General features: G+C 39.8%; 1 protein-coding gene across 1 annotated transcript; it reads right to left on the reverse strand.

Moving 5' to 3' along the window:
• Positions 1–4192: 4192 nt before the first annotated feature.
• Positions 4193–50612, reverse strand: mTerf5 (mitochondrial transcription termination factor 5). Its single transcript, XM_067158371.2, has 9 exons — positions 50323–50612; positions 50126–50223; positions 45153–45286; positions 41964–42300; positions 35796–35963; positions 25177–25427; positions 18587–18811; positions 13634–14000; positions 4193–5250 (listed from the first exon to the last, which is right to left on the reverse strand). Exons 1-8 carry the CDS (start codon positions 50453–50455, stop codon positions 13691–13693), a joined length of 1656 nt encoding a protein of 551 aa, XP_067014472.2. The 5' UTR covers positions 50456–50612; the 3' UTR covers positions 4193–5250; positions 13634–13690.
• Between the last annotated feature and the right edge of the window lie 21477 nt (positions 50613–72089).

The following is a 72089-nucleotide window of genomic DNA, read 5'->3' on the forward strand; positions in this document are numbered from 1 at the left end:
CCACTCATGTTGAGAGGAGTATAAAGGAATAACACACGCTACTATTTACTTACGTCAACTTACTGCAAACGCATCAATATCACCATAAACTTCACAAACAAATACATATGCTCTTATGACAGAATCAGTAACTCCAGGTCACTCCGCTAGACAGAGCTCTAATCGCTGTCACTCGATACCTCGCAGAGTGTCGTGTGTTGTCTCTACTGTATTTGGTCGCTGTCATCAACAGACACCACCTTGCCAACAGTTTCCAACGGCTTCCCGACATTTGGCAAAAGGCAGTAGACTTTGCAAGTGACTACAGTGAAGGAATGTGATGCAATTGTACTTGTTAGTTCATTAAATATTGCCATTACTTTATTTACAGCCCTCGTAATTATGTAGGATTAAGTTTTTATAAATAAAACACAAATTAAAGGCAATTTTCTTTTCTTTAAAATTGCCTCTCCTACAATTAGGGTACTCAGATTATTCACGTATGGTATACAGTACATATTAACGCATCTGTGGGTTTTGCTTGACAAGTTCAAGATCAGGCATAACATTTCCTTTCAAAATGTTTAAAAAAGTTAAGACATATATAATAACAACTCCGCCATTGTCCGGTCCCAAGTCCGGAATGAGAAAGGAGGAGGGTTTGCTGGTCTGGCACCCAGCTGTAAAATTGCCAACGCCGAGTGTTGGGCGGCGGGAAATAACCTGACTCCCTAAGGGGGCCAACGGCTTCGGGCGAATGAGCCCCTTTGGGTGGGGTGATGGTCCCCACAGTGGAGGAAATGCCACTGGAATCCATTATGCAGCGTCTGTTCTCCAGGTTAGGGGCGGCTGCACAAGGCGTCTGTACTCCAGAGGAGCGGCCTCATTATAACCTCACTGGATCACATCCAGAGTTGTAATTCGGGACCTAGTCCCACACAGGTGACACCTTGACAGTCAACCATGGAAGGTCTTTTAAGGAATACTCCACCGGCTGAACCAAGAGTTCAGAGAAGGCAGCATTCGGATACGGTGGGCTGCCACCTGAAAGATACCGTGAAGTCGGAGGCACGGAAATACCCCAGTACTACATACACGAATGAGACAAAATCAAGAATCAAACCAAAGCAGATAACATACTTCTCTACACACAACATAAACTCACTCATGCAAACCGGTAAACTAAAAGTGATCACCGACATAATGGACCAACACAAAATTCTTATCATGGGATTACAGGAAATTAGAAACACTGACCAGGATGCCTTGGAATCTCAAGGGTACAGACTTTATAAAGGTATACCCGGGAAGAGAGTGATGAAGAATGTCCCACAATTTGGAACAGGATTTTTGGTCAGCCTTAAAATAATAAACTCAGTTCAAGAATTCAGATCACAGTCTCCACGACTCTCAACGCTCACCTTAAAGGCATCTAATAAAATCTATACTATAATAAATGCCCATGCTCCCACTAATGATAAAAACAACTCCTCAAAAGACCAGGAGGAAACAGGAGAATTTTGGGACCTATTGGACCAGACCATAGATAACATCCCCAAACACCATATAAAATTATTAATAGGTGACTTCAACGCTCAACTAGGCAGAGAAAGAAAATACCGTGACATCATCGGAAAATGGCCAGCACACAAGAAAACAAATAAAAATGGAGAGAGACTAGTTGACCTGTGTAGAAACCATAATTTAATCTCAAAATCTACATGTTTTAAGAGGAAACCTCAAAAACTCAAAACATGGAAACACCCTGACTACACTAAAGGAGAATGGCAACTGGACCACGTCTGCATGGACAAATACCACCACAAAGAGATCTATAACGTCAAAGTCCTCCGAGGAATAGACACAGGTTCAGATCACTACGTAGTTAAAATTAAAATTAAACTCACTCCCCAGAGGAGACAACAAAAGCAAGCCCTTAAAACTAAAAGAAAAATAGATCCTACCCAGCTAATCAACAACAAAAATTACCAGAAAGCAACTGAAAAAATAAAAATCACAGACAAACTTGAAGACTTAGTACACAACCTTAAACAAATTGCAGAAGACCTAGCTCCAATTAAACCACGTAAAAAACACCAATGGTGGAACAGTGAATGTGATGAAACAGTGGAGAAAAGACATCAGGCATGGCTATTACATCAGTCCCAAAAGACAGAAATATCCTATCAAAAGCTAGTAAAACAGAGAAAAGAAACTACCCAAGTCTTAAGAAGAATAAAAAGACAACATCATAAGGACACCCTGCAGTTAATTGAAGAACAGTTCAGTAAAACTAAATCAAGGGACTACTACAAAACCTTCAGAAAGCAGCTCCAAAAATATGAACCCCCGACCCTACTGATGAAGGATGAAGATGGTAAGCTGGCCCATAACAATAAAGACAATGCAGAAATTCTGGCTAAACATTTCAACAAGCTTTTAAATTGTGAGGAACCTACAGAACTCCTTCATTTGGACACCAACACCCCGATAAAAACATCACCAGAAAACATCAATCCCCCCACAATAAAGGAAGTCTACCAAGCTCTGAATAAATTAAAAAACTACAAAGCGCCAGGAGAAGATCAGACCTTTGCGGAAATCTGGAAATATGCAGGAACCTCAGCAAAAGTTGCCCTCCATCAACAACTTGTCTCTATCTGGATTAAAGAAGAACTACCAGAACACTGGACAACAGCCCTCATTCATCCTCTGCACAAAAAAGGGGACAAAACCGACCCTAATAACTACAGGGGAATCTCTCTCCTAGACATAACATACAAAATATTTTCAATAATCATCCTTAATAGGATAAGTTTACAACTTGAGAAAGAACTAGGAGAATATCAAGGAGGTTTCAGACCCTGGAGGAGCTGTCCTGATCAGATCATGAGTCTTAAGTTGATAATGGACTATAACAGGAGAAGAAACAGAGATATGGTGATAACATTTGTAGATTTCAAGAAAGCTTATGATTGCATCCATAGAGAATCTCTGTTTAAAATTTTAAGACACCTTGGACTACACCCCAAATTAATAAACATGATAAAATTGACTCTCACCAATACCAAGTCAAAAGTGAAGTTTAGGGGTGAAACATCAGAGACATTTGAAATTAAAACTGGACTGCGGCAGGGAGATGGGCTCTCACCACTATTATTTAACTGTGCTCTAGAAATGGTAATGAGGGAATGGTTTAGAAAATGTCCCCCCAAAATAAAGATTGGCCGAAAAATCAAAACAAATTGCCTGGGTTTTGCTGACGATTTAGCATTACTAGCAGTGGACATAACAGAAGCAAAAACCCAGATATCAGAACTTCAAAACATTGCAAATAAAATTGGCCTCAAAATATCATTTGAAAAAACAGAAATTATGCCCCAAAAACCAACACAGCTAAAAGAAGTCACCATAAATGGTAATAAAATCAAAATAGTAACTCAGTTTAAATATCTTGGAGAAGTAATAACACATAACTTAAATGAAAAAATCTCAATCCAAGTAAGAACAAATAGATTAGCTAAAGCACAAAAATTAACATGGGATATCTACAAAAAGAAATGTCTATCAATAAATTCAAAAATAAAACACTACAACACAGTTATAAAACCGGAAGCTACATATGCAGCAGAAACACTCTTTTACCTGAATAAACAATCAAAGACTGACAGACTTCAGAAAATTGAAAGGAGGATTGGAAGAACCTGTATCAACAAAAAATATCAGAAAGATGGACAGTGGCGGTTAATACCTAACAAAGTCGTGTACAAAGAGCTAGAACCCATTACAGATACTATGCGTAAGAGGAGACTGGGATTCTTTGGACATATCATGAGGATGCAGGACTCAAGACTTCTGAAACAACTAGTACAACACAATCTCGTCTCAAAAAATACCACAACAGGATGTAAATGGATCAGAGAAGTAAGAGAGGATCTGAAGGAAATAGGCCTTACAACAGAAGACACCAAAAATAAGATAAAATTGAATACAAAACTCAAGAATACAAACCTCCGCTTTACCCTTACACAAAACAAACCAACAACACGCACATTTTCAACTGAGGAAAGGGCACGAAGATCGGAGCGTCTGAAGAAGTACTGGGAGGACCGCAAAGCCCGAACAATCCCTTCAAAGAGACCTGAACGACGGACTGACTAAAGTGATCCTATGTGGTCATAAAAGAAGAAGAAGAAGAAGAAGAAGAATAACAACAATACATAGCCTCAGCTACCAAGTTATAGACCTTCTAAAATAGGTGGCTTGCCTACCAATTTCGACATTCCAAATGTGGTGCTGTATAGCAATGAAAGGATTTTACTGGACAGTTCCCATCGCAGAATTACTTTAATTTTGCAATGTGATGAGTGCACCACCAGAAAAATTTAATCCACCAGTAATGATATGGGGTGCTGAGATTTTTGACCACCCTTTACAAATCATCATCCTGAGTCCTGATCGAATCTATGAACTTGGAATCGTAAGTCAGGCGTTCTACCAACTAATCCACCAAGGTAGCTTTTCCATGATTACAGCTGAACTTGAATCTACTCTGACGTGCACTGAGAGAAGGTAAACAAGTGCTCAAAGCACAAAGCCCTAAGGGGAAAAGTTCCACCATCAAATTTAGCTGAGGCATTGAATTACCTAGTAATATCAGATTATCGAACACTCGCTTATAGTTTGCCAGAAACTGCCTGTGATGAACAGGCTGATTTTCATAATGCTAACTAACTTTAGATGCAGACCTGCGCAGTGAGGTACTGTCACGTCAAAATATTTCGCTGTCAAACAAACGATCAGGATAACTTCCTGCAAAGTCAAACATCACAAAATCTGAATATGACGTGTGTCCTATAAAGTAGACTACCTCTAACATGTTGGCATTCTACTAGTTTCAGGTCAATCTGATTCAGTAAGATATATAAAGGCTAGGAATGTACAAGGAACTTCAGGAATTCACCTGGAGGGATTAGGAAAAATTGAGTGAAAAGGCAAAATCAAAATCACCTCTGCCAAATACCAAGTTTTGATATTTCTGAACTACAACTTCTCACCTAGTTGTGATAATGCCTGTCCTGTCAGTAGACACAGTTCCTGAGAACTCTGTTGGCACAGTGATATGTGCGTGACGTGCCTTCACATGATTTGCAACTTGATATTACTAAGTCCTTGAAACTTCTGTAGCATCAAGGGAAACACACTGACAACTGTGCTTCCTTACGAGGTTCCTCGGGAAGACACGTTACTCATGTAACTGTGATGGTTCACCTGCAAGAAAATATCAGAACAATGTAGTAGCAGCAGCAATAATAATAATAATAATAATAATAATAATAATAATAATAATAATAATAATAAGACATCCTGAAAGAGGAACGTAAAATCATCAGAAAAATTCTCGGCCCAAAACTGACTGACGAAGGATATAGACTGCAATCTCGTACAAAAACCGAGGAGCTCTCAAACCTTGCGGCCGACATCAGAAAGAGACGCCTGAAATTTTACGGACACATCAAACGCCTTCCAGAAAACAGACTGACAAGAATCTTACTTGAGGCAACAGAAAACAAATAGGTGGACAACGGAAATTCGCCAAGACCTGGAAAAATCAGGAATCAAAGCGGCCGACATCGCTAACCGAACCTGCTACAGAACGAAAATCAACAAGTGGGAAGTAGAGTCAGAGAGAAACCACAAGAAGAAGACAGGAGCTAAGTGGACAGAAGAACGAAGAACCACGATGAAAGAAAAACTGAAGGCTGCCTGGCAAAGAAGGAAATGCACAACTTCTAAGTGAGCTTTGCGTGATCAGTTTTCTGGTCTTTTTCGCATCTAATAATAATAATAATAATAATAATAATAATAATGACGACTTCAAATTCCTTATGAAAAGACAAAGCGTATGGAAAGAACTAGATCAGGTTTCAATTTCTTCTTCATCTTCTTCTTCTTCTTCTTGCTGTTCTATATCCTCATTGGATGTCGGCTGTCATGAGGGCAATCTGGTTCTTGTTCTCAGCAAATCGGAAAAGAGTGGGGTTACTGAGCCCAAACCATTCTCGTAGATTCCGTAGCCAAGATATTCTCCTCCTTCCCCCACTTCTCCTTCCTTCAATTTTAACTTGGATATCAACAGTCACCCGTTAATCACCAACTATGGAAATATCACTCAAGTAGACAAGTTTAAATCTCCAGGTGAAATTATTGAACCAACAGGGTTAAATCATCAAGCTAACAAAGAAAGAACTAAAAAACTTCAAAGAGCATACGCAATTACTTGGAACAAATACAATAAGGCAAAATTATGACATTATAACACAGTAGTTAAAACAGAAGCACTTTATGCATCTGAAATTACTGTGTTAATACTGGTGGCAAATCTTGAATAAAGATGATTGAAAAACAAGAACAGAAAATCCTCAGAAAAATCTACCAACCAAAATGCGAAAATGGAATCTGGATGAAAAATAAAGCACACAAAATCTATCAAGTTACAAAAAAAAACACAGATACCATTAGGAAATGGCAATTACAATTTTATGGTCACTTATATAGAATGGATAATGACAGGCCCACAAAGAAAATTTTAAACTTAGCTTTATCAATGAAAAGTCACAATAACTGGCTAAAAGAAATCAGTAAAGACCTAAATTAAATTGGCATGATTGAAAAAACCATTCAAGACAAGAATAAAACCAAGGAACTTAATTCACAAACACAAATTTTCTGTAAAGCCCTCATGACTAAATACAGAATGGGCTGAACAACGTAAAAAGGAACACAGCAAGAGGATGAAGAGATACTGGAAAGAGAAGAAGAAAAAGCAAAACAGTGCTAATAAGTTGAAACGCGCTCCTTAGTTGGGCATAATGAATCAAATAATAATAATAATAATAATAATAATAATAATAATAATAATGACTTTAGATTTTATATTGGTTAAGATGAGTTCTATCAATTTGACTGTTTTGCTTACAATTTGTTTGTTTTTTTACGTCGCACCGACACAGATAGGTCTTTCGGTGACGATGGGATAGGAAAGGCCTAGGAAGGGGAAGCGGCCGTGGCCTTAATTAAGGTACAGCCCCAGCATTTGCCTGGTGTGAAAATGGGAAACCACGGAAAACCATCTTCAGGGCTGCCGACAGTGGGGTCGAACCCACGATCTCCCGATTGCTGGATACTGGCCGCACTTAGGCGACTGCAGCTATCGAGCTCGATAGATCACTTTAAATACTTGGGAAGTGAACTGACTGAAAATGAAAGACTGGATATGGAAATTAGTAGAAGAATACAACTGGGGAGTCCCTTTTACCACCAGATACAGAGATTAATACAGAATAAAGATGTAGCAATGAAGCAATGTACAAGGGACATTACAGTAGAAGTCCACTATAGCGAGTACAGCATATAACGAGGAACCGCATTATAATGACAAGTTCTTTCTATCCTTGAAAATTCCTATTTTAAACTGTGTATTATCCTTCAGTTACTGCGAAAGACTTATCACTGACACACCCGTTATTAAGAGCGATTAAACATACACAATTTTTTCTGTTACCGATATTTATCCTTATACTGCATGTGATCGATCGACGAATTCTCATGTCGAAATTTGAAAGTGATGCCTGTGTCGATTAGTGATACCCGTTGACTGCTGTTTTGTCAAGAAAAATAAAAATGAAATATGAGAACATGTTTCCCTAATAAATGCGTAAATAATGTGTCCGATAGCAGTTAACTCATTAGAAATTTAGGCTAAAGTAAACGATAACTTAATTTTAATACCATACACTGAAATTAAATAAGAATGCGATACACCTCAAGATATGGCAGAGCGCATCAATGTTTTCAGAGGTTAGATTATATTTTCTCGCGTCTGGTTAAATTTTGGAAAGGCTATTCCTCGGTCTTCATCTACATCAGTTCTGCTTAAAACCCACCAGAAATCTGGCAACACTGGACCTACTCTTCTCTACAGTAACCAGTGTTAGTGTATCTGTTGGCAGAAACATTCTTAGCGCTGACCATGACTCAATCGAAGCTACCCTCAGCCTACCTGCTTATTAACAAAGACTTCCCATTGATGGTTATGAATTTCATGTTTTTGGTCCGTATTGAACAATAGGCTATATAAGTAATAATAATAATAATAACTTAATGTTTCCACCTTTTCAATACAATATATTCACAAAATTACAAAATTATACGGTACTAGTTTCGACCCATCTAGGAAATACAGAGGAATACTCCACAATACTTCAGGCTGATGATGACCTATTACTAGGTCGAAACTAGTCCCTATGTAATTTTCATTTTGTATTGAAAAGGTGGACCAATAATAATATATTATTTTACTCTATTGTAATCACAGTTCAATACGGATCTATCATTATGAAACTTATTTCTTTTAATTACTTAGCCAACCAGGCAAAACGTAAAGCCTATTTATACTTAGGTTTAAAAGTTAAAATAGCCAAATTAGGCAAGGATATCGTGTTTCTTAAACAATGTATTACGTATAATTTGACGTGTTTACATTGTTTATGTTTTTCTTCGATATTTACGCTTTAATTTACTTCAGGCTCATGATGACCTATTACTAGGTCGAAACTAGTCCCTATGTAATTTTCATTTTGTATTGAAAAGGTGGACCAATAATAATATATTATTTTACTCTATTGTAACAAACATGATATCTCATCATACCGCCCAATATCTATCATTCCAATACTATCCTCTGTCCTTGAAAGAATAATCCACCGCCGACTCCTCTTTTTCACACAGCCGTACCTCTCTGAAGAACAACACGGATTCACTCCTGGAAAATCATGCCTCACTAACCTCACTGTTCTCAATCACCACATCAATACAGCAATGGAAAATAAATCTCAGTTAGATGTAATCTATATAGATCTGGCAAAGGCATTCGATTCAGTGGATCATGCACTTCTTCTTCATAAGCTCGCTACCAGATTTAATATCCATGGCCCCGTCTTGTCACTGATAACAAGTTTCCTCTCCGACAGAAAACAAAGAGTGGTACTCCCTGAATCTGCCTCATCATGGTTATCTGTGTTATCAGGTGTATCTCAGGGCAGTATTCTGGGACCCCTACTCTTTGTTCTCTATATCGACGACATAATTCTTTGCACCCAAAATAGTCGGTGCTCCCTCCTCTTGTACGCTGACGACCTGAAAATCCTAAGAGAAGTGTCTACGCCTGATGACTGTGATGAATTACAGACTGTTCTCAATTCATGTGGTGACTGGTTTAAGAAATGGAATCTTTCTCCCAATGTTAAGAAGTGCAATACAATCTCCTTTTCATTGCTAAAGCAAAGAATGAACACTGCATATACCATCCAAGGAAATACATTGCAATCGGCTTCTCAAGTAAGAGACCTAGGCGTTATAATAGACTGTAAACTAACCTTCTCTGCTCACATTCACTCTATAAAATCTCATGCTATGTGTACTCTAGGCATTCTTTACAGGTTTACTGAAATTAATGATATTAACGCCTTAAAATTATACTTTGTCTCGTATGTTCTCCCCATTATTGACTTTTGTTCCCCTATTTGGTCCTCATCTGCTATCACAAACATATCTCAACTAAATAGTATTTTTAACTTTTTCACTTTCATTGTTAAGACTCGCAATCCTGTTTTTAAGAACAAAACTAAATCTTACATTATGACTATCTGGGTATACTTGACCTGAGAAGCGGTTTACAGTTCTCTGATCTATGTTACCTTCACAAAATAATCAATGGCTACACCAAATGTAATACACTTTCGGCGTACTTCCCTATACACGTTCCTCCCCACCCTACACGCAACCGGCGCACTCATCATGTGTCCCATCCGCACCTAACTTTACAACAACGCTCTATCTTCCACCATCTCCCTACTCTCGGTAACTCACTACCCGATATTGACATATTCACACCTTTCGCATCCTTCAAACAAAAAATTAGAAGATTCCTCCAAGTCCTCCCCAGGTTTTCACTTTCTTCCGTCCCTCCAACCCTCAACCTTTCTTCTTCCTAATTTCAGTAACCGACACTTGCCAGTTACCGTTGTCATTGTTGTTACATTGTTACTGTTAAAATTGTTAATTTATTGTTGTTACTTAATATTGTTGTTTATAACTTTGTTATCTTTTATACATATTTAAAATGATTATTATTAGTGTAAAATGGCCCTCCACAGGCTGTATCTAATAAATAAATAAATAAATAAATAAATAAATAAATAAATAAATAAATAAATAAATAAATAAATAAATAAATAAATAAATAAATTTAAGTTTATAGTGAGAAGGTTATCATTTCTCTACCTGCACTTGATATATGTTTTCATGGTACATATACGGTTAAGTCAGTTAGGTGACGCTGTTTGAATAAGAAAACTGAAACGGTTGCCACAGAGTGATAATATAATTTTTCAGAGTGAAATTAAACACACACTTTCATGTAGTATCGGATTTCAAAAAACAACAAACGAGTAAGCCGTAGTATGGATATCGTCCGCGAAAATGCACGATATGAACAAACAGATTGCAGTTTCATACCAATTTGAATGTGGATTGTGGTTTTTCAAGACTTTTACGAAAAATCGGATATAACGAGTAAATTTTTCACTGTTATGAATTCTCACTATAATGGACTTCTACTTACTTCCCTATAATGATATATGCAACAGAAACCTGGACAATGACTCAGAGAGAGAGAGAAGAGCAGAGTACAGGCAGCTGAGATGAAGGTCCTGAGGAGTATGGTACAGAAGACAAGGAAGGATAGAGTGAGAAATGAAGACACACAAAAAGAGCTAAATGTGCAGAAATTAAATGAAAAACTGGAACAGAACATAATCAGGTGGTCTGGACATTTCAAGCAGATGAAGGAGACCAATATTAAGATAGTAGGACTCTGTGAAGAATAGCATAGGACAACAGAACCTGGACTGGAACACAGTGTTGGATGAGGAATGGTGGAGAGACAGGATGAATTGGAGAGGAGCCATATTTGCCCCCAGCCAGTGTCAGCTGGAAAAGGCGAAATGATGATAACCTCAATAAAAAGCTGACATAGCATAGTAGAAATTACAAAAAAAAAACTGACCAGAGCACAATACTGTATATCATCAAGAACACATACAATAAAAAAAATTAGCTACAAAATTAAAACACTATAAAAGAAGTTAAACAACCAGAAATAACATACACAAGTAGGGTTGGCAGGTGTCTTGTATTATACAAAATTTTCCGTATTTGATGGTCTGAAGTACTGTCCCGTTTTAACAGAATATGGGATGCCCTTTTTTTCCCCATATTTAAACAACTCATTTCTGCCATGATATAGATGTTGATTCCCATAGGGAACCTGAAATACCTGTCCCGAATGAAAGTATCACAAATGGTTAAAATTATCTATTTACAGTAACATTTACCGATCTGCATTTCAGTTCATTATTCTTCATCTAGTGACTCTGCATCATAATGCTGCAATAAATTAAGTTGACAATTTTTCTGACTTCAGTGATGTTAATATTTTTAAGAAACTACAGACTTCACGATTGAAAAATGTTACATTTTTTGCTTTTGAGGAAATGTTTAATTCTTTGAAATTTGTCCACCTTTTAATTCGGATAGCTTTTATGAAGAATTTTCTTCCCACAACATTGAATTACGTGAAGCTGGAGCTAGATATACCTGTACTGATACTGAATGGAGTTGTAATGTGAACTCAATTGAGAGAGTGTTTTTAATTCTTAAAAACAAATTTTTCAAACATTTCTAAATATGGTACAGACAGAGCTGTGTTAAATTTAAGGTTAGGTTTGAACATAAAAATAATTATGATGAAAACAAAGGAACAAGAATAAATAAATAAATAAATAAATAAATAAATAAATAAATAATAAACAAACAAGCAAACAAACAAACAAACAAACAAATAAATAAATAAATAAATAAATTAATTAATTTTAAGAACATCAATATAGTAAAATATCAAGGAAAAACATTCTTAGAGATGCGAACTATACACATTGCTTACACCTAAAGTTATCGTAGGAATGTCCTACATCTGGGCGATTAGCACACGTTTCATGTGTGGATTAGCATCCGTTTTCTCAATAAACTTTAATTTTTCATTAGTAAACTGTCTAGCTTTCTTCTTCTCCATAACTGAATGTCCTGCAAACCACTATGCGTAAATACAGTAGCCTAATTTATGTACGTTGTTACACATTTCACTTAACATAAAATTAAGCACCAACACGTCAGCTGTATACGTATGTACAGTAGGTGTAACTTACATGTGTTGTTACACAATGCACTTACAAACGTAAAATTAAGCACCAAAATGTCACAAGAGCTACCGTTGGACGCTCCAAACAAACACGCCCACATCAAAGACTGGCTTGAGACTGACGCTGCCTGCAGCTGTAGGCCGATGCGCTAAGGCCGTGAAATTAAGTTCTTTGCCAAATTTTTACCCAGGCCAGTTGTCACTAGCGCATCATGCGCATAACGTGCCCGGGAATGCTAATTTAAATTTCTTATGGTGGGAGTTACAAACGTACTAAAGAGTGACGTGAATGTGCTATCCAGGTTTCTTTAGCATGTATTTAATAGGACATGGATTGGGACTTTGAAATAATGATGTAGTAACAAGGGATATGCGCTAGAGAGGGATGTCTTAACCAGTTTCGACTGCATTTGTTTTTTAATATTTAAGTGCAAAATTTCAAACAAGAACATCCCCGGAAAAAAGACCCTATTACACTTCAATCTTTCTGCTTTCATGCCAGTGTACACGATTGAATAATTATTTCAACAAAAAAAAATTAGTGGTATACCTTTTGTAGTTTAGTAAACAGTATGGTCTGTACAGAAAAAAGTGGGGTATTTTTATATGTTTTCAAAATGTTTGAAAATTTATAACTCTTAAACTGCATTTGATATTCCCACGGTTGTTTTTCATAATGTGTATTTTAACACAAACAAGCAACAAAATATTTTGCATACCAAGTCGTTATTGTACGAGTTTGGCGACCGTTGCTCGAGATTTTAATCCCAATTAGGTATTGATTTTGAAGCTCATAGATTAAAATCACGAAAACTTGAAATAAATCGTTGTCCATAACTCTTTAAGACTCCCCTTATTAGGTTTCTTGGTGATAATCAGCAGATGCAAGCACAAGAAAATAAGAAAATCGAAATGACCTTCATACATCTAACGATAAGTAGCACCTCACTCGAAAGCGAGAAGTTGCTGAAAATCAGTCTAGCCAACCCCGTATATCGGCGTCTAGCCCTGGAGTAGCTACCTAGCGCTTGCGTGGAGGTGGTTGCACACAAGCCAAAGTACCAGCTGATTTACACCCCCAAATAGTTCACCTCCCGCGTAGTTGCCAGCCAGTTTACCAGCAGATGGTCGAACCGGCCCTAAATTATCTTTATTAGTATTTTATGCATGTTTAAGTGTGACAGGTACGCTCAAACTACTGGCGGACAAATTAAATCTCATTCAACATTCAACAATGTGGCCATTTAATGAAACTTGAATGGGTTAAAAATTTAATGGCATTAAGAGACATCATTCTATATGTCTGAAGATGATACAGGCATGAAAGATACCTACCTTGATCACCATCGAGGTAATGGTTTCTGCCCAGCTTCCACAGAGCTACAAAGGCAATTACTGTCGTTCAAGAGCAGATAACCGATTCTTTACTCTGTCCTCTATTACGCTGATTTGTGAAGCTCGTTGCTGCTTAGGAGCCGCAAAGGTCACTTCAAAATTGGTTGGTTCTGTTTCTCCTTCTCGACCGCTCCAAATCCCGTCACCTGAGAAGTGGTGCACTCTCTCGATGTAGTACAAGCAGAGGGCCAAGCGAATGTTCGGTGTGATGGCAGGCACTTCACCTGTCTTTTGACTGCACAGTTCTTGAGCTTGAACAATCTCTTCCCTTTTGGGTAGCATTTCCAGCTCCTGTTCCACACGTTCCCTGGAAGAATACATAATGAAAGAATAATACCAGCCATCTATCTCATCACATGATAAGTTGCAGTTTTAAAATATTTATTGCTCAAGGATTCATGTTGGCCCACTTGACAATACACCTATTCAATACAAGGCTAATGACAGTATATAAATGACAAAATTCACAGCCTGTTTCCAGTCATTCGACCAGGTCGGAAATGGAATGAAGCTCCCATTAACGGCAAGGATAGGAATTGTGCCAGCTGCCGAAGCCTGTCGCACTCCTCTAGGGCAATGATTAATGAATGACAGATGAAATGAAATGATATTGGAGAGTGTTGCTGTAATGAAATATGACAGGGAAAAACCGGAGTACCCAGAGAAAAACCTGTCCCGCCTCCACTTTTTCCAGCACAAATCTCACATGGAGTGACAGGGATTTGAACCACAGAACCCAGTGGTGAGAGGCCAGCGCGCTGCCACCTGAGCCACGGAGGCTCAACAGTATATAAATATATTTTCATAATTATTAGTTGTATTATCATAACCACATTTGCATATGGGACTACTTTCGGCCAATTTGGGCCATCTTTAGCCATACAGATTTATATTGGCATAATTAAAACACTGAATATACAAGGACATCTAAAAGAGAGAAAACAGATTAAAATAAGTCTGTGATGAAAAACTTGACACTCATGTCTACACAGCGCAAAGTATTGTACACCAAGAATGAAATTAATAAGGTATTATTATTAAATTATTACAGAGATGAGCAATGGCCCAGTAGATGTTAGATCTGTTGATACGGATAAAAACAGATGTCCCCCTCTCACTCTTACAGAGCTCCAAGGGAGTCTTATGCCAGTGACGAAGTAGTACTCTGTAATAATTTATAGATGTCACCCTCAATCATTTACAAGAGTTTATCAAGGTTATCTCTCAAGACCAAGCAGGTTTAAAATTGAACGTTACAACATAATACCTTGCTATTAATTTAATTCTTGCTGTATAATACTTTGCAACGTGTGGACATGAGTACTAGTACAATTCTTGGATCATACACTCCATCTTCACAATACAAATTGCCTGTCTTTATTAAGACAACATTAAAATCAATACATGTTTCATCCTTTATCACAGTTTCTCCCTAGGACCATTTTAGTGGGCGCACTGCCCAGCTGTTTTTACAGACCACCCGGCTAACATAACCTAGATACATGCTATTTACATAATATTAATACATATTAAGAGTCATTGGGTCCTCCCAATTAAAATGTAAATACTGTAAAAAAATTTATGTAAATGATAAATCTTCATTATTGTCAGCATAATTGCATCAATTAACATCGGAGTTTCAATGTTTCACTTGACTATCACGTAATGTGCAGGAGCAATGTCTGGATTAGCGTGGAATTGCATGCGAGCTCAATTCTGCATGATGTCACAAACCTGTATTGCACTTCACAGCAACCAATGTTACATGATTATAAACGAGCAGTAGAACACTAGATGTTGAAAATACTCTTGTTCGTGATAACACCAAAACAGTTCAATTTTGCAGTTAATGTTTACCTGTCTGATATTATTGTTAATGCTCTGAGGGTAACACACTGAAATTTTATTATATTCATTTGCTACGTAGTATTCCCCGCCTGGCTACGCATTCCTGCCACCCGGGTGACAAAAATTTCTGAGGAGAACATTGTTATCACGACATCTTCAGTCGAAGAATAAATATTCAGACCATAAAATTTTTTTTTTGCTACGGGCTTTACGTCGCACCGACACAGATAGGTCTTATGGCGACGATGGGATAGGAAAGGCCTAGGAGTTGGAAGGAAGCGGCCGTGGCCTTAATTAAGGTACAGCCCCAGCATTTGCCTGGTGTGAAAATGGGAAACCACGGAAAACCAACTTCAGGGCTGCCGATAGTGGGATTCGAACCTACTATCTCCCGGATGCAAGCTCACAGCCGCGCGCCTCTACACGCACGGCCAACTCGCCCGGTGACCATAAAATTGAAACAAGAATATTGAACATATTAAGTATAAAAATTCAATGACGATTGCATCCACTTAAAATGCAACGTATGAAACGTCATGTCATAAAAATACTAAAATATCAGTGAATTTAAAATAGCACAGATGAAAATCTTAGGTTAGCCTGGCTGTGTGAAGAATGAATACATGACTGTGGTGTAACAGTCTGTAATGTACAGAGACTGTAGAAAGCATTGGTTGCTTTGTAAGCAAATTTACATGGAGGTGGAATATTTTATTTGAACTGCATAAGTTGCTTTGAGGGTTGTACTGCAGTAATAAAAGTTGGCCTAAAAATAGAAATAATCTATACGCGTAAAATAAAATATATCGGCTAACTAGTCTCAAGTAATGTAACGGCACATCCTGCTACACACGTCCTGCCCCATCCGTATTGGCCTGGCTCACTTAAGAGTTCCAGCGCGAAGTAAGTGCCGTACTGGGAAGCCGTTTGGGAGGTGAGCTACCTAGGAGGGGGAACTGTGGAGGGGCTGACCCAGCATGGGGGTTGAAAGAGTGTGTTGATCTAATATGGCACCTATTTCATGTAATGGACACAAGTGTCAAGTTTTTCATCACAGACTTATTTTAATGGGTTTTTATCTCTTTTAGATGTCTTTGTATATTCCAGTGTTTTAATTATGCCAATTTTTTAATCGGTATGCATGTAAGAAGTTAATTTTTAACGTCCATATTGAAGTAACACTCAAGTCAAAATTGGGAAGAATCCATCAATTTCAATACCAGAATATTGTATAATTTTTTTAAAAGAAATAGCCTACGCTTTTAACAAATCTAAATCAAGAGAACATACTCCATCCCTCCTTGGGGACATCTTCATCTTGTAGAAAAAACAAAGGTATTCCAAAATACATAGCAAATAATTAAAAATAAAGACTCTCAAATTAATTTGAAAATTAATGGAATACTGCATATTTATAACCCTATCGTGTGTTTAATGTACAGTTCTTGTATATTACATCTTGTGGTGATGATATTTCAGATTGTAAAAGACATTACAGTGACATTGAAAATTTGATGAATTAAAATCTCTTCTTGGAGCTGACTAATTTCTACTTGATATCATGAGGTAATAGTTGTTGTCCTAGCATGGGAAACTACTCTCAATATTGTTTTGATTGCTGTTCACCAACTATGACTGTCCTGTAGTTCTTCTTCTGGGTTGAACCATGTGTTGTTTTCTGTACGTTCCGTACAGTTTGCCGACATTTCAAATACACTGCAGTATTCTTTGTCAAGGCAACTGAAATACCCCTATTAAGAGATAAGAATTTCATATTGTTCCGTATTGAAGGGAGTTCAATATTAAGTTAAAAGTTACAAGAAGGTATATAATGGTTCCACCTTTCAATACTATTAGAATAAGAAATGTAAGTTTACATTCTTATTCAATTAAAATTGGTACCAGTTTCGACTAGTATTCATGGTCATGATCAGCCAATTACAAAAAAGTGTAAATAGAAAAATGAAATGCAAAGTTTAAATAATTCTGTTTGGTATCTGCTAGTGAAGCACTAAAATCTTTAAGGAGCACTGTACGTTGAAATATAGCCAAATAACACAAAGAAGATGCACAGGTAAAAGTGAAGTTTAGATGATGTTGTCAGATGCAGTTTATGGACCGCTATTACACATACGGGAGCACTGTGCATTGAGATTTCAAAGTTATGTAAAAGTCCAAAGTAAATACATTTTTTTAGTTGTAGCTTCTGAGGCACTGTATAATTTTAAGTAACAGTAATGCGTGTCTATGAATAAGTCGTAGATCAAATACGTTACTAAGACATATACTGTATGTTAGAAAGCACAGTGTGTGAAAAAGAATCAAATACGCACCTAAATGTAGTACGGAGTAAGTACGTGAAGAGTTCAGTTGCAGTTTATGAGGCACAGTATAATTTTATAGATTAGCACTGTGAAACAATAGATCCAAACATAATGAGGAAGTTGTAGATCAAATAAGTCAAATACGTATTTAAAAGTACAGAGTAAGTTCTTGAAGAGTTCAGTTGAAGTTTATGAGGCAATGTATAATTTTAGAAATTCGCACTGCGTTTTGATAGATCCAAAAATTATATAAAAGTCATAAATCAAATATGTACTTGAAGTACAGAGCAAGTTCTTGAAGAGTAGATTGGCACTGTGCTTCCAAAAGTGATAAGGGCGGAATCCAACAGTAAATAATAATAATAATAATAATAATAATAATAATAATAATAATAATAATGTTATTTGTTTTATGTCCCACTAACTGCTCTTTTACGGTTTTCGGAGACGCCGAGGTGCCGGAATTTTGTCCCTCAGGAGTTCTTTTATGTGCCCAGTAAATCTACCGACACGAGGCTGACGTATTTGAGCACCTTCAAATACCACTGGACTGAACCAGGATTGAACCTGCCAAGTTGGGGTCAGAAGGCCAGCGCCTCAACCGTCTGAGCCACTCAGCCCGGCCCAACAGTAAATGTGAAATTATATTTCACTTTATTTCTGTTACAGCGAAGAGGCCATAGATACCTTTCTGAAATGCTTACAGTGAAGTAATATTTACCTTGGATACAGTAGCAACTGAATATTATTGCCGACCTCCTCTTTGGTGAATCCTTTGTCGAGAAGAAAGTTGAGCGTGGTGGATACGACCAAAAGAGGCACATGATACCACAGATTGTGGTGCGACAGGTCTTTTCGCAGTACACTGGACGAGATGCCCAGGGTATCACCCAGGTAATGTACGATATCCAAACCTCGTGTGCGATCTTCACCGATGTTGGTATATCTGAAACATTGCAGTATCATACAGGAACAAGCACATGACAAATCAAATACAGAAAAACTGGAACATGAAAGGCAACTCATAATAGGATAAACACAATGACAGGTCATAGAGTGAAGAAGGAAACGACAAAAAAAAAAGGACAAACAAGATGTGTTAATATGAGGGGCAATTTGTAGTAAATACAATTTTCATATATTTTCAATGCAGCGCTGCAGTTGCTATGTTAAGCATGTGTAATGGCTACCTTCATCCGTTGACACACCCCATGCAACGTTGGAGAAATTCACAGTGTGGCCATCTTTTACAGTGTGTTTAAAAGTTCAATACAACAGACCAACCCACCGACTGCAAGGTACGGTTTGCGACTCATTTCTTGAATGCAAGAAACATTACTCTAGCTGACATTGATCACCAAGTGTGTGAGTGTATGATGTAAGTGCAATGACAGGTGGAATGGTGGAGCACATCACAGACGATCTGGTGTGTGGTTGAAGCAGTAGTTTGTGAGGACAGATGGTACACAATTTCATCGCTCTCTCTGTTTTGGGTGGATACCATCATATGCATTGTCGTTCTGTGATGAAAGCATACAAAAAATGATAAGTGCCTTAATAATAGGAGTGACTATGTGGAGAAGTGGTTTAAGGTGTGTAGAATCCAAAGAAAATATTTTCAAAATTATGTTTCTTTGAAAATAAATGTTTGTCCTTAAAAAAATGCACCTCATAATTTAGTATCTCCCAAAATAATGTTGCATAATCAATCCTTTACAAATCTATCTTTAAAATATATTTCATATTTTTTGTTATCATCATCTAAATTGCAAAAAATTCAGGATTTTTGTGGTCATTCACAGTTTGTAAACTGATGTCTTTTAAATATGATTGTGTGTACCGGTATGTTATTTTATATTTTCTTAAACTTCATATAGAACACTGATATTATATGCAGCAGGGTCCAGCAGGGTTGGATTGGACTGAGCAAAAAATGACAGGATGTGAAAGAGAATGTTGTTAGGGTCCAGGTGGATACGACCAACACCTACTTAGCTATTGCAAAAAGTGGAGTGCAGCTCTATTGGTTTACAGGACGTAGACGGACATGATCACAAATGAAAGCAGTGTTGTGTGTAGGAAGAAAGTGAGCAACTGAAGCATACATTATTTTAGAATCTACAGCAAAATCTCGATACGATACTGTGCAGAAGGAGAAATCATTACAAAGAGGGATTTAGAACAACGGGTTCTCATGTCAATTAATGAACACAATAACATCTTAAAATTGAATTACAATACCTACCTGCCACACGTAATTCCCACTAATATAAGGTCTGGACAGTACATTCATACTGATCACATAATTTCTGACATATAATTTGTTCACACTATGCAGCACTCCTCAAGCGTAAACAACCGTAGTTAAAGAAATCTGAAGCAACAGTCTGATTCACGTTCCTCTCCATAGACAAATACACAAAGACATAATTGTGTCAACAATCTCTGCTACCATTAGAATAGTCCTTGGAATGAAGGATAGCGTGTCAGAACAAGATAACGAGAGGGCTATTTTAGTTTTAAGCAGTTATCTGATAACTTGAGTACTGCTGTATCAATCCTTCTGGTATACACACTACCTAGACCTTTCTGGAATTCTGTAGCTGCCGAGAGTTGCTCAACAAATCCACCCCTCAGATAATTATGGATTTAAAAATACTCTTGCTTGCTATGCTTACACAACAGGAAAGTTCAATCCCTGTATGGCACTAACAGATGTCTCTAATCAGTATTGTGCTTGGAGTATCATACTACTGGGAGAAAAGCACATTGCTGTGGCTGTTATTTGAATTAAGAGGCGAAAAGATGAAGACGTGGTGTATGACACAGGATTAAATAATGACTGGGAGAGCTAAAAGTTTAAACAAAAGATGCATGTTCAAAACTGGCTTGTATGACACCATGAGCAACAATCAAAACGTAAAGGTTAAATATGTAGGAGAGACAAGCAACATATTCAGTAAATTAGGGAAGATTGTGAAATATTAAAAACAATGGATTAGAAGAAAGAGCAACAGAAAGAGTTGCAAAATATTTGCAGACACATCAATAATAATTGGAGTTAATACATAAAATTTTACAATTGTTTTCAAACAAAATAATTTAAATGACAATTTGTTATCACATTTAGACTGGAATTTGTAACACAAAGACCATAAATAATTTTCAGCAATTTTTAATTTAGAGAGAAATATAATAGTTTGGCTTTTAGAATTAGTTTGTAATATTTTAATTAGAATTATAAACAATTTGTAAGTTAATCATAGGACAAGTAACTAGTTCAAAGTTCGCAAAATGATTGCTAGACTGAAAAACCGCCGAAGAAGAGAGCCGTAAGTTCTCAAAACATGTATGGTAATTAGCCAACAATAAATACTGTAATAGTATTGACAACGTAGAATATAAATTATCACTGACAAGACTTGTTTGCTCTCAAGCAGAAAGAGATCAGACTATTTCAAACGCCACAGAGAGAAAAAAGATATACTGATTTGAGCTGATTCGTACATACAAGGTAATGATGATGATGATGATGATGTTTGTTCTTAAAAAAGGGGCCTAACAGCTAGGTCATCGACCCCTAATGGCACGAGGTGAATGAAATGAAAACTTCAAAATGTATCCACTGACAAGAGTCTAAACCAAATGACAATGAGAAAATGATGGTGTAACAAAAACAATCAGTGAATACAATTCACAATGCCTTAAGTACAGGGGTGATGCTTATTATCTAAAGGGATCCAAAATCCAGGATACCGGCCCCTCATAATCGTACTAATCACTGGTAAAGCAGAATGACGGTGTTCCTCCTATAGTGGTACTAATCACAGGTAACATAGATTCATGGTGTTTCTCGCATGGTGGTACCAATCACAGGTGATGTAAACCCACGGTATGTCACACACAATGGCAACACTCGCAGGTAACAAAAACCTACGGTGTTTCGCACATAAGGGTACTACTCACAAGCAATGCAGAACCATGGCGTTTCTCACATAGTGGGACTAATCACGGTCACTGGCATTCCCGTGGAATTCCTCACTTAGTTGAACTAATCACAGGCCACGTATACTCATGGTGTTGCTCACATAGTGCTACTAATCGTAGGCAATGTAGACCTACGGTGTATCACACATTATGGTAACACCCACAGGCAACACAAACCCATGGTGTAATGGCATTACTCTCAGGGAATGCAGACCCATGGTTTTCATCACAGTGGTACTTATCATGGGTGCAAGTCAAACCCATGGTTTTCCTCAGAAAGTGGTGCCAACCCAGGCAACGTAGACCCATGGTGTCCCTTATAAAGTGGTACTACTCATAGGCAATGCAGACCCATTCTGAACACAATGGAACCGACCGGTGAAATGCACACGACGACACTTATCACAAACAACACCCAGACCCATAGTGTTTCTCGCATAATGGTACACTTCTAGGTAACATAGACCCATGATTTTCCTCACAAGGCAGTACTAGTCACAAGTAACATCGACCCGTGGTGTTACACACGTAATGGTACTAATCCAAAGTAATCATATGGTTCTAATATCATCATCCCTTGGTCGCCCCTTTAAGTCTTATGGCAGGCAGTGGATACCATGGGTGTATTCTACGTCTGCATCCTCCACCCACAGGGTGTACACAGAAGGAAGGCAGAGACCTTCAGCTTCACAGATATACCATTTCCATCTGGACAATTTTAAAACTTTACTAGCTAGAACAAAATGAAGTTAAGCCTACAAAGGTCAATATCATGCATGGAGGTCAGCAACATGTGAAGAAAAGGACGTCTATACGACATATGGAGGTGGCGTCAAGGGGTTAAACACTATAAGGTTCTGCCTCATGTGATTCACCATGCAAAGAATGGGCGGGAAACATATTGCCAACTAGGTGTTGGTGGGGGCAGACATCTGACCCTCGAGGCGTGGTTGGGAGTGGTATCACGGGCTGAACGGGCAGTTTTCCTTACCAAGGGGATACCATGACCAGCCAGTTCTTTTAAATTAGATGTAGGCAGTAGAATAACCAGTTAGGACATTAAGAGTAGATGCAGGGCGTGCCCTAACATGCGCTTCGGTTTTCCATCCATGTTAGAGGCAGCTCAGTAGATTTAGTTAGGGGGGTGCCGTGCATGGTGTCTGTGCGGGGCGCCACCAAGTTAGAGTGTAATTTAGGCATAGAAGACTTAGATTAAATTAATTATAGATTCAGTTGTAGTTAATTAGTCTAGCCTTGTAATATTCCCTTATACTGATGGTTTGTAACTATGGTGGGGTAATAAAGATGTTAAGATGTTAAAAGGTTCAGACGCCTAATTTAACTCAGGCGACAAATGTGGTGATTCCTATCATAATTATGCTTATTTTGACACAAGCTGTCCTGCATTGTGAGTTTGCTCACACAATTCTGACCACACTGTATAAATCTCTCAAGCAGAGACATCTGACAGTACTTGCAGATGACCACATAGATATGGAAGACACAACAATACACATGTGAAGAGAAGGTCCTAGTTCCTTCCTAAAGAAGATGGGATTAACACTCAGGGATCAACAACAGCTATCCCTCATGGTTTTGAAGGATTCTTTATTAATTTTATATACACATCTATGTGTTTTTGTTAGTTGCCTTTCAGTTTTTAGTTTACCTTTCTTTGGGTAGTTTGTAGTATTAAAAAAATAGTTATAGATTTTTTTTTTTTGCTACGGACTTTATGTCGCACCGACACAGATAGGTCTTATGCGACGATGGGATAGGAAAGACCTACGAGTTGGAATTAATAGCCGTGGCCTTAATTAAGGTACAGCCCCAGCATTTTCCTGGTGTGAAAATGGGAAACCACGGACAATCATCTTCAGGGCTGCTGACAGTGGGGTTCACACCCACTATCTCCCGAATGCAAGCTCATAGCTGCGCCCCCCTAACTGCATAGCCAACTCGCCCAGTCATTTAACTGAGTCGACACTGGAAAGTATGGCTTCCTTCTTAACAAGATATTATCAACATTGTGTAAACTTATGTGACAAATGTGATAAAATATTATGGTGATACTGTGAGGAACACGAGTTAAAATTCAATTCTTAATGCTAGAACCGGCAACGTTAAATTCTGTACCAGCACCCATTTTGGGTGATATTTACCTACCAAGTGGATTTTTAATTTCATCCTATTGTGAACAACGCTCCATGAAACTGTTGCATATCGTTGGAAAGCTAATAAACCACAGATTCAGACGGTAACATTACCTTTTCTGTGAAACTTCATAATAAAAGAATAATCAGACTTGAAAATGGTTGAATTATTATTTCATGAACAATATCAAAATTTTAATGTAAAATACGAGATGAAACACGAAAACACAAAATCCAAGATATACAAAATGATGCACATATATATACAAAAAACGTGTGAAAGTTTCAAGTATATGCAATAGTATTTGTTTGATTGGTAAGAAAAAATATATATTTTCCCATATATGAGCCATGTTAGGCCTATAACCTATGCAGGTGCATAAACTTGTTGCAATAAATGTTATTACAGCAGCTATGCTACATATAGTACAAGGTAACTAAAACAAAAATATTTTAGATGGAAATAACAACAACAAAGGTGCCCATTTAACTCACCAATACATATAATTACAGCCTCAAAATAAGAACAGTAGTGATAACAAGTACAGCGCCATTACACTCTGCTGCTACAGAAATGGGCAAACCGTCGGTTCATCAACGCTTGCTGGCTCTAGGTTAAAAAGTAAAATAATGTACAATGACGTCACATTAAGTATTAACATTTTGACGAATATTTGAATTCATAACACCAGATGTTGTTTTGGTTAAGTCTTAATAAAATATAACTTGAATTTAAAATTTTCACTACATGGTCTAGTTGGGCAAATTACCTATTGTAATTGTAAAGTGAGGGGGTTAAGTAACATGAAACATAAGTATTTACATATGTCCATCTTGTCAATCCTATAAAATGTTATCTAAAATTATGAACAAATGTAAAAGATAAAGTATGTTATTTAGGACTTTGATAGATTTGAGATATTTTCCGTTCTTAACTTACATACAGTCCTGGTTCCACACATCTGTTATTGTGTTCTAAGTGCTACATGTTATGCTTAGACGGTCTGAAAAACTTAAAAAGTTATTTTAACCAAGTCAACACTGAAACAAAGTGGCTTCCTTCTTAACAAATCAGCATAAGAGTTGAAAAAAAAAAAACAAGACTATTGCAGGATTTTCTTGGTGTTGATAAGTGCTGGAAAATTAAGCTTAGAAGTGCAGATAAACTAACTTCTCAAAGTATGCCCTCGGAGCGGACAGAAGATGTAGACTAGCACAGCGAACCCTCTGTTCTTGGAGGTAGTCCAATCTTGTTAATGCCTTGTGCTGGTAATGCACGAGCCTCAATATCCGAGGGTGAGAAGAGAGGGGTTCGAACTCCGGCACTTCCTTGAGATTCTTCAGCCTCTGGCGAACTGACTCGCTGCTCAGGGTAAAGATGTGCATACACCTTTGGATAGCAGAATCAGGAATACCAAATTCCTGTCAAAGACAGATAAAAAATACAAAGAAATTATTATCACCTGATCAGAAGAAAAAAGGATAAACTTCCTGTGCAGTTAAGTTCTGTCCTAGCTTATACTCCCTGGCACGTAAGTTTATACACTATGGGTATAACCTTACTATTTCTCTCCTGTTAATACTGAAGGTAGTGATTTTTAGTTATTTCCTAACTGCTGGGTTCAATTCAGTGTTGCTAACCATACAGTTTCCCTACTTGCCAATAGGACATCTTACAGTTACTGTTTATTCTCCACATTGGCACTATACAGTCACAGTTTTTCCCGTGACTTGCGAGATTTACATACTGCCACTGCCGTATTGTCAAAATCGCTAGCGTTACATTTGCGGGTATAAGTAAAGCACATTTTCTTTTTCTGTAGGATTATAAATCCATTTGGGTAATACCACTTAAGTAGAATTGTGGCATGTTCAAATAATGCATTTAATAACGTACTATAGTTGGTGTTAAATGACGAACACAGCATTTTAAATAATATGGTCTTATTTTGTTCAATTATTAAGTATAGAATACAATTAGGATGTATAAGAAGCAAGAAATATCTGCAAGAACTCCTCTGAAAAGGAAAGCAACATTACTTCCTCTATAAAGATCAGTTCAGTTGAAATGGAAGGAAATTTCATTATCAACGTAACTTAACCCAATCTTGTCTTGTCATGACTTTGGTACGATTTGCAGACTTAGCCTCTGTGTATTCTTATTGACTTACGGCATACGTGCATGTAATATATTTGCTCAAGTGTATTATTACAGCGTGGTTTCGCGCAAGTCCGTAGTAAAATAATAGCAAATTTCAAGAAGGGAGCTGAGTTATTTACACCAGGCAAACACCAAAGAATAAGGTGATAGTAATAGGCTACATATATCAAAATAAAGGCAGAAATTAAATTAAGTGAGGATGAGAGAGTGAGCGTATTTCCTTAATTCCTCATTGAGCTTGAAAACCGACTTTAATTATGAACATTTTGACTGATCATTTACTTGTACAAATGCAAATGTAAAAGATCCACCTATTCAATACATCATCTACTCAGATAAAATTATTATCTTACAGCAAGTCCAATTATTGGACATCTTCAGCTAATGCCATCAGTAATAAACCATTAACACATTAAAAGAATGATGGAGCAAAATCTATGGGAAATCCTTAAATCTAAAACGAAACATCAAATTAAAATATGAATGCGTCTATCAAATCGTAAAATCACACATTCAGGCAAGCTGATCACTAAAGTCTTGAAACTGTTCTCTCGTGTTGATAAACAAGGTCTTGATGTGGTGAAATCCAAATTATGTGTCGCATATAACAAAGTTTAAAGTTAGAAGGTGCATCCTCCTTCGGCACGGATTAGTCTTAAATATTGGGATGAACTTCAACAGGGAACCATTGAACCTTTTGAGGTCTTGCTATTGACAGCTGTATATAACAAGTAAATCGTGTGAGGTCTAAACGCAAAGAAAAATCTGAATTAAATTAAAGACCAAAGAGAAAGAACCTGAAAAAGAATGTGGAAGTTAGGTGACAAATTACTCTCTGCTGGCCCCGTTGGAACTTCTCAGGCTGTTCTGCAGCCTTACTAGAATGCAACTGGTTCTCTGTATATTAGCCGAGCATTCCAACTGGGAGGTGACCTTGCCAGCCGTTGATGGCGGGGGTAGAGAGGGAGGGACTAAAGTAGGCGGAACTAATGCGATTCAAGATGAAGCGGGGAGCGGTTTGTTTCTTGTTTTCAGTTTTTTTTAATGACTTTGAATAACTCGTCAAATAAGATATTCCGTTTGTCAGAAATTTCGTTAAGATTCCCCGTAGGGTTGAATCTTTGGTCTAAATGGATAAACATGTTCTCAAAATTATTGAGTAGAGCGCCTTTGCTTGCAATACATAAAATATTAAGGTCTTCTTCTAAAGATGAAAAGGAATGATTGAAATCCGTCATATGCAAACTCATGGCCGAGAATTTATTACATTTTTTAGCGTTAAAATCCTCCTGACATCTGATAATAAAGCTTCTTCCAGTTTGTCCCACGTAGCTCGCTTCACATTGTGAGCATTTTAGTTCAAATACTCCCGAATTTGAGAATTTACTAATGGCAGTAACTGAACCTGTGTTATAGATGATTAGAGAATTAGTGTTATTGGTGTATAGCCTTATGTGACGAGTATTTTTTTTTTTTCTATTTGCTTTACATCGCATCGACACAGATAGGTCTTATGGCAACGATGGGATAGGAAAGGCCTAGGAGTGGGAAGAAAACGGCCGTAGCCTTAAGGTACAGCCCCAGCGTTTGTCTGGTGTGAAAATGGCAAACCACAGAAAACCATCTTCAGGGCTACCGACAGTGGGATTCGAACCCACTATGTCCCGGATGCAAGCTCACAGCTGCGCGACTCCAATCACACGGCCAACTCGCCCGGTCACAAGTACTTTACAGAGGTCTGTGTATGTTTGGTTAAATCTTTGCACTCTGATTTACTATTATTATTACATTACCTTATTTGCAATACAATGGATTCATGCCAAACAATTCACAAAACACTCTTAATTTGTTGAAATGATTTGTGACCCGTTGCACGGAAAATGACCTGCGATTTTTGAGATTCCAAAAGTGGCATGAAATACTGAGCTTTTTTTTTTTTTTTTTTTTTTTTTTTTTTTTTTTTTTTTTTTTTAAGTTCATGCTTCTACGTGCAATACTTCAGAAGATATTGATTAGTGACTGTTGCTATTAAGAAAACTGTATTCTGAGAAAAAGGCCGTTACTGCCTTCACTAATTTTCTTGCCAATTGTACTAAGTTTTCATGACACTGAATGGTGAAGACTCGAACTACTACATAAGTGTCCGGCTCCATGGCTAAATGGTTAGCGTGCTGGTCTTTGGTCACAGGGGTCCCGGGTTCGATTCCCGGCAGGGTCAGGAATTTTAACCATAATTGGTTAATTTCGCTGGCACGGGGGCTGGGTGTACATGTCGTCTTCTTCATAATTTCATCCGCATCATGATGCGCAGGTCGCCTACAGGCGTCAAATCAAAAGACCTGCATCTGGCGAGCCGAACTTGTCCTCGGACACTCCCGGCACTTAAAGCCATACGCCATTTCATTTTACTGCATAAGTTAGTTTGTCAAGAACACCCATAGGTAGCGCAAGAAGTCAAAACACAGAAATACAATTTTTACACCCAAGACACATTTATTCAGCTCTCCTGTAAAATGCTCAATGCCGACTTTGGGTCCTTACCTGCGCAACAGGTCACTTTTTTAATTAATTTCATGTGGCTATTGCTAGCAGAGTTCAGCCTTTGTAAGGCAGACCCTCCGATGAGGGTGGGCGGCATCTGCCATGTGTAGGTAACTGGGTGTTATTGTGGTGAAGGATCGTGTTATGTGTAGTGTGTGACTTGCAGGGATGTTGGGGACAGCACAAACACCCAGCCCCCGAGCCACTGGAATTAACCAATGAAGGTTAAAATCCCCGACCCGGCTGGGAATCGAACCCGGGACCCTCTGAACCAAAGGCCAGTACGCTGACCATTCAGCCAACGAGTCGGACAACAGGGACTGGAATAATCTACCAAGGGAGATGGTCGATAATTTCCTACTTCTTTGGAATCATTTAAGAAAATACTAGGTAAAAAAAAAAAAAAAAAATAATAATAATAATAATAATAATAATAATAATAATAATAATAATAATAATAATAATAATAATAATAATAATAATAATAATAATATGTCCTCTGTTAACGTGTGCAGACATTTTTTACTTTTACACCACCTGGCTGTCTGTTCGTCAATTTCAACGTTCTGTTTTCTTCTTCTAGGCTTATTACATGGCAGAGTAAACCGAATCTCTCTTGGGCATCTGTGGCTGAGTTTTAATTAATTCTGTCGGTAAACACCAAACGTGTCACTAGAGATCTTTTACAAGCCAACATCATATGACATGGAGAGTCAAATTGTCGAATGGACTTTTTTCCATCCTTTAAAAATCCGACTACCTCTGCCAGGTTTGAACCCGCCATTTTGGGATGAGGAGGCCAACACTCCACCACAGATCCACAATTGATAGGGAATCGGCCCCCTGAACGATAGCACTAAATGCACATCAGCAGTAAATGATTAATAATAATAAGCCTGTATGCTGGCCACGATCGCTAAGGCGCTGAAGTCTAAATGGTATGACACCGTGGTTAGCCAGTTCAGAGTCCCGTTGGTCGAAAAAAATTTCAGCATCAGAATGTTGGCCGGCAGGGTAGGGGAGGTGGTGGTATACAATTCCTAATCACTAGATTGCGTGCCAAAAACCTGGATTAAATTCCAAACCTCTTCACAGTGCTCATACGGAGTGAGGGCATATGACGCTGTTGATGGTGATTCGTCCATCGGATGGTGACACTAAGCCTTGCTATGTGCCAGCACCAGATTTCACCCACTCCCTTCCTAATATCATGTATCGCATCGTTCATTTCATCTCATTAACTCCTCTGATGAGGTTGATGTCAGGAAGGACATCCGGTCATAAAAACATGCCTCGACAGATTCATCTCACCTCATACCCGACCCGAAAGAGAAACGGGAAAAGGGTTGGACAAATAACAATAATAATAATATGGTTTAAAAGACTCATTAACTACTCTTCTTAGTTTTCAGAGACATTAAGGTGCCAGAATTTTGTCTGGCATGAGTTATTTCTTGTGTTGGTGAATCTAGCAAGGTCAGGCTGGTTTATCTGAGCAGAGATTGAACTTGGCAACTTTGGCTCCGAGCGCACAGGATTGCGCCACAGCTGCGGTGTTAACTGCCTGAAACCCACGGTGTGTTTGATGCTGATTTATTGGCACGACTCTCAGCCCGGTTCTTACATCACGTGCAGACTTAGCAACACCGTCTCGCAAAGTCCTTTCGAATTCGCCCACAAAGCGATCTGATTGGTTAACTTCACCAGCTGATAAAACTACAACGGCGCAAGATATCAAACTTTAAAAAAATTATTTATCAGTATGACCAGCCCTCTAATGCTCAGGTAGCCAGTTCATGTTGTTTCAGATCAGGTATGTCACTTATTTGTTCCTTACCATTACTTGTACAGCGAAACCTCGTTAGTGCCTTATTCATTTAAGACATTTTCTCGCTTAGCATGTTGTAAATTCAAACTTCTGATTCCCATAGTATTAAATCAAAAACAGGAAGATTTTTTAATTCTTGGATTTCATCACATATAATGCGCCATGGTCTAAGTGAAAAAAGGACAGGATAAAAGGCATACATATCTACAGTTACAAAGTGAATTGACCATTAAATTTAAAACTTTAAACTAAAACAAAATAAATGGATCAGAGAAGAAAGAGAGGATCTGAAGGAATTAGGTCTTACAACAGAAGACACTACAAATAAGATAAAATTGAATACAAAACTCAAGAATACAAACCTCCGCTTTACCCTTACATAAAACATACCAACAACACGCATATTTTCAACTGTGAAAAGGGAACGAAGATTGGTGCGTCTGAAAAAGTACTGGGAGGACCGCAAAGCCTGAACATTCCCTTCAAAGAGACCTGAACGACAGACTGACTAAAGTGATCCTATGTGGTCATAAAAGATGAAGAAGAAAACAAAATAAAAATAAGTTACAAGAAAATATACCAATCACTCTCATTTAGGACACATACATACGAATAATAATAGAGGCGAATGTCGATATCTCGAACCTCCATTACTCGAATTTTCAGTATCTCGAAGTAACTTAAATTTTCCTGCCGTTTGTCCTATTCTTCATGTGTATTTATTTCTCTATTACTCAAAATTCGGTTACACGAATTTCTCGATTTTTCGAAGCAAACATTTTCTCCCCTAAAGCCAAAAATACTCTGTAACTCAAATTTTGTGCAACATTAACTGTGCAATACAGCATTTGTGGTTTGTGAGGAACAGTTAAGATAGGACTACAGAGGTACTGGGAGCTAATGTAACGGGAACCGAAAAACTCGAACTTCTAGTGATCGGAAAATCGGCAAAGCTCGCTGTTTCTCGGGTATCAATTACCGGTCACGTACAAAAGCAAGCCCAAAAGTCGCAAATGACAAGCTCCATTTACGAAACTCGGCTGCGTGGTATTGACAAGAAGTTTCAACGTGAAGGAAGGAAAGGTTAGCCGCAAACAGAAGAGACTAACGGATTTTTTCCAAAAATGTTAATGGGGCTATGGTTCTTGTATCACTAATGCATGTACTGTATCCTGTGTTCTAAAATGTTACTATAATAAGTGTTATAATTAAAGTGATGCCGTAAAATAGAGTTTCTATGTATACTTTTAAGTACTGTTAAAAATAATGTATTCAGTAAAAGACCGTAGATACATATGATTCAATTAAGTGCTATACATGCTCAAAAACGGTATTGTCTATATTTCAAAATTCCAGTAACTCAAAATAAAATTTATCTCCTGAGGTTATTCGAGATATCGAGGTTCCACTGTAGTTATATCGCACTGACACACACAACAAAACACATAATAGTTTCCTTTATTAGACTGTAAAATGAACGGAAATTTAATTTTATAGGCATCTCTGAAACACTTTGAGATAACGTTTATTATGTTTTTATGGCCATAACGTGAAGAGAAAATACCAGAAACTGTCGTCAACACAACTCCCTTGAAACACATTCAACTCATTAAAATTATGAAGTAAGAATGAACAAAAATGCACTGAAATACGCGAAACTACCACATACAAAACAGATCGCTATGTCTCATACATAATTAACATATAATTTTGACACAGGGAAAAGCACAGAACCGCTAGAAAAAACACGTGGCCTACAACTCCAACAAAATTACGCACAGAAACGCTGTTAATAGTGTGCGAACCACACAATAAGAAACTCATTCTTTCGTCCCGATTAACTGAGTCGCTAGCGCAGGCTAGCCTCTCTCACTTACAGGACGATTGCCATCCTGAATTCCCAGCCATAAAGCACACATGCTGCTGTAGCGAGCAGGAAACACGATACCCGAAGGCGAAGGACCATACACTCGCGAAATAAAGCGTCAAATACATGTGCTTGAAAATGCGGTTGGATAAATTACACAATCACATAAGAATTTATCCTTTATCCTAGGGGAAGAGTATTGACCGTACTGGAGGTTATATTGCTCAAAAACAGGAAGAATTAAAAATAAATCGGAAAATCGGAAGAAGAGTTAAAAAACGGAAAGTTTCCAGGTAAATTGGAAGGGTTGGCAGGTATGTAAATATATATAAAAATATCTCACCTATCGCATCAGGAATGTTTGTTAGGATGCTCAAACTTTTCATAGCCCTGAAAATGTTCTTTGTCATCCCTTGTGAAAGGAAAGGGATTTCCAACACAGATAAGGGCCCTCACCACAGGAGGCAGGTCAGGGAAAGTTGCGTGATAACGGAAAAAGGAATTGAATTCCTCAACTTCGCAGGGTAAATTACAGCTTCAGAAAAATTTAATTTTAGTTGATGGTTAACTGTGAGATTACCGAGCTTGACAGCTGCAGTCGCTTAAGTGCAGCCAGTATCCAGTAATCGGGAGATAGTGGGTCCGAGCCCCACTGTAGGCAGTCCTGAAGATGGTTTTCCACGGTTTCCCATTTTCACACCAGGCAAATGCCAGGGATGTACCTTAATTAAGGCAACGGCCGCTTCCTTCCAATTCCTAGACCTTTCCTATCCCATCGTAGCCGTAAGACATATCTGTGTCGGTGCAATGTAAAGCAAATACAAAGAGGAATAACAAGAAGAAACAGTGAGAATGCTGAATAACCCAGTGAGTTTGTTTATGCTTGTATTTTGCATCCAGTCAGAAGTTAGAAATTTATTCTATGTTGAGTGATACAGTGAAGGGTACCACAAAATATAAATTTTTGACAGTTATGCAGTTGTTATAGTGATGTAAAGAATATTACAGTGAAGGGTACCGAATACTTGTTGTGCTTTGGCCTACCTATGGATTAGGAACATAATAGTGTGAATTAAACTAGCGTAGTATATATTTGTCTTGTGGTAGTATACTTATGGATATGGAAAAAGTCATGAAATTCTTTACTAACGAAGGCAAAATTAACTGGACAGGCGGCATCTACATCTTTAAGCGCGTAGAGGTAATCCGAATTCTGAAACTCACACCTTCGAATTTTGACTAGAATCGGTCGAAGTTGTTGTGTTCAAGATGGCGGCCAACGTCATTCTTACACACACGGCTAAGTGTAACCTCCAAATAATGCATGGTTGAAATGTATGACCAGAAAACTATGTTTAATAACCCACTGGTCCAAAATACAGTATAAGGCTTCATCCAAAGTATGATCTGCAATAATACATTGATACTTTCATGGGCCCCAGTGCAAATGTTTTCATATTTGTTGTCTGGTTGTTGTATACTGTCACTTATAAGCTCCAATGGAAAAGGTTTTGTATTTGTTTTACCAAGTGAATTGGCCATGCAGTTAAGAGTTGCACAGCTGTGAGCTTGCATTCGGGAGATAGTGGGTTCGAACCCCACTGTCGGCAGCCCTGAAGATGGTTTTCAGTGGTTTCCCATTTACACACCAGGCAAATGCCGGGGCTGTACCTTAATTAAGGCCACGGCCACTTCCTTCCCACTCCTAGCCCTTTCCTACCGCATCGTCACAATAAGACCTATCTGTGTCGATGCAACGTAAAGCTAATCCACCACTGAAAATCACTAGCAAAGTTCTTTATCCTCCCTGTCAATACTATAAAATGTTATTTAATCTATATTAATAAAATGCTGTGCATGTTTCGAGATCCTTACTTGTTCTCTTCATCAACGACTTGCGGACACGATACCTAATCTCCCCACAATACACTGTAAACAAGTTGTAATTAAAATACAAGAAATGTCATCTACATCAAACATTTAAAATTGCACTTTTAACCCTTTCCGCTCGTGTGTCGACCTGAGGTCGACAGCCGTCACTCAGCGTTATAGCTCGTGTGTCGACCCTGAGTCGACACAATGTTTCGCCGCTCGTTGTTGGGTTACCTGGAATGCCAGGGCTTTTGTACTTCGTTTCGTAAGTGCAGGTCCCTTCCGGAAACCGAAAGAAACCAAATAGGTGCGTTTTAGTTTCTCTTTGCTTGGCAAAATTGCTCCGTTTCCTTGACAATGGAAAACAGTCGCATGAAGCAACATGGCGGCGCACAGTCTGACTGAAGCTGAGATTCTTGTGTCTATTTCGGCTGATTGTTTTTATAGTGACCATGAAAGTGATGAAAATTTTGAATATGGCGAAGAAAGTTATATATCTATTAGTGATTCAAATGACAATATTGATATCAGCATCGCAACAAATCATGGAGGAGGCGATAGTATTTTGACTCATCCCGGTCCCAGCCATACAGTGCTGACTTCAAACATACCTTGGAGATCGTGGAGAAAGGGTGATGCAGGATTACCCAAATTTCCTTACAGATTAGTAAGTGTATTCATAAATTGTGTCAATAGACTTAAAATAGAACTAGAGTACTCGTAGCTATTTTTTACTGATCAGTTGATAACCTCTATTGTCCACGAGACGAACAAATTTGCCGAAATGAAATTACAGCAAAATACTCCACTTCAGAAGAGATCTATCTGGTTTTCTTGGAAAGCTGTAACATTAGAAGAGCTGAAGGCATTTATTGGTACAATTATCAACATGGGGATGAACAGTAAGGCAGAAATGCAGGATTATTTTAGTGCAAACTGGTTGGATAAGCAAGCAGGGCTCCATCCAAGCATTTGCTTGGAACGCTTCCACACACTCGAGACATACCGTTAAGTGAAAAACATTATTTTGTGTCATGTAAATACCATACATTCATTAATTTTGTAGTTTCTTCCTGTATATATTGTTACAACCAGTACTTAACAGCAGGTTTTAAATTATGAAGAATGCTGACAGAAATAAATGCGAGTTGGGAGAAATCAGGACGTACAGTGGTGTATTAGATTTAAGTCAATATAGACCAAATTAGAACCATAATGGTTAAAATAATAAATTTGCAGAGCCAGTTGTAAAAAAAAATTTTTTTCCAGTTTTTCATACTTTTTAATAATCTCCTCTCATCTTTAGATATAGCTTTCACTAAAACTGTACATACACAACTAAAAATACATGCATGTCATACATACATACATACATACATACATGTTTTTCGTACACCTGTTGGATAGTTTTTATTTGCATTTTCAATAGTACGTTTTCTCATTTAACACATTCTCTTTCTCTGTCTCTGCAGAAACATCTTAACAAGGTTCTAATGTACTAGGAACTAGTAATATATTTACCTTCAGGTACTGATTTGTCTTGATCAATGTGTCTGTTGAAACCATTGCAATTTTAGGGTATTTTTCCAATACAGACTTGATCTCCATGCCTCCCAAGGATTCAATATTCTGCAGTGTATTCAGTACATTATCTGGATGGCTGTGGATCAAATATCCATTTTTGCAGATCTGAAACAAGTTGTACAAATAAAACAAATTAGTGACATTGCTTTCCAATTATAATTATAACAAACTTACTTGATGTTTTAACCCTACGGCTTACTTTGATAAGTGCCACTCGCTTATAATTATATAGGTTCTAAGATTCCTTGATGAGTGGAACTCGCAAAGCTTTCAGTCATTAATCTGTGGTATTTAAAAGGGTCAAACTATCACCTGAAGGTTGGAAATTTTTAAAAATGGACAATTTAAATAAAATATGACATTTTCATTCAGTTATGGCACTTTCAAACTTAAGGGCTATATTTACATCAATATATTCTGTATATAAAAACCAATAGGCCCATTATTTATCTAATCAATAAAATTGTAAAACGTGTCAATGAGAAACAGGAACAGTCTTTAATTTATTAAATAAACAGTATTTCTGGATTAAAGCCACTTATATATATTAACAAGCCGAGTTTTCAGCCAAGTTTCTTTGGCTTTCATCAGGGCAAAGAATATGAAGAACTGCCGTTGACAGTAAGAGTAGAAATGCTTCAAGGGATGTGGAAGTATGATGAGCGAATCACGACTACATTATTCAAGGCCCCCCACTGACTGGACTCAGGGATCGTCACACTGTACTGCGATGGTCAGGAGAGAAGTTACTGACTCACCGACCTCTTCAGACAGTTTCTGGAGTGCGTCGCATTCTTGAAAAGTACAATCTAAGTCCAGTTTTTACCACAGACCGGAAGCTCAAATCTCCATTTCAACCAGTCAATGAAAAACCACCTCTTGAAATGACCTAGCGTCTATGAAGTTCTATGTGGTTGTGGTCGCCCATATACTGGCATGGCAAAGGCTTGGTAGCACCAGAGTGAAAGAACACATCAGATCAGTTAAGAATGTCTCTTTCATCTTCCACAGAAAATATTATAAGCCAATCTGCCATAACAGATCACTTCTAAACCTAGTAAGAGGCTGCGCGGTTTAGGTCACGTAGCTCTCAGCTTGCATTCAGGAGATAGTGGGTTTAAACCCACTGTCGGCAGTCCTGAAGGTGGTTTTCCGTGATTTCCCATTTACACACCGGGCAAATACAGGAGCTGTACCTTAATTTTTTTTTTGCAAGATGCTTTACGTCACACTGACACAGACAGGTCTTATGGCAACGATGGGACAGGAAGGAGCTAGGAGTGGGAAGGAAGCGGCTGGGGCCTTAATGAAGGTACAGACCCAGCATTTGCCTGGTGTGAAAATGGGAAACCACGGAAAACCATCTCCAGGGCTGCTGACAGTAGGGTTCAAACCCACTATCTCCCGAATACTGGATACTGGCCACAATTAAGCGACTGCAGCTATCGAGCTCGGTTGTACCTTAATTAAGGCCACAGTCACTTCTTTCCTACTTCTAACCCTTTCCTACCCCATCATCGCCATAAGACCTATCAGTGTCAGTGCGACGTAAAGCAAATTTAAAAAAAAGACCACTTCTACAATACAGACCATCAAAATCCTGCTTGATCAGGAAAGGGTCATCGCGCATGTAGAAAACTTCTATGCTCGACTTGTGAGGGAAGCCATAGGGATAAAGCTGTGCGACCCAATTAACTTTAACAGGGAAGACGGCTTCAAGTTGTCAAACGAATGGAGATCTTTACTCCATAAATGTATATGCAACAGTGCACACCTCTTAACATCAAGGAACCAAGGAGAGGGCGAGGACAACCTAAAACGTGGTGGCAAACAGCCAAAAAGGCTTTGAAGAAAAACGGCATTCCAGTGGCAGAGACACTGAACCAAATGGAATACTTTCCGAGGATTCAGAGAGTCGACCCTAAGTGACACTTGAGAGTGTATACCATATATATCTTTTCATTTATCGAAGTCAATGTAAATAAAAACAAAACTTCATCATTTCAATATTGTCATAAAACAGGAGTGCCTGTGTGGAGCTGAATGTTTGGTCTTAAACAAGAAAAAAAAAAGCAAGAAATTGATGAATTTGAAAAGAATGGAAGTTCTTAAGTTCTTCATCCAAAGAAAATTGAATGGAGAAAAAGGAACAATACAGAACTTTATTTGAAAAATGAAAAGCTTTCAGCCACTATCAGAAAAAAAAAGAGGATTACTTTTCAAGGCCATTTGGTCTGGATGAATCCGGAAAGGCTAACGAAGAGATTACCATATATAGACGAATACTCCCTACATATTGTTTTCCAGAATTTAGCAAAGAAAAACGTAGGTGTACCCATTAACTGAAATAAAGCTGGTACTGCTTTGCCTGAAACAATGGATCCTGTTATACTACCGACACAGATAGATCTCACAGCTACGCAACCCTAACTGCACAGCCAACTCGCTCAGTAAAATAATTACTTTAAAAGTTTCTCCTCCGAACAATTATGAAGCAGAATAATGCCGAACACTATGCCGCTACTATATAGCTTCTGTAGCAAAATGTCGTAATTTCACAAACTTCAACAAAACACAATAAAAGTAGCACCTCTTCAAGCAACCATGTTAATACAAAAGTACACACGAGTACAAACACATGCAAACAAATTACTGTGTCAATCCTTATGCCACAGCCTATGTAGCTGTACGTTTCAAACATTTTTTGCTAGGGGCTTTACGTCACACCGACACAGATAGGTCTTATGGCGACGATGGGATAGGCAAGGCCTAGGAGTTGGAAGGAAGCAGCCGTGGCCTTAAGTAAGGTACAGCCCCAGCATTTGCCTGGTGTGAAAATGGGAAACCACGGAAAACCATCTTCAGGGCTGGCGATAGTGGGATTCGAACCTACTATCTCCCGGATGCAAGCTCACAGCCGCGCACCTCTACGCGCACAGCCAACTTGCCCAGTGTTTCAAACATTACACGTGGACCAAAACAGGTAACTGGAGCCTATCAACAGCAGGTGTGCACAGCCCTGAGTCAGCCATGTGGTGAAGTACAAGCCGACTAAGGGGAAGAGACTTGTGTCCGTGCACAGGCACTGCGCTTACGGCAGGCAAGGTTCGACACCCGTCTCCTAGACCATATGCTCTCTTTCACAAAACACCTTGACAGCACAGCTACCAAAATTAGAAGATGCAATAACATATTGGAGAAGCTTTCTGGTACAAATTGGGGTGTTCCTGCAACTCTGAGCTAGAGTGACCAGATTACAAGCATGAAAATACAGAACACTTTGACAGCCATCGATTATTTAAGATTAGAGTTTCTTAACACAAACTACAAACCTTACAAAGAGAACTACTTATTTATTTATAGAAAATCAGTACCGATTATTACTAATATTACTATTATTGTTGTTATTATTATTATTATTATTATTATTATTATTATTATTACCATTAAAAGTGGAAGTGGCCCTACATAACAAAAACAATGTTCACTATGCAGGGATAAATTTGCCACTTTTACATAACACCCACGGTATCCCCTGCCTGTCGTAAGAGGCAACTAAACGGGGCCCCGGGGGCTGTTATCTTGGAATTGTTGGTTGGCAAGCAATGGAACATTTAGCTGAGTCCTGGCATTGCTTCTACTTACTTGTGCCTGGCTCCTCACTTTCATCTATCCCATCTGACCTCCCTTGGCCAACTCTTGTTCTCTTCTGACCCCGATGGCATTACGTATGGAGGGATAACGTTTCATTTTCATGCCCTTCGTAGCCCTTGCCTTTCTTTGGCCAATAATTTCATTTTTCAAAGTGTCAGATCCCATCCATTTTTCCTCTGATTAGTAATTAATAGATGATGGTTGCCTGAAGCCATCTCAAATTACCTGGGAGATAAGAATAAGAAGTGCGGCCACATGCGCGTTGCAGTACTAGTCGCATAAAAACATCAGTCAAGAAATCACGAGATCGATAACTAGTTCAAATAATCCGTAACTAACATGTTATTAGAAGAATACAACATTTAGACAGTCACCAAAATGAATCAAGATGATATTCAATACAATACAATTCTAAAGGTTAATGTACTCACTAATGTCAGCTGCGGAAGAAAGATAGGTTACTCAATTCTCTCCATATCGTTGTCGTCATCACTGCCTGAGTCGTTTACATTTATCACTATCTGTTCAATGGCATCGTCTACAACTGGTCTATATCCCACATTCGTTTTTCTTCCGTCTCGACCACGTGTTTTACACACATTTCCCAACGTTGAGGGTTCGCTGGTTCAATCCCTTACAGCAGCAGTTTTCTTACTTCCGCAAGGGTGAAATTTTTGTTGTTCCTAGCCACATGGCCCTTAAACTTGGCTCCACACACTTTCAATTGGATTTAAAGAACAATGGCACGGAGATAACTTGCCTTCCCGATCGCAATGCGATATCATCTACTCGATATGCACCACATGAGTCCTTAATATACTGTGGGATGGCATTAAGAAATAGCGGCTACTAACCTCGCCACATTTTCAAGAGTACTACCAGGATTTGCATCACTAACTTCTTAAAAACGTTGAGAACACAATGTTTTTCTCCATGCTTTTCCCTTCTTATGCTTTACGTGAGAACGGCCACGCTCACCCACCTTCATTCCACATGGAACATTAACAAAGGTTATGTAAACGTAAATTAAAATAGTTAACTATATCCTAAATACCAAGACAAAGACTGACTACCAACTTAATAATGATATATTACTAAATATTAGCACGAACGAAACTCGTAACAACATGCAAAGTCACTAGCGCTCCAATAACACCCGGGACACAGCAGTAAACAGAAAGCACATGGGTTGTATTTTAGCTAAATGAACCGATACTGAATACTGCAATGGCTGTTCCGCTGTTTGCACATCGCTCCTCTCATAAGGCACTTTAATGCAAGAGTATCAATCATAAATTGAAACTAAAAAGCCTTTTATGATGATGTTGCTTGTTGTTTAAAGGGGCCTAACATCTAGGTCATCGGCCCCTAATGGTGCGAAATGAGACGAAATGAAATGACAAATTAAAAGTCCAAAATCCTCCACTGACCATAACTCAAAATGTGAGGACGAAGAACGAATGACCGAGCTCGATAGCTGCAGTCGCTTAAGTGCGGCCAGTATCCTGTAATCGGGAGATAGTGGGTTCGAGTCCCACTGTCGGCAGCCTTGAAGATGGTTTTCCGTGGTTTCCCATTTTCACACCAGGCAAATGCTGGGGCTGTACCATAATTAAGGCCACGGCCGCTTCCTTCCAACTCCTACGCCTTTCCTATTCCATCGTCGCCATAAGACCTATCTGTGTCAGTGCGACGTAAAGAAAAAAAAAAAAAAAGAAGAACGAATGGATGGATATGAATTTAAAACAATCAGTGGAACCGACCCACAGTGCCTCACATGCACAGAAGCTGGCGTAAAATAATAGTTACTCACAGGTAATGAAATTCACACATGTAATACAGACCTACGGTGTGTCGCACACTGCAGCGCCATTTACAGGCAACGCAAAACTATGGTGTTCATCACATAAGTGTACTAACCACAGGGACTCGTGCTATCGCGTGGTATTCCTCATGTAGTGGGTAAAATTCAGGCCAATGAGATGAAGTTCCTGAGGAGTATGATAGGGAAGACAAGGAGAGAGAAATTAAGAAAGGTTGAGGTCAGAAAAGAAATAGGGGTAAAAAAAATTAGTGACAGGATGGAGAAGAATAAAATGAGATGGTTTGGATATGTTATGAGGATGGAGGAGCAAATGATACAAAAGGATACAAAAACAAGTGTTGGAGGCTAATATAGGGAGAAAGAGGGCAAGAAAGAGCCCCAGAGCAGGATGGAACAGACTCTGTCAAGAACAGTATAAGAAAAAGAAGACTAGAATTGAAAACAATTACTGAAGGGTGATGGAAGGAGACTCAATGGTGATGAAGTACCATCAACATCCCAACCTGGCAGGAGCTGGACAAAGGGAAATAAAAATGATGATGATGATGATGTATAGTTAAGCAAAAATTAACACATGTAGCAGATCGGGATACGTTCACATAGAATACACAAATTTTTATTCTTACCTTCTCCTTCGTGAATCCCAGGTCCTCTTCCAATATCTGTAACGTACGTCTCAAGTGTCTCAGGCTTCTATGTTTGATCCTGGCATGCGTCCTGCAGATGCGATTCAGCTCTTCGGGACCTATCTCCAGCCGCCACATGAGGTAGTGTCTGAGGACAGCGTCGTACACATTTCTAAACATAGTCGAGTCAGTCTTGAAGGCGTCATGAGAGATCGGCGAGATGTGAGCTGGAATTGGCTCCAAGTAAGACAGGAAAGATTCTAACACGTCAGTCTCTGCAGAAATGAGTTTGTGAGCCTTGAGCAGGGAGATTCTCTTTTTGATGATCTGGAAGTAACTGTGAAGATAATAGGTTAGTCTACTAAGTCGTACATACCACAAGCTGTTATTTCTTTTTTAAAGGTCCGCCTTGTCAATACAATTCAAAGTCTAGTATATTTACTAATAACTTACATCAAATACATAAATATATAGAAGTACATATTTCGAGAATATTCATGTTATGTCCAGTCTTGACCTGTAAAAATTGTGTAAGAGTTCATTTATGGTATTAATATTAAGCTGATTAACAATTCTTCTTGATAAAGTTGAAATAGTATGTGTCTGCTTAAACAATTGTCACGACGCGGAGATGTGTTAGCACTTAGCTCAATCAGCAGACTATAGGACTGTCGAGCTAGCGAGTTGAACGTCTGGAGGGGTGGAGCGGGAGGAGTTTGCAGCACAGGAGGGGAGTTTTATAGGACAAGACTGGACACAACATGAATGATATTCATGTGTGAACTTTTAATTGTTTTTAACCAGTTTTATGTTAGGGCATAATTTTTTAAATAAGGTCTATTACATGAATGTAATTTTAATCTGTAAGCTCAAGAAGAGAATATTAATGGATTCTCGAAACATGTACTTATATATATTTATGTATTTTTACGTAGGCCTATTAATAAATATACTAGACTTTGAATTGTATTGACAAGGCGGACTTTTAAATAACAAATAACAGTGATTTAAGTCAATACAAACCTTTGGTGGCCATTATGATCAAGATTATACACACCATATGCGGCAAAACAAAATTACAAAATTACCTTGCTCCATCTGTTGTCATTGGAGGCGTAAATTTCTGGAATTACAAAACGGTGTAAATCCTGCACGAATGGGGTAGCAATGACGTCTCTCAGTAGCTGATCTATCGACCATGTCAGCTGCTGTTAAAACTGCTGGGGGCCATTATGTCAGCTACACTTTTCTTTCGCCTGCATCTTCAATCCCTGCTGCATGATGGCAGATAATACTTTTTTTTTTTTTTGCTAGTTGCTTTATGTCGCACCGACACAGATAGGTCTTATGGCGACGATGGGGCAGGAAAGGGCTAGAAGTGGGAAGGAAGCGGCCGTGGCCTGAATTAAGGTACAGCCCCAGCATTTGCCTGGTGTGAAAATGGGAAACCACGGAAAACCATTTTCAGGGCTGCCGACAGTGGGGTTCGAACCTACTATCTCCTGAATTCTGGACACTGGCCGCACTTAAGCTCGGTATAAGTAATACTGCCAGAATGAATGAAGTTTTTACTCTCTGGAAATATTGATAACATTCTATATTGATATCAGCGAAAGGCCTTCATGGCCTGTATGGAGACGACTTTGCTTTGTTTATTTTTTGTTAGATTGATACGGAAATGTGGGCAGCACATGAGAAATAATTTCAATGTTTGTTTGGCCACACTCTGTAGAAAGATACACACGTAGACTACATACTAGGATAAACACAACAGGTTAGTGTGGGAAGATGGAACAACAGAAAGATAATAATAATGTTATTGGCTTTATGTCCCATGACCACTTTTTCGGGTTTTGGAGACGCCGAGGTGCCGGAATTTAGTTCCATAGGAGTTCTTTTACACTAAATCTACCAACACGAGGCTGATGTATTTGAGTACCTTCAAATACCACCAGACTGAGCCAGGTCGAACCTGCCAAGCTGTGGTCAGAAGATAAAGTACTCCCACATAAGGCTATACATTAAAAAAAGAAATATCGCCACCCTGAGAATGAAAACCTACAACCTGTTTTCCAGTCCGTGACCAGATCAGGGATGGAATTAATTAAGCCCCATCTAGCGGCGAGGATAGGAATTGTGCCGGCTGCCGAAGCCTGTCGCACTCCTCTGGGGCAATGATTAATGACTGACAGATGAAATGAAATGATAGCGGAGAGTGTTGCTGGAATGAACGATGACAGGAAAAATCGGAGTGCCCGGAGAAAAACTTGTCCTGCCTCCGCTTTGTCCAGCACAAATCTCACATGGAGTGACGGGGATTTGAACCACGGAACCCAGCGGTGAGAGGCCGACGCTCTATTCTCTCTTTTTAATAGCTCGTCACTGCTGCCACCTTGACCAGTTACATATAGAAATCATGGCACGTAACTATCAATAAACTAACCTCAATGTAGCCTATAAAAAATGGAGGTTCCCTTATCCAAGTAAATGATCAATCAAGATATTCATAATTAAGCCTGTTTTCAACCTCAATGAGGAATTAGGGAAATAAACACTCTCTCTCACCCTCACTGAATACCATGAAATAATTTCTCTAGATAGAGTATGATGAGATGAAGCCTCTTTGTTAAAAGAGCCTTCTATATGTATCTGTCTTGGCCATCCATCACAGCCTGCATGGTTGTTGTAATGTTAACACATTTGGCAATCGGCAGTATCCTCTGCAGCGCTAACCGGTAGCTGGCCCGTTAATCACCATGGATAAGGGAGGGAGTGATGAAACTATTTTCTTCTTCTCATTCTGCTTATACTGGATGATGAAATCATGATCAAATGGGATCAAGCAATTGACAGACATCCACAATGCCCTACAGCCGTTTCACCCAGTACAAAATCAAATAGTGTTTGCCACAGTGATCAGCAATGTCTGGAAGACCAAGAACAGCATATGAACAAAAGGAAGGAAATGGGAAACTGAAGAAACTCACCCACAGTGTGGTTCAACACCACAATCTTTTAAATGCAAGCTTACAATCATACAACCTGGATTATGCAGCCAATCCACCCCACATTTTGATTTTCTTCAGCTGAATTCATGTAAAATCAGGGTCTCTACAGCAGTGACATACAAGAAAAGGATCTTAAGCTACTGAAGTAAAGGAAAGATTGGTGAGCTATAAACAAACATACCTTGTTAACAGAGTAACAGATATTTTTTGAAAGCCACCTTCTTCCAGAACCATGGAATGATGTTCAATTGTAGCTGGATGAATAAACATCACCTGAGGTCTCTCTTTGATCTCCTCGGGCTGGATACCAAACTTCTGTAACAAAAATTGAAATATGACATAGGAAAATCTGGAAAGAAAGATGGTGAGATACTAACACAAGTGTCATCTTAATTTGAGAATTGCAGAGCTAGTGGCTATATGTTTGAGTCACTTAGCAGCCAGCTTTCATTCATGAGACAGTGGGTTCGAACCCCACCGTTGGCAGCCTTGAAGATGGTTTTTCATGTTTTTCCATTTGATCACCATCATCATGAATTCTCTCCAGCGAGCCAGATAGGATATTTAAGAACGATGTGCCTCCATTTATAACGGTCTAGGTATGCTTCTTTCCTTTCTCGGGCATCCCATGTTTCTCCTCTCTTCTCTAGGTCTTCTCTTACCTTTAACTAGGGCGTCCAATTGGTCCTCGTCCCAGAACAATCTTTTCAAAATATTTCTTTTATTTTTAATAATTTGCTTTACGTTGCACTGACACAGATAGGTCTTACAGGGACAATGGAATAGGAGTGAGAAGGAAGCGGCCATGACCTTAATTAAGGTACAGCCCAAGGGTTTAGCTGGGGTGAAAATGGGAAACCACGGGAAACCATCTTCAGGGCTGCCGACAGTGGGGTTCGAATTCACTATCTCCCGAATGCAAGCTCACAGCTGCGCGACCCTAACCGTGCGGCCACTTATTCGGTCAAAATACTTCCTTGATATTCGAGTCGCCTGCATCTGCTTAACCTGTCCTAGCTACTTCGGCCTTGCAACACTCGGCCTTTCTTCCATGGTCAAGCTGACCTGCTCGTCTCTTTCTATCTGATCATTTCCCATTTTCATACCTTAATTAAGGCCAAGGTCGCTTCCTTCCGACTCTTATCCCTTACTTATATCATCATCGCCACAAGACCCATCTGTGTCAGTGCGACATAAAGCAAATTGTATTTTAAAAAAGAAAAAATTGACAACTGTTCACTCTTAGCCCTACAAATCCCATGGATCAATTAGACGCACTTGCTAAAATTAACGACAGATGAACGGAAGAAGAATTTCCTTAGCTCATTATTATTCCATGTTCTTTTATAGGGTCGCTCTGTCTGGGGATCAGCGCTACAGGATCAGACCACAGATTCTGGGTTCAAATCCGGGAGAGGTGAGAGGATTTTTGAAGGGCACAAAAAAGTCCAATTGACACTCCATGTTGAATGATCAGCACACAAAAAGATCTTTGGGGTCTATACACTTCATGTTTACCTAACAAAATTAATTAAATCTCAGCCACAAATAACCCAACAGACATCCAGTTTCTCTGCCATGTGATACAGAAAAAAGGAATGTTGAAAGTGACATGCCAGCAGCTTAAGTGACATCATATAATAACTATACGAAACTATACGGAAACATAAAATACTATTTGAGACCAAGGGAAATGGAAACTATTTGTCAAAAACGTCGACCCTGAATGAAAGGGAAACTTTGTTAAGAAGGAAGCCATACTTGCCGGTGTTAACTCAATTAAATGTAATTAATGTAATTAATGTCGAACACACAAGTTAAATATAGGCTAAATATTACACTATAACTTATCTGTAAAACAACACATTATTACAGAAGGAATAAAAATAAAAAACAGTGATTAATAATCATCATCAGAGTGGGGAAGTAATTCAGTAAAATTAATCAAATTATTGGGAAGGAAGCGACCACGGCCTTAATTAAGGTACAGCATTCTATATTCGATACAGGTGAAATCTGAATTTATGAAGTGTGCTGTATAGTGACAAAACCATTGGGCTGGATCGGTAGGGCCTCGAGAACATTTTTATTCTGCACGGTTTGGCAACAGAATGTATTTGTGTTGATTTCTGGGAATTTTGTCATTTCCCATTACATGTCAGCCAATGGCAGCTAAGAGAGATTGGTGCATGGTACAATTCATTAGGCTATAAAAGTAGTTCTCGGGGCAGGCTAGTGGAACCCTGGCTGTCATAATGGTAGAAACAGTGTAGACACTCTTAACATACAGGGTCTCTCATAAACTAAGACCGAATGCATGGCGTTTGTAATCTGCGCTACGGCAGCTGCCTCAGCCGAACTTATGTTGCACGCGGCCGCCCTGCTTTAAGCGTGTATACAATCTTATATGAAATCTTACATGATAAAAGATGCTGGAAGTGTCGTCCATCCTGGGTTATAGGCTACAGGCATTGTAACTGGTAACCACATTCTGGCTGAAGCGAGTGAGTTCTACCACTGTAATGTTTCTGATTTCATTCGTAATGTTTTCTTTCAGTTCCTCCAATGTGTGAGGATTTGTTCGATACACGTTTTCTTTCAGTTTATCCCACAAGTAAAAATCACACACTGTTAGATCTGGAGAACGAGGGGGAAATAGACCAGCACTGATCATTCTGTTTGCAAACACTTGCAAGATTCTAAGAAAGGGAAACTTCTGCTGTATGAGCAGAGGCTGAATCTTGTTGAAACCACCCACGCGATATTTCTTCTTCCGTTAACTGATGGAAGAATGGCATCAAAATGTCATCTTGGTACCTCTCTGCATTTACTGGTCTTGAAAAAAACAGGCCCAATTATTCGTCTTGCACTAACAGCACACCAAACACTAATCTTCCTATCATAATGATGGACTTCATAAACACCATTAGGATGTTCTGCAAACCAATAGAGAGAGCTACGATTGTTCACATGACCATTAAGATGAAACAATAACTTTTACATAAGAAAATACGCTGTTGCAATAATAACCGTCTCACCATGTTAACTGCCGAGATTCAGACTGGCGACTCATGCTTGCCACCAATATAAATGGTCCGTTATTAGACATCATAAATTTTCCAGCCAACTCATTCCTGGTTGCCAGCCGCTGGCATGGAATGCAAGTAGCTACTTCAGCCATGGACAATGGCGGGTTCTGCTCTTTATTAGGTTATAAAAGTAAATGTACTTCTGAGGGCGGGATGGTGGGTTCCTAGATATCGCAATGAACACATATCTCCTCTAAAAGGAATTCCAAGTAAGGGTGCCGCTTCCGTACCCGGTGTGCATACTTAGGGATGATTGAAATCATATAAAAATGATGTGAAACGATACCTGAAGTAGCAGAGAGGAGAGATCCTTCCTTTATGCTTGCTAGAAACCCACCACCCCGCCCCAAAAAGTATTCTTACTTATATAGAATTAAAACTGAGGCTGTGTAAATCAGGTGATTGCGACCATGTGCTGTGTTCCTATTGGCCGGCCAATGTTCGCGATGTGTTCCTATTCGCCGGACAAGCTTCCTAATGTCTCTGGCAGAGCTCGCACCGTGTGCATGTACAGGGCTGCCATGTTTGCTGAAATTAAGAGAACCAAGAATTTCAAAGTTCACCGCCAATTTCGAAGTTCGGTAAACGTAAGAAAACTATGACTGGCTAAAAATAAGAAAACCGCCACTGTACTAGTGTCATGGCGTGTGCTGGATGTGAGTGTTCTATTCGCGGCATTATAACCTTGTGTTGTGACGAAGTAAAATTCACGGATTTTATAATAAGTCATGGCATAATAAAGAGAGCTAATCCCTGTGGAGTCTGTGGTAGGGATCGAGAAGTGAAGGTATCTGGAAGCCGGTATTTTTTCTCGTGTGAGAAACGCACGTGTTGGTTCAAACAGTCTGCGAAGACGGGTACCTTTATAGAAGCACACCTTTCTCCGCAGAAAGTTATAACATTCGTAGCTTACTGGCTACTGGGAAATAGACCCCACTACTCATTAATTGAGTCTGAGCTCAAAGTGAGTTCGGAAACAGTGTCATATTGGTCCTCGTACTGTAGGGAAGTTTGTGAAGATTGGTCCATTCAACATTCTACACGACTTGGAGGAGTAGGTGTAGTTGTCGAGATAGACGAGGCCAAGCTTGGCAAAAGAATGTACAACCGCGGACGTCGCATGGAAGGTCAGTGGGTTTTTGGTGGGGTTGAACGCGAAAATAATAAGAAATTTTTCGTTGTGCCTGTGGAATCCCGCGACAGCGCTACACTACTCGCCATTATTAAAGACTACATCTTGCCCGGAACTACTATAATCTCCGACTGCTGGAGAGCCTACAACTGCCTCCAGGACGAGGGATTTCTCCACCCGAAAGTGAACCATTCAGTGGAATTTGTGGACACGGAGAAGAGCGAACACGTCCACGCCTTGAATGAGGAATGTCTCACGGGGGAAGAACTCGTAGTGCATACAAACACTATTGAGAGGAAGTGGAGGAACATTAGAGAATCCCTACCTGTTTCTGGACGGAAAAAAGAGCATTTCCTTGGCTACCTATCGGAACATCTATTTAAATACACCTTCCAGACCCCCTTTCCTGTCACGCGGGATACTAGAGGCCTAAAGGCCGCTCCGCGGCTTCTAACCTGGGGGCTTATGCCCCCAGACCCCCTTTGCTTCCCACCAGGCCAATGGTCTAACCAATCCAGTCCAATGGTCTTGTCACTAACAATCCATAAGTTGGCAAGCCTGCTTAGTGTTGCGTGATGTCGCCCGAGTCGCGCCATGTTGGATCTCTAACCTGACTTTCGCACACCGGATACGGAAGTTTTACCCAAGTAAGATTTGCATTATTTTCACTTCCTTATAATGTTATAAACCTCGGGCTGCGAAGTGTCAACTTATACCGCCATGCCGTAGGATGCCTGCGATGAGAAGCGAGGGGGGGGGGGGGGTGTTATGTCAATATTGTTACTGTGCCAATTACCACATGAACAGGGTAAGTAAGTAAGTCCAAATGATAACCTCCCTCCTTGCAACTAAATGAAATAATAACAGGCAATTCAAGAACGGGAGGGCACTTGCCGCCAGTACTGTTACCCATTAATTAACTAGATAACTTACTTTCAGCATTTGGATGGATCTCTCCAATACGCCATGATCCAATTTCTGCAGTGGAACATTCTTGCTTAAAATGTCTGAGCTTTCTTCATGAGAACACCCTAAAAACAAACAAAAATTTTCGGTGATGAAGAAACAGGTTATTTTTTGGTGTCCTCATTATGACAAGTGGTACAATACATTGAAATATTAATCTATACCTAATAGAATTCTTAGAATCTCGGCATTTTCTTCCAAACTTCTCTCCTGACTGAACTTCCTGACATTAATATAACGCAATTTGAACAATTTGGAAGCTACAGACTTCCATCGTATATAATGTGGCATTATCATAATTGATTTTCAGTCACAATAATAGAAGAAATCACTACGTAAGGACACCAACTTCAAATAACAATAACAACATAACACTGCATCTATATTAAACAATTCCAATGTATGTAAAAATTTACAGAACACCTCGAAACATGATACCAACTGTGTATGTGCTCCGCCATATTAACATTTTCTTTTCGATTTCGAGTTTCAACATCAATAATAATCGATAGATGGTACCAGATCGAGTCTCAGAGCAAGTCGTGAGCAAGACCATCTAGTACTTGATCTTCAATATATAAGCTATCGATATTAGCTAAAATGGCGCCCCATTCGGTTTGTTCAAAGGTAAACACGAGGATATGTGAAGCATCAGTTAAGTCTTTTCTGTTGGTTTGGCTAGATAAGGAAACGTTAGTGTAGTGATGTTTTTTATTGAAATTCGATTTTTAAACTGATATGATGTATTAGGACCGTATCATTCGTGTTGTGAGCCTGGATATGAATCATATTAAAGCAGATGGACTCACATTCAAATCAACTGTGCTCATCATGGTGATTTCGTAGTTACAAACAATTAATAAGGATGCATTAAAATATTCCAGGGTAAATTTTTCATTAGAGAGGATATTTTACGCATACTTCATAGTTATTTTTTCTGGGTAAGGCCAAAGCTCTGAGTTGGTACAGATCCATTTACCAACTACTACATATTTTGAGGTTATATGAAGTGAGAAAGCTATTTATTTTATTTTATTGTTCTGTTGATTAAATTAGAGGATATAGTATCAACTGATGTACTGCCACTTGCAGTAAGTATTTACTGACCAACGATTTGAGTGTTAATGTGTTTTATACGAAAGTTCGTGTGCCACCAGAGAACTTCAAATCAATTCTACTAGTGAGAGACAAAGATTATCTGAAGTGTAACATATGGAATATAACAGGTGAATCATTATCAGAATAAATGTTATGGGTGAATTGAAATTCGTGACAGTATTATGTTTCTAAAAAATTTCTTGAACGAGGTAGGCCATTATATTTCAAAGTGTACGGCAATAGACAGTTCAATCAAATAAAACAAATATTGATTTATTGGAAGATGCATTACGGACTGAAATAATTTACCAAGGGTGCGTACTATCATATTCAACAATATTAAACAATTCCGATGTATGTAAAAATTTACAGAACACCTCGAAACATGATTGAAATTTGATAAATTTCCAGCTTCTTTGAAATCATTTAAGAAAAGACTGGGTAAACAACTGATAGGTAATCTGCCCCCTGGACGATAGCCCTAAATGGATATTATTTATTGGAAACTGCCGCTCTCTGAAACGCACCCGATGTTCCCCAGGACTGTTATTTTAGAATGCAATCCTATCTTACCTATTTCCTGGACGTATGTATACGGGCCAATGTCATTAGATGAAAAAATGAACTGGCGTATGGCTTTTAGTGCCGGGAGTGTCCGAGGACAAGTTCGGCTCGCCAGATGCAGGTCTTTTGATTTGACTCCCGTAGGCGATCTGCGCGTCATGATGAGGATGAAATGTTGATGAAGACGACAAATACACCCAGCCCCCATGTCAGCGAAATTAACCAATTATGGTTAAAATTCCCAACCCGGCCGGGAATCGAACCCGGGACCCCTGTGACCAAAGGCCAATACGCTAACCATTTAGCCATGGAACCGGACGACATTAGATGATAGGCCCCTTTAAACAACAAGCAAAAAGCATGGACTTACGTATGGAAAATACTTATGTTTTGAATTTCCCACATATTGCTCGCGTAACTATACGTCTAGATAGCATTGATTCTACAGTATTACGTCAAGTAAAGCATTCTTGAATGAAAATAGTAAACTGCTTGAAGAATCAGGAATGTGTGTGAAATGACGTACAGGGAATGAAAAGTATTGTGTAGTGCAGAAAATAGAGTAGATATCGGTTCTTATTTCTTCAATGTCATGCCACGAAATAAGTATATTCAGTGTTCTCCTCAGAAATTTTCGTCAGCCGGCTGGCAGGAATTAGTTGAGCAGCGGGGAACACTACATAAAAAATTAATATGATAAAATTTCAATTTATTCCTTTCAGGGCATTAACAATATCAGACAGGTAAACGTTAACCGTAAAATTGAACGATTTTAGTGTTATTATCACGAACAAGACATAACAGAGTATGTTGAACTTCAAGTGTTCTATTGCTCGTTCATAATCGTTTAACACCAGAAATCATTCGGTTGCTGAGGAGTGCCATACGGGTTTGCGACGTCTTGCGAAACTGAATGCTCGCATATAATTGCACGCTAATACAGACACCGCTTGCGCACGACACTACGTGATAGTCAAGCTTAACATTTAAACTCCGATGTAAGAGACACAATTATCCTGACAATAATGAAGATTTATCATTTAAATAAACAGTTTTACAGTATATAGGTTTTAATTTATAGCACTCAATGAACTCGAATATGTATTAATATCATGTAACTTGCACATATCTAGATTATGTAAAAACGGCAGGGCAGTGCGCCCATTAAAAAGGTCCTAAGGAGAACACTGTGATATTATTGACTTTCCCTGCATAAAATAGTTTCAACCTGATACACCATACAACGTTACAATTGACGTTTCACATGTAATACGTGAACTTGAGAGAATTCTAGTGATAAAATGAGTGTTCAATATCGCTGATGTATCAATGTCATTAGTGCACAAATATGTTTCCTGCAAATAGGCTTCTGACCTATTGACCTATGTCTAGTATCGTAGTTGGTTTAAAATGCTCTATATTTTCAGATGGATCTTCTTATTTTGTTATTTTAATATGGTATATTGAAATGTGAACGTTGTTATTGACAACTTAGCAATTCAACACGATAATCAGAAGGTTATGTTTATGTATCACAGGCATGTTTACATTCGACCGATGCGTCAGCCATGTTGATTTTGTATGGAGGCCTGATAATATTGGAGATGGCCTTGAATGGAGTCGGTCTTGGCTCATGACAAGACCAGACTTTGACCAAGACTAACTACAATGAGAGAATTGAAATTCGTAACAAGGTTATGTTTCTAATAATTTTCTTAAACGATGTAGGCTATTATATTTACTGTGAAAACTTATGGTAATAGAAAGGTCATTCAAATAGATGTATTTCTAAAACAAGTATTGATTTATAGGAAGAAGAATTACAGACTGGAATAATTTACCATTGGTGCCTCTTATTATATCTACACCAATTTGACAAATTTCCAACTAGTTTTAAATCATTTAAGAAAAGACTAGGTAAACAACTGATAGGTAATATGTCTCTTGGACTGCAGTCCTAAATTTAGATCATTGGTGACTGAATTAAAACTGCCACTCTTTGAAACGCATCAAATATTCTCCAGGGCTGTTATTTTAGAATGCAATCCTATCTTACCTATTTAGGGACCATACTAGTACATGGAGAAGACTTATATTTTTAATTTTTCACATAATGCTTATCTGAATAGGCTATATGTCTAGATAGCATTGGTTCTATTACCCCAAGTAAAGCATTCGTGAATGAAAATAGTTAACTGCTTTAAGAATCAGGAATGTAGCGTGTGTACAGACGTACCGGTACAGAGGTTGAAAAGTATTGCGTATGGCAGAAAATAGGGTAGATGTCGATTTTTATTTCTTCATTGTCAAATCCATGAAATAATATATTATTGACCTTCCCTGCTATTTTTTGTCAACGGATACACCATCTAATCTTACAATTGACTCGTTACATGTATTGCATGAGCTTGAGAGAATTCTAGTCATACAAATAGTGTTGTTCAATATCGCTGATGTACCACTGTCATTAGTGTACAAATATGTTTAAGTTTAGTTTAAAATGCTCTGTATTTTGTTATTTTACCTTAACATGATATACTTAAATGTGTACGTTATTATTGACAACTTAGCAATTCAGTACGATAATCAGAAGGTTATTTTTATGTATCACAGGTTTGATTATATTCAACCGATGCGTCGGCCATGTTGATTTTAGGTTCTTTCCAACACAGCCCTATACCAGTAGATGGCGGCTTTGCTCATGCGAAACACGAAAAATCCTTTCCACCACGGTCAAAATTGAGTTCATGTATTCGTCCGAGTGCTACAGTCAGGCTTTCCAACAAGTAGTGCGCGGCCTGAGGCTAGACACGCACTTGCGATTTATAATCGGGCGATTGTTAAGCCGCAAAAATGAAACGCATTGCTAGAAATACATGCACGCGACTGTAAAATCGCAGCGATTAAGGAGATGCAACCGCACCTATTTTCTTGGTGAAGCAACAGTCGCGCTTTCGGAATGAGTCGCATGGAAATGAATGAATCTGCGCGCACAAGCGACTATTCAGCCCAAGATTCAGTCGCAGTTCAAGTACGGAAGATAGAAGCGCTTTGTGTACACTGTCTCACTGCGTGAATTTAGAATAGAGCCGAAAATATCTGACAAAGAATCAAATTCAAGGTTATGACTTTCATTATTGGTTCCGTATTGAATTAAGATTACACGTAGCCTAATTTGCAATGTTTATTCCACCTACTCAATACTGCACAATAATTGCAATGTCTATAAATACATTACAATATGTTATCAAGGGACTAGTTTCGACCCTATGTGGGTCATCACCAGCCTAACTAAGATACACTTATTCATTTGCTGATGTCCTGAAACAAAATTACATTGTGGAAATAAAAAGTAAAAGAGTGAACTGTGTATGTGATGCGATGATGTACATATACAATGGTGGAGTGATGAAATATTGCTAGATAAAATTATGTTGTACTGATCAATAACAAAAAAAAATCAAGTTTTACATCAATCACAATTAGACTGTAAGAATGGTATCACACGATTTTTTACAATGATGATAAAATATGCCCTTGTTTAGTGAATGCTCTAAAATTGCACATTAAAAGTATAAAATGCCGATTGAACGCGAAGTCCACAGATACTTCTATTGAGTTCTATATTTCAAGTGCATATTCAGGTAGAGAATTGAATGTTGAACATTGACGCAGAGGGTGTCTGTCTTGATTAAGGTCCAATATTTCTGATACAGAAATTAAATGTAGATAAAACCATACGACATTCTTATATTATAATGGATTCTCGCTGTAATATGAGGAAAATTTCCAGTTGCAACTAGTTGCACTCTACTGGTCAGGTCGTTCACATTGCGCGCAAGGTTCTATTGGTTCCGTGCCCAGTAGGTAAGATCATGTGTAATGGTGCTGCGTCATTTGTCGGCTTATACAGAAGAACTGAACTTTTTTTTTTTTGCTTTCGAGCAATAATAATGGTTCTACTTGTGGTGTTAAAAGTGAGTTCGTGTTTTCTTGTGATTTTTGTGTTGTATAATAGGGTTTTTGATTAATATTTAATATGAATTTCATGCCGTAGCCGTGTTGAAACACCGGATCCCGTGAGATCTCCGAAGTTAAGCAACATTGGGCGTGGTCAGGAATTGGATGGGTTGCCACGCGCTGTTGGTGGGGGTAAGGGAATGGAGGAGCGGAAAGAAACTGGGCACCCTACCGCACGTAAACTCCGGCTCAGGAACACCTCTGCGGAGGTTCGGACCTGCCTTTGGGCAGAATAACCCTTACCTTACCTCATGCCGTAAATGTCCGCCATTTTGGTAAATACGACAATCACTCCATTGATAACACGATCTAGAGGTCACTTCATATATCTAACATTTTTTTGACGTTACTGCACTCATTTTGTTTCTTTTGTCATCAATTCCATAGAAACCGCGAATAAGATATGCAATGTTCTTTTTACTGTCAGCGTTGCCGAGGTCACACTGCCGGCCACTATTGTCAGCCATCTTTAAGACTGGCAATGTGACGCATATGTATTGGACAGCATAATATATTATTACCTTGTCAGCTCACGTGGGGGTTTAGTTCCGAACTGAGTAAGAACTAAGCATAACCCTGCGCGAGACACTGGGATGGGGCCCTCAACCCCGACACGGCGCGTCCCAATGGCTAATAGGGGAAGTTTCCTGTAGATATACAGGACAAGTGTGAATAAGACGTAGTCAAATAAGCACTCGCAGATCAACTGAGGAAACGGCTTCTATGGCAGAAGAGGACATATGCCTCAATGGCTGAGAGGGCGGAAGAACCAAACAAAATCCACCACGCGTCTGACTCGGATCGAGCGGCAAAGTGGTCAGCGTCTATTTACCTATAGTAGTAGGTTCGGCTGTATAGTTACGTTCCAGGAACTAGCTATCCCTGGCCCTAATTTCCCAGTGGAAACACTGGACCAATCTTTGATTACAAGCTGTGATGATGCGTGAGAATAAAATCAGCATTACCCCAGGTGGTAACCAATACACCCGTCATGAGACGGCTACTGGGTATTTAGATTCTGGGGAACCCAGGCAATCACGAACACAGAGAAAGTCGAAGTTCTCTAGCAAACTAACATCCAAAACCTTCACATACATTGGTATGTTCAATGTAAATACCTTAATCCAACCTGGTAAACTGCACAATCTTGAAATAGAACTAAATCAACAGAAAATCCAGATACTTGCCCTGCAGGAAACAAGATTCACTGATGAGAACAAAACTGATTATGGAAACTACCAGATCTTCAAGAGTAAAACGGGCCGGAGAGTTGGTAAGAGAACTCCCTTACTAGGAATGGCCTTCATGGTACATACAAGTATAGTAGACTCAATAAAACAAGTCACCCCCATAAGCAACCGGATCATCATCATCATCAGTTTTCCACTCCAGTTGCCCGGGTGTGGTTTACGAGCACTCTCCACTTCTGTCTGTCCATGTACCACTCTTCTCTCAAGACGACATCCCAGCTGACTCCTCTTGTTCCTATGTCCTCTTTCACTTGGTCCAGCCATCTCTTCCTAGGTCTTCCTACCGGTCGTTTTCCGGCCACGACTGTGTGTAGCCATTGTTTTGCTGTCCTTCCATCGTCCAATCGTTTGACATGGCCGGATCAGGACTATGCGAATCCAATGTGCTAACAAGAAATATACAATAGTGAATGTGCTTGTACCCACTAACGCGGACAATAAAAAAAGAACCGCAAAAACTGGTGCATTCTGAGCTAAACTTGAAAAAATCATGGCGAAGATTCCAAAAGAGGATACAAAAATTTTACTGGGCGACTTTAACGCACAAATTGGTAAAGAAAAAGAACACCAGAAAACTGTTGGAAAATTCCCTGCTCACAAATTCACTAACAAAAACGGGTTGAGACTGACTGATCTGTGTCAATAAAACAATCTTAAAATCATGTCAACTTCTCTGAGAAAATCACCACGGAAACAGTCCGACTCGTTGGCTGAACGGTCAGCGTACTGGCCTTCGGTTCAGAGGGCCCCGGGTTCGATTCCCGGCCGGGTCGTGGATTTTAACCTTAATTGGTTAATTCCAATGGCACGGGGGCTGGGTGTATGTGTTGTCTTCATCATCATTTCATCCTCATCACGACGCGCAGGTCGCCTACGGGAGTCAAACAGAAAGACCTGCACCTGGCGAGCCGAACCCTTCCTGGGATATCCCGGCACTGAAAGCCATACGACATTTCATTTACCACGGAAACAGAAGACCTGGAGGTCTCCCATTCCAGGGATCGGTGAATTTCAAATCGATCACATTGCCATCTCTCATCCCATGCAGAGATAGGTACACGATGTACAGGTACACCGAGGAGCAAACGTCGATTCCGATCACTATCTAGTGAGAATAAAGGTAAAATTCACCCCGAAGAAAATTCACCGTAAGAGGCCTCACATACCGAAGTTTGACACGACACCGATTGGAAACACTAATTGCAAGAAGTGCGGGAAAGGGAACATGCAGGCACCTGGGAGAAATTCCGCAACAAAATCATCCAGAAAGCTCGAGAGCAAATTCCCCTGAAAAAGAATGCAGAACAACCTTGGTGGAATTTTGAATGTGAACGTGCATTGAAGGAACGAAAAGAAGCATTCCAGAATTACAACAGCAAGAAATCTCCAGAAAACCAAACACATTTCAATGAAACTAGAAAACGAGTAGCCAAAATCATCAGGCAGGTCAAGATAAAACACTTGAAGCAACAGCTGAACTCGATTGAAGATAATTTTCATAAGAACGTACGAGATTTCTACAAGGAATTCGGAGGACAAGATCAGATGGAAAACTTGCACTCAGTAATCAGGAAAATTGTCAGGAACTAGCCCTTTACTTCGCTGATCTCCTCAACTGTCCAGAGCCCCACACAAGATTCCCTCAAGAACCTTCAAGGCACATTTTCCCAGATTCTCCACCACCGACAGAGGAAAAAATCCGCGGCCACATCCTCAAACTTAAAAACAATAGGGCCTCTGGGGAAGATGGCAACAATGCGGAATTTCTGAAAAATCTTGGACCTAACTCCCTCAAGGACTCACTCAAATCATTACAGACATCTGGCAATCGGAAGAATTACCTCAGTACTGGAAGTGCGCCCTCGTCGACCCATTTCACAAAAAGGGAGATAAGACTGACGTGAACAATTACAGGGGCATTTCTCTTCTCCAAGTGGCATACAAAATTCTTTCAGCTTGCCTTTTGAAGAGAACACAAGAACAACTTGAAAAAAGTTTCCGCCCTGGGCGCTCGTGTGCAGAACAAATATTCAACTTAAGGGCAACACTTAAATACAAAGCATTGAGGAACAAACCGGTCATCTGCATTTTTGTTGACTTCAGGAAATCGTACGACTCGGTTGATCGACAGTCTCTCTTCATTATTCTTGACTCCAAGACCCTCAGCCTCACCAAGGCAACACTCACTGACACTATCTCCAAAGTTAAATTCATAGGGGAGATCTCTGAACAATTCCCGATTAAAACTGGCGACCGACAAGGTGACGGCCTATCTCCGCTTCTTTTCAACCTCGTCCTAGACGAAGTTATCCGCGAGAGGGAGAAGACATTGAAAGACATGGGATACTGGTGCCCCATACGACTAGGACGACCCAAAGACCGTACTGAGATATTCTGCCTCGCTTTTGTAGATGACCTGGCCATACTGACAGATGATGTAGTCACAGCCGTTAAATAAATTGAAACCCTTAGCGAATGCGCTGGAAAGGTTGGCCTACAATTTCCTTTGAAAAGACCAAGTTCTTCTGCTCAAAACTTGACATCCAAAATTTGAACACGACATATGGGCAAATCAACCGAGTACCACACTTCAAGCACTTGGGAGAAATACTTGAACTAACGGGAGGCGAGAAGACTGCCCAGAAAATTCTCCTACAGAAATTTCGGAAAGGCTACGGTAGAGTTCACAACAGATACAATAAAAAGTGATTGTCCCGCCATGCAAAAATCAGACACTATAATACAGTAATCAAGCCCGAAGTCTTATATGCCAGCGAGACCCTTACACTAAACGGGAAAGGTGACCTAGAAAACATTTTAAAAGAAGAAAGAAAAATCCTGAGGAAAATTCTCGGCCCCCCAAAAAACAGAAGATGGTTATAGAATGAGGTCTCGCAAAGTGACAGAAGAGCTTTCCAACATTGCAGCAGACATCAGCAAAAGACGTCTGAAATTTTATGGGCACGTCCGCAGACTGCCGGCAAGCAGGCTGACACACAAGATTCTCACCTACATAGAATATCTAAAAAATATTTCATGCGTACTGGAAGTGAAGAAGGATCTGGAAAAGGCCCAGATGAACTCAACTGACTCCGCGGACAGAAACCTCTACAGGACAAAAATTAATGGATGGAAAGTGCAACCAGAGAACGAAGTGAAAAAGAAGACTGGAGCAAAGTGGACAGAAGAACGAAAAAGGATCCACGGAGGAAGGATGAGGGCTGTTTGGCAACTCAGAAAACAGAATCGTTAGAGCTTTGCGTGATCCATTGGGTCCATACGCACATAATAATAATAATAATAATAATAATAATAATAATAATAATAATAATAATAATAATAATAATAATAGATCTTATTTATACATCCAATACGTGCAGTTCTTCCATTAAAGCTTCTACCCTAGCAACATTCGACTTAAATACTGTAGCTAAGTTACAGTTTTCAGAGATTATTTCTGTTCCAAGAATCAATCAATCAATCAATCAATCAATCAATCAACGACCATTTATTTGATTTACGGCAGTCGCCGAGGATTCAGGTTCTCCATCTGTTGTTTACCTAGTCTTTTCTTAAATGATTGCAAAGAATTTGGAAATTAATTTAACACCTCCCTTCCTAAATTATTCCAATCCCTAACTCTACTTCCTATAAAGGATTATTTGCCCCAATTTGTCCTCTTGAGTTATTCCAACTTTATTTTCATATTTTCATTTTTCTTATTTTTAAAAGCACCACTCAAACATTCATCTACTAACATCATTCCACGCCATATCTCAACTGACAGCTCTGAACATGTAAAGTCTTCCGAGCCCAAACTTTGCAACATTTTCGTAACATTACTCTTTTGTCGGAAATCACCCAGAAAAATCGAGCTGCTTTTCTTTAGATTTCTTCCAATTCTCGAATCAAGTAATACTAATGATACATTGGAACTATACCGTAACTGGGGTCTGGTGGTGGTTGTGGTGATTTTTGTTTTAAAAGAAAGTACAGCTAGGCAACCATCCCTATTTGGGTCTTACCAGAGACTTATATGCCCTCTCCTTTACATCCTTACTACAACCCTTCCCTCATAACCATGTACAGAGATCTGTACCCTTTATTTCGTTCGTTCATGATCTGTTTACACTCCAGGGTCGGTTTTTCCCTCGGACTCAGCGAGGGATCCCACCTCTACCGCCTCAAGGGCAGTGTCCTGGAGCTTTAGACTCTGGATCGGGGATACAACTGGGGAGGATGACCAGTATCTCGCCCAGGCGGCCTCACTGCTATGCTGAACAGGGGCCTTGCGGGGGGATGGGAAGTTTGGAAGGGATATGCAAGGAAGAGGGAAGGAAGCGGCCGTGGCCTTAAGTTAGGTACCATCCCGGCATTTGCCTGGAGGAGAAGTGGGAAACCACGGAAAACCACTTCCAGGATGCTGAGGAGTGAATCGAACCCCCCTCTACTCAGTTGTCTTCCCGAGGCTGAGTGGACCCCGTTCCAGCCCTCGTACCACTTTCCAAATTTCGTGGCAGAGCCGGGAATCGAACCCTGACCTCTGGGGGTAGCAGTTAATCACACTAACCACTACACCACAAAGGCGGTCCCTTTATTTACAGTGCCATTTATGTGGTTAGCCCAATGAAGACCTTTCCTTATATTAATACCTAGGTACTTACAGTGATCCCCATAAGGAACTTTCACTCCATCAACACAGTAATTAAAACTGAAAGGACTTTTTCCTATTTGTGGAACTTACACCCCGACTTTTAACTCCGTTTATCATCTTACCATAGCCTGCTGCCCATCTCACAACATTGTCGAGGTCTTTTTGCAGTTGTTCACAATCTTGTTTATTACTCTATACAAGTATAACATCATCCACAAAAGCCTTGTCTCTGATTCCAGTTCTTTACTTATATCATTTATACATTATATATGTATGTATGTTTAGTCCTCAGCCCAAAGGCTGGTTGGATCCTCAAGAGTTGCGCCATCCATCAGCTGTCATAGATGGCCTAGGCATCACTGAAGAGGCGTACTAGGGAAATGAGGAGTGAGGTAGTTTCCCGTTGCTTTCCTCACCGAGCCAGAAGTTGCTATTACATATCAGTCTGCCAAGCCCATTGAAATGCATGCACCAACTGACCCTATGAGCAATATTTTCACACCATTCATAGCAGGGACTGGCTGCAGAAGGAATGACATTACTAGCATCACTCATACCTCAGTCACTTTCATTTTATCAAAGCCAAGGATAAAGCTGAGACAGATCAATGAAAGTAACAAAATTGCTCTAGCCCATACCAAAAGACATGGTGCACTGTAAACACTAGGTCCCGCCAGCAAAGGCACACAGTATATATATGAAAATATAAATGTCCAATAATACTGCCGTGAGGAATTCCTCTCTTAATCATTACAAGATCAGATAATGCTTCACCTACTCTAATTCTCTGAGTTATATTTTCTAGAAATATAGCCACATATTCAGTCACCCTTTTGTCTAGTCCAATTGCACTCGTTTTGGCAGTAGTCTCCCATGACGTACCCTATCAAATGCCTTAGATAAATCAATCGTGATACAGTCCATTTGACCTCCTGAATCTAAAATATCTAAATGTCTTCGCAAAGTTTTTCCATTTCTATCGTTTGGAACTACTTCACTTTCAATACACTAACCTTACCTTCTCTTCTCGTCTGTTTAGGAAAGCTTGATTAAAGTATTAAAATACGTACGTCGGTGGTTAAAGAATAGCGGAATCGTAGGATTAATTATCCGACTCAATTTCATTTTGTTTCTTATCAAATTTAGAAGAACCGTAACCATGAACGCAACTTACATATTCTTATTTCATATATTTGTTAATAATACAAAATTAAACAACAACATGTCAAAGAATACCTCAACCAAAGACAGGTCTCTCAAATTCGATCAATTAAAATTAACGTAAAGAAGTTTCTGGACAGAGAATACAGTTTAAAAGTTAAACACAAAACTAATAGTTCAGTTTTCAAATGTAACCAGTATAGCTCCCTCTGTGGATCAGTGGTAGAGTGTCTGCCTCGGGATCCCAAGTCGCGGGTTCGAAGCCCGGCAGAGGGAGCCGAATTTTTGACTTTAAAAAAACATTCGACATTTAATGTTGGTTAATGTCAGCGTGTAAAAGCTCTCTGGTGACATATTTTGGTGTTTATCCGATAAAATTCATTAAAACTCAGCCATAGACGCCAAAGAGAATTTCGGTTTACTCGGTCTGCCATCTAGTAGGCCTAGAGTAAAACGGAACGTCGAAATTAACGAGCAGACAGCCAGATGGCGTCAAATAAAAATGCCTGCTCACCGTAGCTGATGTACGATTATTATTATTATTATTATTATTATTATTATTATTATTATTATTATTATTATTATTATTATTATTATCTGTTTACCCTCCAGGTTCGGTTTTTCCCTCGGACTTAGCGAGGGATCCCACCTCTACCGCCTCAAGGGCAGTGTCCTGGAGCTTCAGACTCTTGGTCGGGGGATACAACTGGGGAGTATGACCAGTACCTCGCCCAGGCGGCCTCACCTGCTATGCTGAACATGGGCCTTGTGGAGGGATGGGAAGATTGGAAGGGATAGGCAAGGAAGAGGGAAGGAAGCGGCCGTGGCCTTAAGTTAGGTACCATCCCGGCATTCGCCTGGAGGAGAAGTGGGAAACCACGGAAAACCACTTCCAGGATGGCTGAGGTGGGAATCGAACCCACGTCTACTCAGTTGACCTCCCGAGGCTGAGTGTACCCCGTTCCAGCCCTTGTACCACTTTTCAAATTTCGTGGCAGAGCCGGGAATCGAACCCGGGCCTCCGGGGGTGGCAGCTATATTATTATTATTATTATTATTATTATTATTATTATTATTATTATTATTATTATTATTATTCGGCGAAATGGCGAAAGAAACCTGAAAAAATTAAATGCCACGACATAGACAGAATAGAAGATGGAGAAGTGAGACAGCGCTATCAAGATAACGTCGCGGAGCTCCTAAGGAACTGATTCACATTAAAAATAGACATAGGAAAAGATGGCAAAAATACCGCGAATCAGCCCACCGGGCGGAATACCAGGAACTCTCCCGTTTGCTGGAAGGCAAGATTGAAAAATGTGAGGAATTCTGTAGAAATCTCTCGGAATATGAGCCAGACCGTAGTCTGCCAACAACAACCCATCCCCCTCACCGGGTGCAATTCACGTCCGCAACGGACTAGTAACTTATTCCCCCATTTTGATAAAGCTGAGCTGAGTCAGTGTGAAACTCACGATTATTCTGACGATAACGATAACGAACACTAACTACGAACCCGTGAGATACACAGAAAAGTCTTAGCATTAAATTCAAGACAATGGACTCCAGACAATGGCATCCCTGACATCAAGAGTCTATAGAGATCCACAGGGTTATTAAGTGCCTAAATGAGAAGTCTCCAGGTGATGACAGGGTATTGAAAAATAAATTAAATCACTGCCATATAGGACAGTAATATTTTTGGCTTCAGTTTCATCGGCTTGTTTAAAACTGGGATACTTTCCTGACGCTTGGAAGACTGGTACAATGGTTGTCGTTCCAAACCAGGAAAGGATAGATTGTTCTCACAAACCCTGTTATCGCATATATCCAAAACTCTTTGAGAGACTCTTCTCCTCCGTCTCAATGGATATCTGGGTACTCAAAACATACTGCGACCGGAACAATTTGGTTTTCGGACAAAATATAGTGCCCCTCTTACGGCGCTACGTTTAACTCAATAGGCCACAAGATCGTTCAATATACGCTGTGGCGTGCCAGCAGTATTTTTTGATGTAGAAAAAAAGCTTTCAATACTAGCACAAAAACCTCGTTGTTAATTGAGGTATATCATGTCCCAAATTACTTAATCAAAATGATACAGCCATATTTGACTAACAGGAAATTGTAGCCTATGTTTTCTGTGAAGGGTAGAATCCACCCTTCGGGCGCTAAAAGCCGGTGTCCCACGGGGTGAAATTCTGTCCGTCTCCCTATGCGGAATATATGTGAACAATCTTGCAACCCGTCAAGGAATGGAGGTCCAGCAGTATGCAGATGACATAGCAATTTACACCTCTAACAGGAGAAATGTCCAAGATATCTCCGCGCTGCAACAATGGATCATTTCATTCTGGGAGTGGTGTGTCCGAAACAAGGTGAAAATAAACTTTACCAAAACACTGGCAATTGTTTTCACCAAGCGTCGGCCTTAATTTGGTCATCACACTGGACCAACAAAATAAACTATCTCGGCTTATAATAATGGACCGCAGTTTGTCCTGGTGATACAATATAGAGCAGGCCTTACAACAAGCTTCGGCACGGGTAGCAGCCCTGAGATCTGTGCAGGAAAATTAATATACAGTATCTCTACAAGTATTAAGAGAAATATTAGTTATCATGTGTCAGGCGTGAGGCCTAGGGCTATATTCCAAAAACACCACTTTCTAAATTAAAAGTTTTCCAAAACACAGCTTTGAGAATGATGTCACTAAAAATTATAAAATTCCTTTGTTAACCCTCGACTAGCGTTGCGGGGTCTTTAAAGATACCAGTGAGTTTGTACAACCCTGGCGCTCTCTCCGTATTCCGTTCTGGTTATCGCCGTTCACTGTAGCTGTTACTCAGTGCAAGATCAACGGCTATGTGGATTTGTAGCGTTTAGGAAGTAATGGTTTTCTCAGGAACTTGATTTAAATATTGTGTGGTGCCGTTTACGACCCTACAACGGCGTTTGTATTACGAAGTTTGTCGTGACTTAAAATTTTGTAAGTGTTCATATTTCATTCAAAGTGTGTGTTTGGTATTTTTTCTTCGTATAAGCCTTGCTATGGCTTCCACATCTCGCCCTGGCATGTCAGTGTGTGATCCTAGGTTCGCAGTGTTTTAGAGCAAGATGCCGAAGGAAGTGATGGCAACGATCTCTCAGATGAAAATGATCTAGATTACAATTCCGAGCACGACACGGATTCGGAACAAGAAGAAGGTGAGGAAGACGAAGAGGGACGTTTCACGGACAACCTAGACGTCCATAACCTGCCGTCATCTTTCTCTGGTAGGAACATATAGAAGTGGTCAGCTACCGAACCCAACAGGCAAGTGAGACGTCAAAGTCAGAAAATTATTGTCAAACTTCCAACCTTTAAGTGTTTGTGAAAATGACTTAAATGACTTTGAAATTCAAAAGTTTTATGAGTTTTGTATACTATAATATTTAAATTTACCTTTGCATTTGCTTTGGAGCAACGGACATTTAAAATTTGTTTTCATTTAAGTTTAATTCATGGGAGTGCGATTTTCTTTTAAAATCAGTGACGGTAAAACAATTGTGCATTTTCTCACAATCTATAATCAGTAAGGATATTCATTTCTCATTGCAGGTAATGCAAAAGGTATAAGGAAACATAATTGACATGTATTTATTTTTGAAACTTAAATAAAGGGTGTTTGAGGTCATCCATTCTATGGTATCATTTTCGACTCCACAACGCCATTTACGTACCAAAGTGTTCACAACGCCAGTCGAGGGTTAAGAAGTAAGGTTTTCCCTCCACCCTCTTCTAATACCCCTGAATTAATTTTTAAAACTAAATTTAGCGAAAAGGGTGTTTCTTTCCTGACGGGAGGCAAAATACCGCCTCTCAGCCAGATCGGTAGAGCACTGACTGTCTGAGCTCAAGTTGGCGGGTTCGATCCTGGCTCAGTCCGGTGGGATATGAAGGTGCTCAAATACGTCGGTCTGTGTTGTTAAGGAAATCCTGTGGGAGAAAATGCTGGCACCTCTGAGTCTCCGAAAACCGTAAATGTAGTTAGTGAGACGTAAAACATTATTTATTTATTTATTTATTTATTTATTTATTTATTTATTTATTTATTTATTTATTTATTTATTTATTTATTTATTTATTTATTTATTTTCTGTTCGTTTTGGTCTACTAGGGACCATGGGGCTCGTCTTAACTCTTACCTATGCCTGTGTGCCTGCTTCCTTCCATCCGTCCACTTAGGTCTGGCGGTCCCTGTACACTTTTTGCGACAGAGTCCCTGTATTATGGCCTGTCGGTAGTGAGATCGGTTCTGTGTGGTCTCTAATGGGATCTGTAGTTCCTCTAGGTCTGATTTTACTGAAGTGATCAGTTTGGTCTTGGAAGCTTTTCCCCTTCTTGTCACCGTGAGAATTCTGCTGGTGAGCCTGCAGAGTTTCAGGCGGGCCATGTGGCCCTAGAAAGTCAGTCGCCTTTGCCTCATACATGTGCGAATGTCTTCCTGATGCTTGTAGAGCTCATTGTTGTGCCTGATCTGTAGGTGCCATTCTCCGCTCTTATGGGTCCTGGTATCCTCCTCAAGATCTTCAAGTCCTAGTTTCCTGAGTGGGCCCTTTCAATTCATCAAGAGGCACCACTGAGAGGCGCAGAGTACAGAGGGTCTTACTACTGAGTTGTAGTGCTTCAGCTTTAAGTTCTTGGAGAGGTTCTTGGAGGTGTAGATGCTTTTACAAGAATGATAGGTCCTCCCTAACTTGGTGCACCTGGTGCCTATGGCCAAAGTTTCGTTCTCGCTTGCTGAGATCCATTCTCCTGAGTACCTACTTGACTGCAAGAGCTTTACTTGCGGTGTTGTTTCCTAGTGGGATTGTAGAAGGAACCTGCTTTATATCAATGATAAACTCCGTCTTCTGTAGGTTGACCCACAAGATGATTTTTGCTGTAATACTGACATAATGTAGATGCTCTGTAGTTGGAGAGGAGCCTCCTCCATGCTGTTGGTCAGTAGGGTGAGACCATCAGTAAAGGCTAGACAGGGTACACTGAAGTTGTCTTTCTTGTACCCAAGCTTCAATCCTGCTTCTGATGACAATGTGGCAGTCCATTCCCTGACGATCTTCCCTAGTTCACGGTTGAAGGGGAAGCAAGGGAGCCATCTCCCTGCCTGATACCTGACTGGATGGGAAAGCTTTCGGAGAGCTCACCCCAGAATTTGAGTTTGAAGGTGGTGTTCTTCCAGGTAGCTTGGACCAGTCTGGTGGTCTTCTCATCCAGGCCTAGTTACCGCAGGGTAGAGAAGAGGGTATGCCTGTCTACGTTATTCTTACTGTTATTGTTACAGCTGCATCTGTGGATCAGTGGTAGAGTGTCGACCTCTGGATCCCAAGATAGCGGGTTCAAACCCGGCAGAGGTTGTCGGATTTTTGAAGGGCGGAAAAAAGTCCATGTCGTACGATGTCGGCATATAAAAGATCGCTGGTGACACATTTGTTGTTTACCTGACAAAATTCATTAAATCTCAGCCATAGACGCCAAAGAAGGTTTCAGTTTACTCGGTCTGCCATCTAGTGGGCCTAGAGTAAAACGGAACGTCGAAACTGACGAGCAGACAGCCAGATGGCGTCATATTGAAATGTCTGCACACGGTAGCTGAGGCCATACGATTATTATTATTATTATTATTATTATTATTATTATTATTGTTGTTGTTGTTGTTTGACTCCTTGGCTGAATGGTCAGCCTTGAGACCTTCGATTCAGAGGGTCCCGGGTTCGATTCCCGACTGGGTCGGGGATTTTAATAGCGTCTGATTAATTCTTCTGGCCCGTCCTCACCGCGACGCTCATGTCGCCTACGGGCGTCAAATCAAACGACCTGCACCTGGCGAGCCGAACATGTCTTCAAACACTCCCGGCACTAAAAGCCATACGCCATTTCCATTATTATTATTATTATTATTATTATTATTATTATTATTATTATTATTATTATTATTATTATTTGCTATTTGCTTTACGTCGCATCGACACAGATAGGTCTTATGATAACGATGGGACAGGAAAGGCCTGGGAATGGGAAGGAAGCGGCCGTGGCCTTAATTAAGGTACAGCCCCAGCATTTGCTTGGTGTGAGAATGGGGAAACCACGGAAAACCCTTTTCATGGCTGACGACAGTCGGGTTCGAACCCACTATCTTCCGAATACAAGCTGATAGCTATGTGACCCAAATCGCGTGGCTACTTGCTCGGTAATACTGTAGTAGCCGCCAGATTTTTGGAAAGGTGTAGCAATCCAACCGATGAGCCCATAGCTTTGCTGGGGAGAAACGCTATTAATTTCACGACTGGAAAGATCTAAAGAGCTTTAATGTTTTGAACATTTGCAGTCAATGAAATTAAATTGAAACTGTGATTTCAAAAACATCCCAAGTCCATGGTTTTACTAAATATTCTTTTTTTTCATGGCATGTTGTATAAAATGGACGGTGACGAGAAAAACTACCCAAATTTGCATGTCACTGCCGTGTTTAACGTCAATTTAATGTTACAGTGATTTCAAGAATATCCCAAATCCAGGACTTGGGAGATTCTTAAACTCACCTTCCAATTTGCAAAGCGCTACTGTCACCAAACAAAGAATGGGTGGAAGTAATAAGGCAGAAATTTCCTGTGCATTGGTTAGAAAGAGAAGAAGGTATTGAAATGAAATGTCGCATGGCTTTTAGTGCCGGGATATCCCAGGACGGGTTTGGCTCGCCAGGTGCAGGTCTTTCTATTTGACACCCGTAGGCGACCTGCGCGTCGTGATGAGGATAAAATGATGATGATGATGACAACAACACATAAACCCAGCCCCCGTGCCATTGGAATTAACCAATTAAGGTTAAAATCCCCGACCCGGCCGGGAATCGAACCAAGGACCCTCTGAACCGAAGGCCAGTACGCTGACCGTTCAGCCAACGAGTCGGACAGAAGGTATTGATTTCAAAGAAGGTTTCAAGGCATACTTTAAATCCAGCATAACAGAAGACAAAGAGAGGTTTTATGTGTTGTTGTTGAGTCATCAGTTCACAGACTGGTTTAATGCAGCTCTCCATGCCACCCTATATCGTGCTAACCTTTTTGTTTCTACATAACTGCTGCATCCTACATCTGCTCTAATCTGCTAGTCATATTCATACCTTGGTCTACCCCTACCGTTTTTACCCCCTACACTTCCCTCAAAAACCAACGACACAAGTCCAGGGTGTCGTAAGATGTGTCCTATCATATCTCTTCTTCTCGTCAAATTTAGCCACAACGATCTCCTCTCACCAATTCGATCCAGTATCACTTCATTCGTGATTCGATTCAGCATTCTTCTGTAACACCACAATTCAAAAGCTTCTATTCTCTTTCTTTTTGAGCGAGTTGTCGTCCATGTTTCACTTCCATAAAATGCCACGCTCCAAACGAAAGTCTTCAAAAACATTTTTCTAATTCCTATATCAATATTCGAAATGAGAAAATTTCTTTTCTTAAGAAAGACCTTCCTTCCTTGTGCTAGTCTGCATTTTATGTCCTCCTTACACCTGCCATCGTTAGTTATTTTACTACCCAAGTAACAATATTCATCCACTTCCTTTAAGACTTCATTTCCTAATTTAATATTTTCTGCATCACCTGACTTCGTACGACTGCACTCCATTACTTCTGTTCTGGACTTATTTACACTGACTGACAGTGACAATGCAACACCAAGGAGGAGTGGTTCGAAAGGGATGAAAGTTGGGGAAAAAACAGAGTCGGCACGGAAGAATAATTGATGTTTATTTCAAACCGATATGCAGGTTACACAATGCGCACAGCATCGACTCAGTAGGATGTAGGACCACCGCGAGCGGCGATGCACGCAGAAACACGTCGAGGTACAGAGTCAATAAGAGTGCGGATGGTGTCCTGAGGGATGGTTCTCCATTCTCTGTCAACCATTTGCCACAGTTGGTCGTCCGTACGAGGCTGGGGCAGAGTTTGCAAACGGCGTCCAATGAGATCCCACACGTGTTCGATTGGTGAGAGATCCGGAGAGTACGCTGGCCACGGAAGCATCTGTACACCTCGTAGAGCCTGTTGGGAGATGCGAGCAGTATGTGGGCGGGCATTATCCTGCTGAAACAGAGCATTGGGCAGCCCCTGAAGGTACGGGAGTGCCACCGGCCGCAGCACATGCTGCACGTAGCGGTGGGCATTTAACGTGCCTTGAATACGCACTAGAGGTGACGTGGAATCATACGCAATAGCGCCCCAAACCATGATGCCGCGTTGTCTAGCGGTAGGGCGCTCCACAGTTACTGCCGGATTTGACCTTTCTCCACGCCGACGCCACACTCGTCTGCGGTGACTATCACTGACAGAACAGAAGCGTGACTCATCGGAGAACACGACGTTCCGCCATTCCCTCACCCAAGTCGCTCTAGCCCGGCACCATGCCAGGCGTGCACGTCTATGCTGTGGAGTCAATGGTAGTCTTCTGAGCGGACGCCGGGAGTGCAGGCCTCCTTCAACCAATCGACGGGAAATTGTTCTGGTCGATATTGGAACAGCCAGGGTGTCTTGCACATGCTGAAGAATGGCGGTTGACGTGGCGTGCGGGGCTGCCACCGCTTGGCGGCGGATGCGCCGATCCTCGCGTGCTGACGTCACTCGGGCTGCGCCTGGACCCCTCGCACGTGCCACATGTCCCTGCGCCAACCATCTTCGCCACAGGCGCTGCACCGTGGACACATCCCTATTGGTATCGGCTGCGATTTGACGAAGCGACCAACCTGCCCTTCTCAGCCCGATCACCATACCCCTCGTAAAGTCGTCTGTCTGCTGGAAATGCCTCCGTTGACGGCGGCCTGGCATTCTTAGCTATACACGTGTCCTGTGGCACACGACAACACGTTCTACAATGACTGTCGGCTGAGAAATCACGGTACGAAGTGGGCCATTCGCCAACGCCGTGTCCCATTTATCGTTCGCTACGTGCGCAGCACAGCGGCGCATTTCACATCATGAGCATACCTCAGTGACGTCAGTCTACCCTGCAATTGGCATAAAGTTCTGACCACTCCTTCTTGGTGTTGCATTTGCTCTGTCAGTCAGTGTATTTTCATCTTGTACTCCTCACGCAAGACTCCGTCCATTCCATTCAGCAACTTATCCAGATCTTCT

Source organism: Anabrus simplex, chromosome 14, assembly GCF_040414725.1.
Source record: "Anabrus simplex isolate iqAnaSimp1 chromosome 14, ASM4041472v1, whole genome shotgun sequence".
Lineage (NCBI taxonomy): Eukaryota > Metazoa > Arthropoda > Insecta > Orthoptera > Tettigoniidae > Anabrus > Anabrus simplex.

What these genes read in the sequence shown, in the direction of transcription:
- mTerf5 (XM_067158371.2), bottom strand. Translation starts at nt 50,455, where the DNA reads ATGATAATGCCACATTATATACGATGGAAGTCTGTAGCTTCCAAATTG. An exon ending in GATCCATCCAAATGCTGAAA is followed by an intron (nt 45,287 to 50,125) that starts GTAAGTTATCTA and finishes TTTTTGTTACAG; the next exon opens with AAGTTTGGTATCCAGCCCGA. An exon ending in AGACAAATCAGTACCTGAAG is followed by an intron (nt 25,428 to 35,795) that starts GTAAATATATTA and finishes TGTCTTTGACAG; the next exon opens with GAATTTGGTATTCCTGATTC.